General features: G+C 44.5%; 1 protein-coding gene and 1 long non-coding RNA gene across 2 annotated transcripts; both read right to left on the reverse strand.

Moving 5' to 3' along the window:
- Window positions 1-29,706: 29,706 nt before the first annotated feature.
- Window positions 29,707-31,011, reverse strand: LOC306943808 (tRNA dimethylallyltransferase-like; the record flags this gene model as incomplete). Its single annotated transcript, XM_079530333.1, has 1 exon — window positions 29,707-31,011. The coding sequence occupies one exon, from the start codon at window positions 31,009-31,011 to the stop codon at window positions 29,707-29,709; it is 1,305 nt and encodes a 434-aa protein (XP_079386459.1).
- Window positions 31,012-56,132: 25,121 nt separating this feature from the next.
- LOC306943532 lies at window positions 56,133-59,565 on the reverse strand. The gene is made up of 3 exons (XR_013792419.1): window positions 59,442-59,565; window positions 57,687-57,910; window positions 56,133-56,671 (listed from the first exon to the last, which is right to left on the reverse strand). It is a non-coding gene; the product is annotated as an uncharacterized lncRNA (long non-coding RNA).
- Window positions 59,566-60,948: the final 1,383 nt, after the last annotated feature.

Raw genomic sequence — 60,948 nt, forward strand, 5'->3', positions numbered from 1 at the left:
CATATCTTGGGATGTTTAAAGAGATTTTTAATCAATTGTAACTATTGTATTTACAGTATGTGGTGACTCCCTCTCTATCGATTGTTTTGTCAGGATGATTGTTATTTATATTTATGGTGCTTTAACCAGGGTGCATATGGTGTTCCGATGAGTACAGTCCAACATAGCCTTGCGTAGCGATACTAATATGACTGCATGGATATTAGTCTCGTCCCTCTGAGTGTTCGATTTTCTTTCTGCAATGTCCCGCCCCATATTTGGTTCCAGACCAATCTAGTTGGCCATCACCATTTCGGCCGTGAAGTCCTCTCACAATAAAGACAGACTTAATCTGCCTGGGGCAATATGCATTGCAAAGGCAGATGAAGACTGCATGGCAAAGCTAAGTCCGACCGACGGGCATTAGTCCGACACATGGGTAGCCGGTTAAAACACACCTGTGGCTCCCGACATGAGTAGCTGGTTAAAACTCACCTGTGGCTCCCGACATGCGTAGCTGGTTAAAACTCACCTGTGGCTCCCGACATGCGTAGCTGGTTAAAACTCACCCGTGGCTTCCCTGCGAAGCTATTGGTAGGGTGTCGGACTAATGCCTGTCGGACCAAACACAATGCCCTGCGGCACGCTTGCCCACAGGGCAAGCGGAAAAGGGGTCGCCTTAGAAACACCTGGCGCAGAGACCTGGAGGCAGACATCAAGACCATGAAGACGACCTGGAACCAGCTGGAGAGAACAGCTCAGGACAGAGATGACCTGGAACCAGCTGGAGAGAACAGCTCAGGACAGAGATGACCTGGAACCAGCTGGAGAGAACGGCTCAGGACAGAGATGACCTGGAACCAGCTGGAGAGAACGGATCAGGACAGAGATGACCTGGAACCAGCTGGAGAGAACAGCTCAGGACAGAGATGACCTGGAACCAGCTGGAGAGAACGGCTCAGGACAGAGATGACCTGGAACCAGCTGGAGAGAACAGCTCAGGACAGAGATGACCTGGAACCAGCTGGAGAGAACGGCTCAGTACAGAGATGACCTGGAACCAGCTGGAGAGAACGGCTCAGTACAGAGATGACCTGGAACCAGCTGGAGAGAACGGCTCAGGACAGAGATGACCTGGAACCAGCTGGAGAGAACGGCTCAGGACAGAGATGACCTGGAACCAGCTGGAGAGAACGGCTCAGGACAGAGATGACCTGGAACCAGCTGGAGAGAACGGCTCAGGACAGAGATGACCTGGAACCAGCTGGAGAGAACGGCTCAGGACAGAGATGACCTGGAACCAGCTGGAGAGAACGGCTCAGGACAGAGATGACCTGGAACCAGCTGGAGAGAACGGCTCAGGACAGAGATGCCTGGAGATCGCTTGGTGACGGCCGGGCCTATGCCCCGGAAGGGGCAGTAGGCGTAAGTAAGTAAGTACCAAACACATGCACCCGCTTTAACCAGCCTGGTCTCCAGGGAAAACATTGGTAAGTTTCTGCAAATTAGAAGACAAGTAGACATTTTTGTAGACATGTGGACATTTTTAACATGTTGCTAGGTGCAGACCATGTGGACTCAATCCTAGGCGTTTTAATTTGAAGTACATTATAACTAACTACGGTAAGAATATCAATATTGTACTTATACTTACATACAGGCCTTTTACTGTTTACAAAGTAAAGTACTTTTACTAAAAAAAGAAATCTGTGTAGGCTACAATTTCCACCACTGCTTGAGGCCACCTCTCGGGGCTCAATCCTGCTGCTGACAGCGTGCCTGCTTTTAAACGTCGAGATGCAACGTATCAGTGGTTTGCAGGAAACGTACAATGGCAATGCGTCGTCTCTGGGTTGGCTTTAACTGTGCACTCTCCCGTATAGCCCCCAGGACTTAGAGAGCCATTTCTCTCCTAACCATTTTAGTTGTTCCAAATGGATAGGTTTTCAGCCTTTTCAGGTTTTCTAGTCAATGTTAGATATACACTGGGGAGAAAATGATTCCATTGATTTCTTCTTGAGGCCTGGTTAGCTCATTAGCTCATTAGCTATCTGGGAAGATTTCAGGTTTAAACCATATGCAAATGGTGAGATATCAATGTGCAAGTTTTGCCACAGAGTTGTAGCTACTGGAGAAGGGGTACCTCAAATCAAAAAGCAAAGCAAAAAGCAAAGTTCTTTGTTTACCCAGGGTGAATGGACTAAGCTCGAGATGCTTGTTTACAGCCAGACCCTGCTCATAGAACATTTCATGGTAGGGGTTCAATGCCTTGCTCAAGGGCACTTCAGCGGTGGTAATTTGAACGTGCCGGTCCGGGGATTCGAACTGGTGACCTTCCGATAACAAGACCGCTCCGCAAACCGTTCGGCCACCGCTGCCCTCAAAGCAGATCACCATCTTACACTGATATTTGCGTGTACCATTGTTTCAGATATGAATACGTAACGGCTCCCTCCCCACGTATACCCTATATTGTTGACCGGAGTCCCTCAGGGCTTTATGCTAGTGCACTTGTATGTTTTCGCTTTACATGAAATATCTTAGCTGAAAACAGCTATAGCCCAACCAGCACGCCCACGCGGGGCCCATGTGGTTTCAATGCGGGCTACTTGGGTAGCCCATCTGCTTGTGCTGCGTAGATCTGCTGTTTTCTGAAAAGGTTTCCCCAGAATACGGATGCTGGGGTTTAACCCGTTTTGGGCGGGAACCCCTTTTGGTGTTAGCATTATGTTATGCTTTAGCTATTGAAAAATAGCAGATCTACAAGCTCATAGCGCGCCACCGAGTGGCGCGCTACGAGCTTGTAGGTCTGCTATTTTTGAGAAATCGAACGGCTGACATAGAAACATAGCTTTTTCAGAAAACTGTCAGGATGTAGAAGACATTTGTAGAATCTGATCTCAGGTCAGAATGGTTTAAGTGGTTAAAGATCTGTGTGTTGCTCGGTGCAATAATATCACAGCATCATGTTTAGTCTTTATACAGTTTTATTATATCCCATACAGCCTGCAGGGACCCTATATACTGTACCTCCATTTAATAGCTTAGTTGTGGTTCAGTGTGAGCTGAGCTCCAGGCGACTCATGCCAGCAGGGTCTCCGTGCTTGACAGGAGAGCGCACACACGCGCACACGCACACGCACACACACACACACACACACACACACGCACACGCACACGCACACGCACACACACACACACACACACACACACACACACACACACACACACACACACACACGGTATCTGTTGTCTGTGGTGGGTCTTTCTTTGCCGTTTGATACGTGCTTTAATGCAGCATCTAACCGCAAAGGATAGCCAAACCCAAGCATATCTGCTGTATCCCTTTTAAGTTGACACAACCATTTAAAGAACATACAACATGAGTAGGCACTTGGTAGGTGGTGAAAATGTAATTGCATCCCATAGCCAGCAGGACCCAAGCCTATAGGACTTTATCCCATAGCCAGCAGGACCCAAGCCTATAGGACTTTATCCCATAGCCAGCAGGACCCAAGCCTATAGGACTTTATCCCATAGCCAGCAGGACCCAAGCCTATAGGACTTTATCACCATTTACTAAATGTTTGATTTAATTTGAATGTGTATTATGCCGATACTTCAACATTATGCTGCATTTAGGCTATCAGATTATTTTAGATTACTTTTCTTTGTCATTCTCTCTCTCTCTCTCTCTCTCTCATCACTCAGAGTTTACGATCTCTACAAACAAGGCTCTCTATTGCTAGGCCAACCAGCCTGATGATATTGCAAATTGATCACTGAGCCAGCTAGCCAGTCAGCCGGCCAAAAAAAAAAGATAGAGTACATAGAAACTGTTTGTTGCTGAGGCAATAGAGCTGTACAGAGCTGAGGGAACATAGAGCATGTGCATGACTGCATGCACAATCACATGTATGCATGTACATGTACATGTAGGTTACACATACCATGTGTACATACGGTACACACCACATACAATTAGCACATTGGTCTATATTTTACTTAGCCACAACACAACAATTAGCTTGTCATGATTTGTATCAATATCAAAGAGCCTTTTACTACAGCGACTACTGGTAATCATCAAGTCCAAGGCCCCAAAAAACTTTTACTGCAGTGGAGAATGTTTGTTGTAAATGCTCGACATGCTGTAATAAAATGCGCCAAGCACAGTGTTTGATGGCAGGGTTTAAAACAGTCTTGTTCTAATGAGATCACCCACCAACAAACAGATGTGTTGAACCAGCATTCTGTGAAGTTAACATCTGCAGATAATTGGATAGTGCTGCTATTGTGGAAAACATGTTGCGGGTCCCCTCTTCTCAGCACGAAGTCATTATCAATGTTTATGTTAATGGTGTTGCCCATACTAAAGGTTTTTCTGGATATGAGCCCTGTTATTGGGATTGAAGCCATTATTTGGGCAGATTGTTGCTACTTTTTCAGTGTGCAAACGAGCACATTCTCACTTGGATTCTTCAGGAGTCCAGGGTGTCTGAACAATCTGTTTAACAGCGCCACTGAGACTCCCCAAACTTGTTGCTTGGTTGTCAGGAAGTGAGATTTGGCTTCACTCAATCACTGATTTGGCACATGTCATCCGCTTACACTCTTGACACTCTCTCTGTTTGAATGATTGCTGTTGGCTTCAGCTTTTAAGAATAAATATATAAATATATTTATATGTCTATCTGATATTTCTGACTATCGGAAATAATTTGACACATGACACATGGTTTTGGCATACAATTTTAGGCCTGCATATGATTTATGCCAGTCTGAAAAGCGAACCATTTTTCACATTAATTCAGAATGTGGGGTTATGTATTTGGGAAATAAATCAGACCTAGATTAAGTTTCACTGCTGAACCCGAGTTTCCCGACTTCATTGATTAAGACCTCTTTCCCTGCTGAACCCGGGGTATGTTTTATTGGGCCATTTTGATAACTTTTAAGACAGGTTTTGCATCTGGGGGCTGCTGGGTAATAAATGTAGCCGATTCGACCGTTATCATACGATCTTATGGGCCCAGTATGTCCGTTTATCATGCATCTTATGGGCCCAGTATGGCCATACTGGCATACTCACCATAGCCTGGTCAAGGTTTCCCCCTGGTGGACGTGTCATTTCCAACTATTGTCTGCGCATGGAAACTATGGGGCTACTAATATATACTATTCTCTGCCTATCGGGACGTAACTCGGACGGCGCTGAGTCAGGTCTGGTGGCCTTCGCAAGGCCACCAGACACGGCGCGCCTCCGTCAGGACATCAGCGATAATCAAGCAAAATAATCACGGAGAACTACCGACTGAGCACCCTGGGCAAGACCTACGCTGAAAAGACTATCAGCGGAAGTGGCGGAAGTGTTGCGTGTAAGATAACTACGTCACGCGGTGCGGCTGTGTTTACTAGTCCCCACCGAAACAAGGAAATGACGTTGATGCTTTACAAATCAGTTCACATTCTCCGCGAATGAAACAAGTGTTGTGATTGGTCGGGAAAATATCGTATCCGGGGGAAATACATCTGATGGATGTTCCGGAGGATACGTCCGCCGATAGCTTCTTTGCCTTACGTTGTGACCAGGCTCTTCTTTTCGCAGTTAAGTGAGCCTGGGACCGAGGCTACCGACTGAGCCGTTGGGTTGGCAGAGCATGCCCATACTAGCTCGAAACAATCTTACTGATCCTAACTGATAACTGCGGTCTTGTCCATTGATACCAGTCGAAACGGGTGATAAATGGAGTCTCCAATAGAATGCTATGGACTCAATGGTGGCAGCCTGCGAGCGGCTGTGATTGTCTTCCTTGTTGTCACTGGCGATTGTGGAATATTTTCAGACATTTGGACATACGATCACGCTATTGTAAGGCGCACGTTCGTGCAATTGCGCTACGTACACGATCGGGTGATTCTTCAAAGGTTAGTGAAAAACATCGACAGGGAACAGGGTTTTCTTATTGATTACTCCGGCGATGAAATGAAATGAAATGAAATGAAATGAAATGAAATCTATATTTACCCAGGGTATCTGGGCTAAGCTCAAGAACTTGTTTCCAGCCAGGCCCTGCTCATAGAACACATTTCATCGTAGTGGTTCAATGCCTTGTTCAAGGGCACTTCAGCGGTGGTAATTTTAACGTGTCGGACGGCTGATTCGAACTAGGAACCTTCCGGTATCAAGACCGCGCCGCTATCCGTTCGGCCACCGCTGCCAAATAAATCATCATCATCATCATCATCATCACCTTTATTTATACTCGGAAATACAGTTGAGGGCAAGCCCTCATTTTCAATGTAGCCGAGGTTACAATACACAAAATACAGTCAAAAAAACAATACATGCAACACAACATTATAAATCAGGATCAATTACAAAGGAACTTTATGCAGAACAACCAGTCAATAAAATAAATCAATTGAAGCAGGAGCAATCACTGTGAAAAATGTTCTGGAGCATTCCTTTGAACTGACCGAAAGATGGCAGGGAGCTCAGTTTTAAAAAGTTTTGGAGTTCATTCCACAAAGTTGGGCTACTGACAGAGAAAGCTGTCTTGCCCAACTCTGTCTGAGGATATTAATGAGTATATCATTTTGACTGTAAAGTTTCCTCAGAACTGCTTGTAAAATCATGGGGATGGGATCATTTCTTCCTTTGAAGGAGTAGTTCACAGAAACAATTACTTCTTTTCTATCAATCACACATCCCATGAAACCCATGAGATTGTTTTGTTAGTTTGTCGCATTCTTCAGCCAATAATTTGATGAGCGGCGGAGTCTCCTACTGAGCAGCCACCCGGTCATCATATTATTGGTGTAGGAATGTGACAAAGACAAAAATATCTCAGTGAATTCAAGGCTTCATGCCGTGTGTAATTGATAGAAAAACAAATAACTTTCTGGGTGAACTACCCCTTTAATTGTTGGATATCCTTAGATGCCCTGTTTCTCCTTAGTATTCTCCCTGACCACCACTGAATAGTTGGAAGCATTTTGAGAGGGAAGGGATTGTCTCTCTCTCTCTCTCTCTCTCTCTCTCTCTCTCTCTGTGTGAATGTTGGGCAGAGAGGGACTTACATAAGGGAGTTCAGATTTGGCCTAACAGGGATTGCAGAATACGTGAGAACCCTGTACTGTACATCAAAGCGGTTGTGAATGATTAACTACACAACATTATTTTTTAAATAAAGTGGTATAACACTGTGTGGTATAAATAGTTACTTTTCAGGGAATGGAAATAAGAACACGTGTTCCACATTTAGTTCTTGGTAATACTTTTCAATGGTTAAAAATGTATAAAAACCCACAGACAAGAAGTAACCACTTTCAGCCCGTTTGGGCATATTTGAAGATCTTTCTAAATGTTTCAAAAATGTTCAAAATCTCTCAAACATAGCCAACCTACAAGCTCATAACGCGTTGCATTGCTCGACACCATCATATGATAAAATATAAAATAGGGCATTCATTTGTGAAGAGAAAAAAAGGAATGATGAACGATGATGAAAAGATGATCTGGCCAACAAAGGTTTCTGCCTGACAGCCACAATATCAAAGCTGTATGAATGATTAAATACACATTATTTCTGTGCATCTTTGTACACGTCGGATAGACTCAATGTACTGTGTGCTGTGCTCACACTCGAGCTATGGAGGTTAAGACATGGATGGTCCTTTTAGGAGACGCATGCACAGAATCTGGCCTTTGCTGCCTCTGTAGAGTAATTACTGTAGCAAGGATGCTCAAACGGTCCATTAATGATATCCAAAGGCAAAAGCACTTTAGTTGAAACACTGCTACTTAGAATATGCCTCTATGGAGATCTCTAGCCCACTACCGATCAAAGTAGTTATTCACATCCAATGAACAGATCATTTATCACCATAATTATTGAACATTTGAGGGAAAAGAAGTGTGTTGTTCAAAGCATTGGCATTGAACAGAAAGCTATGTTTGACTGCCTGCTAAAATAATTTAGTCCTGGTTATCACAAATTAATGTTGTACCACATCACAGGTTTCTTGTTAAGGTTTTAAGGTGCCAAGGAAATGTAAATAAAAAAGGATTTCTATTTACACAATACTGTAACAGTAGTGTTTAAAAAAAGAAATCACACTTGTGTGAAGTGAGGGGAGCCTTCTTTGTTTGCCTTTGTACGTCACGGGGCGGGGGGGTCCATAGACTAGGCTGCTTCCTTTCTTCTATGAATTATCCGGTTCCGTTTCAATTTCTGTTCCGTTTCTTGTGAAGCTTTTTCCACATACACAGTTGTATTGTTTCTTTTCTTTATTCATCCTGGCTTGTTTCTCGTATGAAACAACATTTGTTACAAGATGCATTTATATCGGCCACACGACGTCGTCTTACGTCGTCATTTAGCGCCACAAACAAACAATTAAGGACAACTTTTGTTTTTTTCAACCAAGGTAAAAGTTGGTTTTATTTGCTGCTTTCTTTCATTTTAGCGATTTTAGCTGTTTTTGACAGGGGGGGCGGGGGCATTCCTACATGGGGCTAAATATGTATTTTTTAACAAAGTATTATGGCGATTTCTTTATAAATAAATTACTATAGTCCTACGAGACCCCAAGAAATTACATCTGGCCACAAAAGATCACAGGATCTACTGAATGTGAAGGTAGCCTACTGGGGGGGATGCCATACTGTGTGTCATAGGCTCAATGTCAGTTTCTCACCTCCCCTTCATATTCAATTTATCCTGTGATCTTTTGTGGCCAGATGTAATTTCCTGGTGTCTAGCAGGACTATAGTAAATAATAAAAAAGAAATGGCTATACAATTTAGTAAAAAAAATACATATTTAGCCCCATGTTCGAATGCCCCCGCGCTGCCCCCGTCAAAAAACGCTAAAATAACTAAAGCAGCAAATGAAAAGAAATGAAGAAAATAAATAACACTCATCTTTCACTTTCTCTAATATCAAACAAATTACATCATAAGTGCCCAAAAACAAACATTAAAGTCCATAGACTTGGCTGGTAAACGATTTACGTCATACGTGGTCTAAAGAAACAGTATAAATCCCATAGACTTGGCTGCCATATGACGTACAGTTGGGTGCCACCGATATTGTCCCTTATCATTTGACACATTTAGGCCTGACCTCAAAATTTAAAAAAATCCTTCTAAATCCTCCAGTTTTCTGAAATAAATATTTTCACGATTTAAAAAAAATAGCAGACCTACAAGCCCGTAGCGCGCCACTCGGTGGCGCGCTATGAGCTTGTAGATCTGCTATTTTTCAATAGCTAAATTATAACATAATGTTTAAAACACCAAAAGGCGTTAACTGTCCTTTTGCGCAGATCACGCAAACCTCAGCAAAAGAAAAGGACAATATCGATGGCCTCCAACTGTAATCTTCAAAAGCCATGCATTGGAAAAACTAGGTTGGTCTAGTAAATTGGCCTTTAATTGGTTGATAAGACATTCATATGACTGTCTAAAGAAGACCTTCCCACAGTGACAGCTGTGACAGATTATGAATAATGATCCAAGCCTCATGCCAGGCTTTTATGATGTCGTAGCTTTAACCAGTGCAGGGCCAGAGAAGCAAGTGCCTACAACATATGTCTAAAGAAAAAATAACAGTGTACATGACTCATGACACGGTTTATTTTATTGCTAACCCTGAAGCAGCTTTTACACGTACAGCAGTAAAGCCAGAAGTGAATCTTCATATAAATCAATAATAGCTTCACTGTCCACGACACTGGAGGGACATGAACAACACCGGTATATGAAAGCCCACAGGCTGGAATCAGTATTTTTTTACATGGTGTGGAGCTCATGTGTTTTGTATACAGCGCTATTAACCATATTTAAGACAAACCACTACAAATTGAACTCTGGCGGAAACATTGTATCTCCATATTTAGGTGCTAGGTGTATTTCTTTTTATAGATCTTGGTCACACGTCTCTGTGGGTTTTTACGAATATTTAACCACTTAAGTCTTATCATGTACTTTAGGACAGGATAGACCTATATTGATCCCATGAGGGAAATTCAGTCGCAATGACAATTACAGCCAAGTCATAAAAACACAAAACAGATCATAAAAACAGAGCAGAAAAATAGCCAGCCAGATATATAAAAAAAAGATAAAAACATAAGTAGAGGAGAAAAAAAAGGGCCAAGAGCATTAAAAAGAGCAGGGGGACAAAACTCATGGCGTGAGCAAGAGTCACATTGGTCATTAGACCACGGACCACCGTAGTGGAGCGACCACTGGTCATTAGACCACGGACCACCGTAGTGGTCATTAGACCACGGACCACCGTAGTGGAGCGACCATTGGTCATTAGACCACGGACCACCGTAGTGGTCATTAGACCACGGACCACCGTAGTGGAGCGACCATTAGACCATTAGACCATTAGACCACGGACCACCGTAGTGGAGCGACCATTAGACCATTAGACCACGGACCACCGTAGTGGAGCGACCACTGGTCATTAGACCACGGACCACCGTAGTGGAGCGACCATTGGTCATTAGACCACGGACCACCGTAGTGGTCATTAGACCACGGACCACCGTAGTGGAGCGACCATTGGTCATTAGACCACGGACCACCGTAGTGGTCATTAGACCACGGACCACCGTAGTGGAGCGACCATTGGTCATTAGACCACGGACCACCGTAGTGGTCATTAGACCACGGACCACCGTAGTGGAGCGACCATTAGACCATTAGACCATTAGACCACGGACCACCGTAGTGGAGCGACCATTAGACCATTAGACCACGGACCACCGTAGTGGAGCGACCATTAGACCATTAGACCACGGACCACCGTAGTGGAGCGACCATTGGTCATTAGACCATTAGACCACGGACCACCGTAGTGGAGCGACCATTAGACCATTAGACCACGGACCACCGTAGTGGAGCGACCATTGGTCATTAGACCATTAGACCACGGACCACCGTAGTGGAGCGACCATTAGACCATTAGACCACGGACCACCGTAGTGGAGCGACCATTGGTCATTAGACCACGGACCAACGTAGTGGAGCGACCATTGGTCATTAGACCACGGACCACCGTAGTGGGGAGACCATTGGTCATTAGACCATTAGACCACGGACCACCGTAGTGGAGCGACCATTGGTCATTAGACCACGGACCACCGTAGTGGAGCGACCATTGGTCATTAGACCACGGACCACCGTAGTGGAGCGACCATTGGTCATTAGACCACGGACCACCGTAGTGGAGCGACCATTGGTCATTAGACCACGGACCACCGTAGTGGAGCGACCATTGGTCATTAGACCACGGACCACCGTAGTGGAGCGACCATTGGTCATTAGACCACGGACCACCGTAGTGGAGCGACCATTGGTCATTAGACCACGGACCACCGTAGTGGAGCGACCATTGGTCATTAGACCACGGACCACCGTAGTGGAGCGACCATTGGCTTCATTGAACAGCTTCATGGCTACCGGCACCAAGGACTGACCGAGTCCGTCTGTCCTCCTCGGGTGAATACGCCGATGGTACTCAGCCGCGAGTCCGCGACACTATTTAATTCTGAAGGGGGTGGGACTGGGAGACATATAAATAAAAATAGATGCCTCATTGGCCGCTGCGGTTCACTGGAGCGACCCGTTATCAACGCGAGGGCTGAAGTGCGCCGGAAGTGCGGAAGGCACGCTATACACCGCGCTGCCACTCAAGTGACTACTGGCCAATCAAGCGCATCTTTTTCCCGAGACTTGTCAGACCCGAACGTCCGCTCTGTGGCGCACGCGGAAACTTCTCTGAAGCACTAGTCTCGCATGGCCAGACTGTTGCCTCTCGCAAGTTGTCTGGCTACGCGAGAATAGTGAAGCAACAACGCGGAAGCTTGCCCTCACTTGAGTACATATAATACGCCCCAGAACTGAATGAGGCGTCCTACCTTTCTATGTCTATGGTGGGAGCTGCTTCCTCGTCCTCACCTCTACCACCATGTCTACAGTACGCCATCCTGTTTTGCACCAATGACAGAGCCTTCCTTCTTCATGAACTGGTTCAGTATATTACTTAGAAAAGAAGAAATATAGCCTATCTACAAGCTCTCAACATGTCAGCTCAACAGCTCAACAATGTAAAGCAAAGTAAAGCAACGTTCTTTGTTTACCCAGGGTGAATGGACTAAGCTCGAGATGCTTGTTTACAGCCAGACCCTGCTCATAGAACATTTCATGGTAGGGGTTCAATGCCTTGCTCAAGGGCACTTCAGCGGTGGTAATTTTAACGTTCCGGTCCGGGGATTCGAACTGGCGACCTTCCGATAACAAGACCGCTCCGCAAACCGTTCGGCCACCGCTGCCCGCTTTGTGTCACATCGCAACATGTTTGAATACTTTCTCCTATAATGACATGCTCACTCACACTAGGGATGTCAAGTTGAAAGTAGTTAACCCATTTTGGGTTAACTACTTTAACCCAATACTTTAACCCTATGTCAGAACGACTGACATAGAAACATAGCTTTTTCAGAAAACTGTCAGGATGTATAGAAGACATTTTTAGAATCTGATCTCAGGTCAAAATGGGTTAAGCCATGAATGAACAATATTAAATGGTAGATGGACTGCATTTATATAGCGCCTTTCTGGTCTTTTTATAATGCATGGACATTTTGGGTAAAAAAAAAATAGCAGATCTACAAGCTCAGACCTACGAGCTTGTAGGTCTGCTATTATTTTTTTTATGATCAGTACTTTATTTGGATTTTTTACAAATACAGAAAACAGAAAACAGAAAAAACAAACACAAGCAACAACAACAACAGAATACGTATGCATGGACATTATGTATGAACACAGAAACATAATATAAAACAAGGATAGACAAGATAAACAAATAAAAATACAAATAAATCAAATTAAAAGTTTAAATTAGTTTACACGACCAAATACGCAGCATCATCAACCGTATAGGTCTGCTATTTTTGAAAAATCGAAGAACGACTGACATAGAAACATAGCTTTTTCAGAAAACTGTCAGGATGTAGAAGACATTTTTAGAATCTGATCTCAGGTCAAAATGGGTTAAGCCATGAATGAACAATATTAAATGGTAGATGGACTGCATTTATATAGCGCCTTTCTGGTCTTTCTGACCCTTCACTGCTTTACAATGTACTTTACTTTAACCCCACTTACGCACACATTCAGGGCAGAGTGGAGGAAACCATGCAAGGCACCAAACTGCTCATCAGGAGCAGTTAGGGGTCTTGCTCAAGGACACTTTGACACACAGTCAGGAGGAGGAAGGTATTAAACCTTGCACCTTCGGATTCCATGACAGCCACTCTACCTCCTGAGCTACTGCCCTATGAGAGCTTGTGACTAAGAATTGCATAACTCCTCTCCAATAGAACCTTTTGAACAGGTTTTTCCTTTTATCTTTTCATATAAATCAACAGTTTTGGACATACAGTACAGGCTGAGAGAGAGAGAGAGAGAGAGAGAGAGAGAGAGAAGCGTGAACTGAACTGAACTGAACTGACCGGAATTAAATTAATAAAGCAGTTTTAAGGATGCACGTTATAATTATACATTCTGGTCTGGAAACAGCCAGCCAATTGGAGACGGTCTGGACTCTAGCAGCGCCTCGGGGAGGGGGGGTGTGCCGAACATTTCAGTGCGATCTCAAATCATGAGACAGGCACATGTTTTTCTTCTTCGTGATGTGTGATACTGTTCAGACATGGCAGGTTCATAAACACAGCACAATAACACATTGATCAACACATTCAAATAAAGTCCCTGCTTAGTGCTAACCTCCTACATTATGTGCAAGTCTGAACTAGCCGTGCAACGCATAATGAACGTAATCCATTTAATCTATTATATTGCATTGTGAATCACAATGCATGGCGATGCGACGCCTTCTGAGACTGTAGATTGGTTATTACACTGTTGTATACGACGCCTTCTGAGACTGTAGATTGACTATTACACTGTTGTATACGACAAAGTATATAAAAGGGCACAACTCGTTAATCAGACTAATCGACTTAGTTGATTATGAAAAACGTTTCACGTTTTCACTTGATTGGTTGATGTACATTTCTCATTTATTTTGATCTACAAAAAACACAATTCTCGATGAAAAAAAGGTAATCGATGGAACAAAGCCCTACTCTGAGCACATTAGCGATCCACAGTAACTCATCTAACAGATAAGGACCAGCAGACGTGTTTGGAATCCATGAGATTTAGTGAAGGCCGGAGAGGCACAGCATGGAATACCAGAGAGACAGAAGGTCAAAGTTTAGTCTGGAGAAAGACCAGATATATGCTCCTGGTGACCTGAATTCCTCACAATGTCTTGATTCATGGTGCTTGATGGCATTCCAATAGCATTTGCCAAAAAATACATCATTGGTGGGGGTTTCCTGAAGCCTTATATCAGAATTGTCTACGTTTATAAATGGTTAATACCTCCTATCGTTGTGTTATCACCTTGTGTCCACAGGTTGTGAGCCCATGCAGCAATGTGATTATGGAAGAAGCCAACTTCTGCTAAATAAATGTTTTTTTCTGGACGCGGCTTTGAAATTGATATTGTGACATACCACTGTTTATCAACAGCACTTGAATGAATTATCTTTCCACCTGCAATGATACCAATGAAGCTCGCCCCTGTTTTCCAAATGGGCGCAGTGTTTATTCATTCAGTACGTAACTGATATTGATTGAAGCAGTTGAAGAGGCTTTTTTAGAACAGTGGAGTGCTATGACACCTAATTATCTCCCTTTGTCTCACGCTGATAAGCAATGGGAAAAAAATGGTAAACCACGTTATTACACACACACACACACACACACACACACACACACACACACACACACACACACACACACACACACACACACACACACACACACACACACACACACACACACACACACACACACACACACACACACACACACACACACACACACACACACACACACACACACACACAACATACACAGAAGACCATGGATTAGTCTTCAGATGCTTTCATTAGGGCTCTGAGTAAGTAATTTATTTGGCTAGAAAAGTTTTGGAAGCATTTCCCTTTACTCCCATAACAAACGAGTGGGCAGTGTATGTAGCCACATACTGTATACAGTGGCTGGCTTTATACTGATTGCAGATGGAGAGCCCATAAGCCTTTGTGAACAAACAGGGCCTGGTAATTGCCTTCATTGGAATATCGGAGGAAATGTGCCGTTATCGCCGAAACCTTTTTAAGCTACATTGTCTCAAGGAAGAACTTTAATGGCCAAATGGATCTAGTAGCTCTAATCCGCTGTTTGTATACAGTGTTTATAATTTGTCAAAATAAAGCCATAATAACACTCGCTTTGGTTTCATCACTGCGATGATGCTGTTCATTATTTCACTGCAATCCGAAGACTGCATTCATGTGATGAGGCAAAACAAAGCTTTTACCCATGCAGGAAGACAATTATAGCAAACGTACTCATGAGCATTATGCAGAATTTCTACTTTCATAATTATAATCATTCACTTTCCAACTCAGTGTGTCATTTTTCCACATGTCTGTCCTTGTTTGGAACCCGGCTTTGGCTCCAAAGTTGGCTGAACTTCTAAAACGGTTTTGAAATAGAATAGAAATAGAATATATATTCCTATAGTCGAACAGTCAAAGTGTTCATTTCCAATGCTGTCCAAATGATCCAAAATGTCCACTTTCATCAAGCAGTTCCAGTCATTTACTTGCTACGTGGGCGGCCCATCACTGCTGAGTGAATGGTACTCAGTGGTGGAAAGTACATTAAGTACTGTACTTAAGTACAATTGTTACTTTGGTACTTTTACTTTATTTGAATATTTCCAATTTCCAGTACCACTAAATCTCGGATCCAAATATTGTACTTTTACTCCACTACATTTATTTGAAAACTTTAGTTACTAGTTACTTTGTAGTTTGTAGATTTTGATTATTACAAAACATACATTAAAGGACCACTTCACCACTTTTCAACCTATCTTCATATAATAGGTCCTCGCTAATAATCATGATAAAATGGCAAAAAAAAATTCTACTCAGTCTGTGTCTCATGGGAGGGCTGTGGGCAGTTCAGAAACCCGTCCACCAGTGACATCATCGTTAGGCAGATTTTTTTTAAACAATATTCTTTTACAAAAATGTTTAGATTTGTATTATCGTGAGAACGATGGCTTCCATTTTCGCATTGCAACTTTACAGGACTAGAAAGCCTGCAGTTTCTATTATTTCTATTCTTGGATTCCCCATCGATGATGTCACTGGTGGACGGGTTTCTGAATTGCCCACAGCTCTCCTATGAGACACAGACCAAGTAGAAAAGAATTGTGCCATTTTATCATGATTATTAGTGAGGACCTATTATATGAAGATAGGTTGAAAAGTGGTGAAGTGGTCCTTTAACCACTTTAGCCCTATATACATTTCGGCCATTTGAAAATAGACAATCTACAAGCTTGTAGATTTTTCAATGGATTCTTTGACATTTTATACATTTGAAAAACGTGTGAAATGGACATTCTGCATAATGAGTACCTTCTACTTAAGTGGTACTTACTGTACCGAGTATTTCTATACGTTGCAGTATATTGAGCACATAATGTCCGTTCTTTTTCCACCACTGCTGATTATCCACATTTCCAGTTTCATCAAGCAGTTCCAGTCATTTCCTTGCTGTGGGGGCGGCGGCCGGCCCCATCACCGCTGACTGACTGAATGATCCTTTCACATCATTGTGCATGTGTGTGTGTTACACACACACCATGCTGGAGCAGCAGCTCATCAGTGGCGTCATGAACAGCACGGTGTGACCCGGTCATGCAGCAGACCCCTTCGGACCCCTGACCTCCTGTCTGGAGGGTACTTCAGGCCCCTCTTGCACCTGTCAACTCGTGTGTCTGCCCGGGTCTGGTGATTGATTCACGATGGCTTCTTTACAAGGGGATCACGGGGGGGTTGAAAGAAGTGCAGCAGTGGAATAAACATCATCATCGGCAATGATGGTTTTCAGGAATCCGAGCCGGCAGAGGGCAACGTCTATATCGCACATATACAGAGGAGCCTTAGCCAGACGGATGGGTACTGTATATGACACATAGTGTACAGTTGGAGGCCATCGATATTGTCCTTTTCTTTTTGCTGAGGTTTGCGTGATCTGCGCAAAAGGACAGTTAACCCATTTTGGGCGGGAACCCCTTTTGGTGTTTTAAATATGATGTTATAATTTAGCTATTGAAAAATAGCAGATCTACAAGCTCATAGCGCGCCACCGAGTGGCGCGCTATGAACTTGTAGGTCTGCTATTTTTGAAAAATCGTGAAAATATTTATTTTTTTTAAATTTTGAGGTCAGGCCTAAATGGGTCAAATGATAAGGGACAATATCGGTGGCACCCAACTGTATATCGCACATATACACAGAGGAGCCTTAGCCAGACGGATGGGTACTGTATATGACACATAGTGTATGTCATTACTGCATCGTCGTTAAAAAAAAACTCTGAATAGCAGCTGGTTGCTGACATACGTATTTGCAATGCCCCTCAGGTTATGTCAGCTATAGATGCCTGTGTTGCATGTCATTCCTCCTCTTAAACTACTTAAACCACTTAAACCCCACACATTACATGACCGGTCACATTAATATGACACATTATATGACACTGACCGGAGTCCCCCAGGGGTCTACACTAAACCCTCTACTTTTCTCCCTCTACATCCAAACTATTGGACAAAAAGAGCCCGTTCATGAGCACGTCGCAAAGTGTTCTTAGCTTATAGGTCTGCTAACCCTTTCACCAAATGTTCACTCCACAATAGGAACACTATAGTGTAAAATAATAAAGATGAATCTATAATTGTATTGTTAATAATAACTTAGTAGTACTGCCTGGGACCTGAGGAAAAAGGCCATGTACAGCCAGTAAGAAATACGTATGCTAGTTACGGTGTTTTGTTTTGTTTTGATTTATTGTATTTGTATTTATGTTGTATGCGATCAGTAGCATGCGATCAGCAGTATAAGTAAAGAACTATAAGTGTATAACTGTTTATTGTAACTTGTGTGAAAAGGTGTCATATAATCCCATGAGGGATGGGCCACAAGGTGGCATGACACTTAAATAAATAAAATCATTCATTCATTCATTCATTCAGTACCATAGCAGACTACTATTGTGTTATTACTGTATTGAGTCACAGTATTGCTTATTTCCACCTTTTTTTATAATACCCTTATGTCAAGTATGGCACTCACCCATGAAGTCTCATCAAGTGATTGTAAATAAAAACACTATATTCAAGATTACTGGCTTTCAATTAATTTAAAAGCCAGTGTAATGTCTTCTTGACACGTGTCTTTGTTATCGATATCAACACTCTTTAGAGAAAAGAAAGAATATCCCCCCAATGATGACTTTGGCTTAGTCAGAAATAAATAGCACCGTAATTTTATGTAAATCTCTTGACCGTAATTAATTTTGTAATTACTGCACTCAAGCACCCTCTGCTTGCAAAATTAGAGACGTTCTTCTTCCCATTGGGACCCTCTTTGGTTAGGGTTAAAGATGTTGGATATCGTTATGGATGAGGCATTTGATTATTCAGAAAACATGTTTCAGGGAAACAGATTTGTCTGCTTGACACACACACACACACACACACACACACACACACACACACGATTCTTTGTTTGAAAAAATACAATATAATTAAGCAATATTACACGAGAGGGTGTGGGTTAACGTGATTATTGCCACGACAGGGATGCGGTGAGGAACGAGACGAAGTCGAGTTCCGCAAGCATCACTGAAGTGGCAATAATCACGTTAACCCACACCCTCGAGTGTAATATTGCAATTATACAACAGTTACCCTTAAAACTAAGAAAATCGCTGAAAGATTTTTTTTTTAATGACAGATGTAGTCACTACGACCACAAATGTCCCAAGAAACTAGCTAGCCTAGCCACGAGTTTGCTAGCGCTTTGGGAGAACAGAGCAGCTGAATTCTTTGTTTTGATTAGGTGGTGAATGGTGCTGGTTTAACCCACGGCTAGAAGGCTGTTTCAACCAATCAGATTGCTTCCTCGAAACGACCTGTGGTATAATATACCGTATTGTACTGAATATAAATCGACTCTGATTATAAGACGACCCCCATTTTTCAAGACTCATTTGTGGAAAAAGAACATTGAATGTCAAATAGTCTAGTCCTCGATGATAATACGACAATGTTTTTGTTGTTTCCATTGGGAAAAAAAGTAGTCTTACAGTATATTCAGACCAATAGGGTATACAGTACATATACACCGGTATTCAGATGACTGTATTAACTGTTAAGAACATTTTGAAACATCAGTATAAGTAGAGGTGCATTCTCAATCGGCCACCGGTGATCAGATGATATTCACTCCAAATGACTCGATTGGTGAAGGCAATTTACCCGATCTGGAGAAACCGATTTACGTAAGTGGTATCAAAGTCAATCAGATATATAGTATAGGGCCTAATATCGTTTTGCATCATTGTGACAGGCCTAAACATTCTCCCCTAGCTCCCCACACACCCGGGAATAGTTTTAACGTGTGAAAAATACGTTTTTCACACTTTTAGACCACATCCGTTGTCATCATATGAGCAATGGATGCCAAAATGGATGCCAAAATGGCAACATTTTCATTTTTGTGTATAAAGTCCATAAAAATCTAATTTGAATTACTTCCTGAAAACGAAAACGTACTGCGTGATGACGTGTCGAGGCCCACATCAATAAAAGCCAATGAAAATGAAGCTCACCCGTTTGAGTCCCACTGCTGCATCATCCTCCAAACACAGCTGGTTTTGATTACATTTTAATCCCATTCAAGATGACATCCAGACATTGTGTATTACTCGTTTTAAACATATAATCTCTTTATTCTTAATCTCCTTTTGCTGGTGTGTATATTTATATATGTACTCGTTATTTTTTGTTGTTGCAGTAATTATTGTTGTTATTATCCAATACCTATCATGTGAGGAAACAGAGTATGAAGTGTACAGAGACGTGACAGAGAAAGAGGACAATTATGTATTTGTATTTATGCTGGGGGGGAAGGTGTGGGGAAACGAAATGTTTTGTTCTTTAAAATGTTAAAAACCAAATAAAAAAATATAAAAAAAAAAAAACAACATATAATCATCACGCTAAAATGTGTATATAGGTTGTGTATTGGTTATAAATAATCCCCTGGCTTTGCTCCACGTCTCTCTGTCACTTTGTTTACAAACGACACTGCACGTGAGAGGAAGTCACGGACTGGACGTCCCATAGCCTGGACGCCCTGGAGGGATGTGACGCTCTGATTGGTTCAGAAACTGAGCGTTTGAGGCTGAAACTTCAAAATATAATGCCCACCGTTTCACTACACCTTTAACCACTAGAAAACAGTGCCTAACCATAACAAAATAAAAACGGCATATTATTTCTGTGACATTTGCAAATCAGATTTCTCATTGACAGCAGCCTATACTTCCTACTATGGCAATTACAACGACAAAAAAAGACCAGCTGAAGGTGGAGAAGTGTGATAATCCAATGCTGTCTTTAATTTTATATGGACAGCTTTGCAGCACCAGCATTGCCCGGCCCGGCGAGCTTGAGTGTGTGTACTAAATCCTGACCACTCACACACTATATCAACCCCCACGCCCACTGACAAATCTGTCACATACCCTATCAATGACGGCCACCTCACTGCTATGGACCAACGGTTTCTGTGTGAGTGAGCATCCCTGTGTGTGTGAGAGATGTAAATGTGTTTGTATATTCTGTACTGAATATGCTTGTGAATGTGCTGTGTGTGTGAGAGAGATGGAGAGGCAGAGAGATACATATTCACTGTGTGAACAGCAGCAGAGGGATAACTTACAGAAACAAAAAAAACTATTACTGTATACAGTATGATTCATACTGCCGGTAACCTATGTTTCCAGGGTCCCAACATACCGTGTGGTTCAAGAGTGAAGCCATGATTGCGCTTAAGTGCCACTGTAATTTTCTCCTTTGTCTACATTTGAACCATTAGAAAATCCCATTGGTAGCTCAAGGGGGCGGCACGAGCCGTTGCACACTTAGTTAAGATGAAGGGGATGAAGTCATTATCTACTGATGTCTCTTTTAGGCTCCACTGTCCTAGTGATGCGTGCCGAGCACACGCTATCTCCCCCACCACCCTCCCACTATCCCTCTCCCCCACTTCTCTATCTCTTCTTTATTTGACTTAATGCTGATAAATGAGCCTGTTCTCACCCAAAGCATTTCTCATTCTGAGTGGCCCGGTTGGATTTGCCGGTGTTGGGTTCATATAGTCTCTTCTTTCTACTTCTTTGTGCGTGTACATGTAGGCCCCAACGACGGAAAGATCGGATGAGAGGGGAGCCTCTCCAAGGCGTTCGCATCCATGAAGGAGCGGTTTCAAATTAGTTCTAAAAAACAACAAAATAAAAATTGTCCCTTGTTGACAATGTGGAAATGTGGGCTACATACTGTACACATACAGTATGTCAACGCCTACATGGGGAGGCGCAAATAGAACTTCTATACATTTTTTAACGAAGGGGAGGAAAACTCTTCAGGGTAATGCTGTAAATGTAAATTAGCAATGCTGTTACCATCCCAAAGGTCTCCCTTAACATCGCCCTTACTTTAATTATATACCGTATGAAAACAGTTTTGTGGAAACGACCAGAGCAACATCTCTCATGCTTCACTGTACAGCGCATGCTTCTGCATTTCCGTCAGATGTACCCACACCAACTCCTTCCACTAAGTTTTGTCTCTTGTTGTTCCCCTTGAGGGCTTTTTGTGCGGCTGTGCACTTTTTCAACAGAGGGAGTGAGAGCTGCACAGATGGATAGAGGGTATGTGCAAGAGAGAGAAAGGGAGAGGGAGAGAGAGAGAGAGAGAGAGAGAGAGAGAAAGAAAGAGAGAAGCCATGTACACTGTACGGTCTATAACCAAGAAACCGGTTGAGCTTAAGTGATATTGCCGGCTGCTGTGTGGCACTGGGTTGCAGTATCTGGGTCAGACTTCCCAGGCGCAGGTTCAGCTTCCATGCGGGGTTCTACGGGGAGGGATGTACTCTTTCACATCAGCGTGGTGGGGGGGTGAAGGGACGGAAAAAGGATTTCAGGATATCTTTTTCCTGCAGGTGTGGCACTGTGGATGGAACACTCTCCTCCACTCGGGAGGCTGAGTGGAGATTAATCTGCAGCACAGTGGGGTCAAACCACTGCCAACCTGCCATCTTATTTTGGGAATGTGTCATTATAGGCAAAACGCAACACAACAAATCATGTGTCATTATAGGCAAAACAGTTATTTTTCTATTTTTTTAATATTTCCATTTTCTTTGTAAATAGTGACGCTACGAGCCCACACCGCTTTGCATTGCTATTTTGGTTACACCATCTAAAATAGGGCATAACCACTTAAACTCTAATTGACCGGGCCCCCGTGGCTCCATTCTTGGCCCCCTCCATTTCCCCTCTACATCAAATCTGTTTCCAATCTATCACAATCTGCTACTTTCATTTTCATCAACGTTAGCCTATTATGCCCAAAATAGGGCCGCTTGGGCTCAAGCGGTGAAGTGGCTTAAAAGACATCCCACCTGGCATGCAGCCATGCACTCGCAACACTGTCGGGATAAAAGTTCCACTTTAAATCTCACCACGTCTGTCCGTCTGTGTCTGCGTCCTGTGACACAAACCTGTAGTGAAAGGTGATGTGGTTAAAAAGGTAGCGGCGCACACCGCTGACCTGTTCTGCGGAGGAGTCGGCGGTGTGTCAAGCGGAGCCTCTGGGGTGCGGGGCTGCGTACTCCTCTTGATGAACGTATAGTCTAATCAACCTGGCAGGGCTGCACCAGGCTGACAGGATGTGTTATCTGAGCACATCACTTACCGTGGCTGACCATCGCTCTCTCTACACTTCCACTTCAGCCACTGTAGTCGTATAACTGCTCTCGAATTACAAACTGTACCTTGACATGGTTTTTTCCATCCCAGACCAAAACTCTTCGCCCCCAAAATAGTACTTGTACTGTAGATCTGCTATTCTTAGCTGATGTTCCCCCTGGAATATAGACGCTGGGGTTCAAGTGGTATGTGAATCCATGTCGGGAGTCACACAACTTGTCGCTTTCAGCCAGACGGTTCCCCACTTCCACAGTAACTTGACTGAATACTTCATTATTAGACAGAAATGCAAACGGCAACAGAGTACAGTCAAACACTTGGTCTAAAAGAATAGCACCAAAATAAACTTGGCCAATGACCACAAGTTACAATGGAACACAGTCCATGCGAAACACAACCATCCTTAACCTTGGTAGAGTGTTTATTCTAATCTTGAGTCATCACCCATTTACTGTCCTTGTTCACTATTAGTATTACAGCTATGAAGTAGAGCACTAATAGCGTTGTTATAGTATACGATTACAGTATTTTATTGTTGCACAATAAGAAGCTAAATGTTTTTCATATTTACAAATGAGGACAAAGGCATTGTCGTCAGCAAAGGGAAATGTTTGGCTAATGGAAATGCATGCCATTTTTTACCTGCACTGCTGGTAAATGTCTTCAGCGCCTACAGACTACAGTAGCTCACTAATTGGAGAACTGTGCGTATTTGACCTTTACAAACAGCAAATAACACCTTTAAGTGGAAAATGAGAAACAGTCTTGGACTATTACTAGGAAGGAACGCTATCCTGAAGGTCATCATCCTTTTACCTCCAGGAATGTTTGTGGAATGGTGCTTTCAATAACGGTCTCATTTTGCTTCTGGAGCCTTTGGTATTCATCGCACAAAGATGCAGTCACTGTTCTCATGTCTGAAGCTTTCAAACTGAAAGGTTCAGACACATACAAGGGCAGATCGAGGCGTCTACTGTAGCTTTTATCTATACCTCACAAGTGACATGCATCAAATACCCCACATCTCAAAGGAGGACACTTTAGATGGTATTCGTTCACTCAATTAACAACAACACAAATGTAAAAGGTTCAAAATACTGCAAAATACTTTCTGCTAATAAGTTTGATTTGAAACGGCAACGTGCGTTTATTTTATTATTTTTCCCCATTTCAGAGGAATGACACAAGATGTGGCGTTCAAGCGCCTCTGCGCCTCGTCGCAGGCCAGTTAGACTTTGCTGGTTGATCTCTGAGGTTCTTTCTTCCTCCACATTACGAGTCAGGGGACCTGATCAAAGAAACCTACAGAGCAGGCCCGCAATCATGCCAGTCACAGCGGGGGGGGGCACGGTGGGTTTGAATAGAGATGAGAAAAAGCAAACCCAACAGCTGCCATCCCCTCAACCCGGCACGGCCTCCCTGCCAGGCCGGCATCTGAATGTCTGTAATGACCATCGTGTGCTGGAGCGAGCTCATCCTCAGGGTGCGCCGGTCGGCTGGGGTTCAATAAGAGAGCAGGCGACAGTCAGACTGTCGCGGCGGGAGCTGGGTAAAATAAACATGCAACACAGTATTCGATTTTCCCCCGTTTCTATCTCTGTGCTCTGCCACCTTTTTATCTATCTGCCTCTACGGGGGCACCTGCGGGCGGCACCACCCAAGGGTGACAACACATGTTATATGGGTGTCTAATGCGGCGTCGTCCCAACCTGGGGGTCTGGGCCCCCCTTGGGGAGCACAGGGGGGGGGGGGGGGTGCAATGATCACAGGGGCGAGGCATGAGGCCTTGTCCGCTTGGAGGTAGCCCCACATCTTAAATCATAGCCAACTCCAACATGTAACATTATGGTTATTTTGTTCTCAAAGTTTCAAAAATAGCTCACAAAAAGGCACACAACATTGTGAACTTGTAGAACGTGTATTTTCACTATTCGTCGTATGAGTATAGGGCGTAAGTGGGTTAACGTGTCTGAAAAATATGCATGCACGATTGGACGCTCATGTGCACTCAGTTTTGTCAGATGTAAGAAGAGGGGTCTCCAAGGAAAAAAGGTTGGGAAAAACTTGATATGGGCACAAAAAGGAAAGTGACAATGCCTACTCAAAATCTTGGACTTTGTTCAATCAGTCAGACCGACAGCTACTGACGTTTCTTTGTTAAAGAGAATTGACTGAAGCCATTTCCTTTGATAGAAGATCTCATCATGTCCTGTCCAACATAGTGAAGTCAAAAACACATTATATTGAAATTGTCATCAAACTAACTATACATTGTGCGCCCCTCACACCACAACCACCTCGCCTGCACACACACACACGTGTGTGTGTGTGTGTGTGTGTGTGTGTGTGTGTGTGTGTGTGTGTGTGTGTCTGTTCTCCACGACTAATCACTTTAAGTGAAAAAAGCTCGTCTTAGGGAGGCCAATTTCATCCAGTATCTGACAAGCAGAAATTACATGTCTAATGGAATGGAATAGTTGTGCAAATTGAAGAAATGAAACAAGCCTTTTTTTCTCTATCTAGGTGCTGCTTAATTAGATTTTAATTTGGACCACCTTGGCACATTCACACTTCACAGGTAATGGAGTGCAGTTTGCCAGTATTGGCGCCTCTCCCACTATGCCTGTGGCTTTCTTTAAGCAGGTCACCTCCTGTATCCATTATCAACTCGACTGACCACCATTTTGAACTTCCTCATGCCGGATATGAATAAATAATACTAGGCATATTAAACTAGAGGCATTGGCAACAGTAACAGCTTTTTTGCTGAGCTTCTGAAGAGCACAGTTTTAGGATTGTGCCATGAGACAGAAAGTCTTCTTGCTTCAAAACACAGACTCCCCCGTTCTGTTTTGTAAAAGTATGTTGGGAATATCACAATGCCAGTTTTTCTCGGAGAAGCCTGGCTGTGCGTTTAGAGGTGTATTAAGCCAGGGAATGTTTGCTTTGCTCCCCCCATCAGAGAACATGTCTGGCAAAGAGGGGAGAAGAGAAAATACATCTGCTAGAGTTAAAAATAAACAGAACTCTTCTGCTGGGAAGAGAGCGTGGGGTGGGGGGGTACAGAGATGGTTCCAAGAGGCTGCCCTAATGGCCCGAAGGTCACAGTGCTGCTGAGTGTTTTGTGAGATAGCCGTTATTTTTCAAATCGTGCGTGTGTGTGTGTGGGTGTGTGTGTGTGTGTGTGTGCGTGCGTGTGTATGTGTGTGTGTGTATGTGCGTGTGTGCGTGCGTGCGTGCGTGCGTGCGTGCGTGCGTGCGTGCAGAACGTTTGAAAGACTTTCCAAAAGGCCTATCATCACTTTATGATGAAAAACATGTGTTGAACAACCAACACTGTAAAGAAATATGAAGAAAAGATTTAACCACAGCCCTATGAACTTAAACTTATGACAAATAGTTTGAATGGGTCAAGTTTGAAAACTTTTTCGAACATTTGCCCAACATATGGACACCAGGGTTAATGTGGCGAGCCCTCACTGAGACCCAGCCCCCCCCCAGGTGAATAATATCCGGCTACAGGCTGATTAGCATTCTGATGCAGCGCTGCTGCGTGTGCACCGATGTTAATCTAAAAGCACGCATTGATATCACACGTATGACATGTGAGGATTGTGGCCGTTGTCGAGGGACTCCAGCGCTGATACAAGCCAGAGAGACAAAGCTGACGTGTTGAAAGTCTTGCAGTTAAGAATAGTAACTTATCAGCCACAACAGGTCTGCTGGTCCTTCACCATAGCCAAGGCTTAAGCAGCTTAACAGTGCTACGAGCCTGTACTGATGTTTTTCCTTTGTCATTACATCCAGTATTATCATTAGTATCATCTTGTTGTTGTTTATATTGTATTGTGGTTAGCATCACACAACAACATGCCACACCAACATGTTGCGGCTTGTAGCCTCGCTGTATGAGTGAGTGACAAATGAAACCCTCTTCAATCTATCTACGTGCTCACAACGCGTCGGGTCCCGTAATAAATCATGCATTGTGCGTTTGGGGTCTTGGGGTTACAAATGAATAATATTAACACGAGGCCTGCCGGGAACATAGGAATTTTAAAACGTAGAATCTTGTGGCCTGCCACAAACGGAAAAGCCGTTTTAACAGCGATGTATTAATTAATGCATGTTTTAATACGATCGTATCGAAATCTACCGTCAGTTAGCTTTGTTATGCTTCTGACACAATGGGCGCGGCCATTTTGAAAATGCGCGCGCATCCACTTACATTGCCGGCTCTGGTTTCAGACGGCTTTATCTCACAGAAGCGACATTGCAGAGGACGCTTTGTCCCAGACAAGCGTTTTCAACGGCCTGTAGCAGGCGCTGTGATACTCGCGGTCAGCTTTTTCCACCGCCGAGCGAGACAACAACAACCGGTCATGATACCACACACAGCAGCTTTTCACAGGAACAATGCGATTACGGATATTTGGATCTTCAAAGTAAGTGTTACGCGCGATAAAACCTTGGCAATACGCAATCGAGGGATTAATGAATGGCGGCAGGCAGACGGTTAATAGTAAAAATTGTCTCTATTGTCCCGTCGGGGTCTTCATAGTCTGTTCCAACAGAAAAACACATAACCATGACTGTCATTCATCCAGCATTCAGTTTAGACATACTGTACGCCTGACTGAGTAGCTGCAGATCATTGATAGGCTCTTTGAATGTATTTTTCTCATAGCATGTATCTGCTTAAGCTTAATAAAAAAAATCACACCGTGTGAACTGAGTGGTGTAAGGTCTTAGATAGCCTGTCTGACGTAATGAAATCATGTCTGACGTAATGAAATCACACCCGGATGAACAGGGTGAACATAGCAACCATGCTCATTTTTTCTGCACAACAAAGCCAGTTGTAGGAGGAGTTTTTTGAGTGGTTTACACCACTCAAAAAAAGAAATATATATAGCACTAAACAACATAGCACATACAGCAACAACATACTGTAACACCAAGACAATACATGAAATCGCCAGTAAAACATCATATCAGCGAGGCAGTTTGTTTAGTGAAGCAATGGCTTGAAGGGACAAAACTCCTACTAAAACAACCTTTTTTGCCATTTCGAAGTTCTGTGTCTTCGTCCACATGGCACGAGTCTGAAGTGACGACCGCGGGGAACAATACAAGGGCACAGGTTGAATTATGACTTTGTACAGTAATTTAATGAACAGAGGATAGTACTAAAACTAAAGCACTATACCAGGGGTGGGCAACTTTGAAGATGGAGTGGGCTACTATATTTCCACACTCACTCCCTAGCCTAGGGCCATATATTACTGTCGTAATATATATATTTTTGCTATATTCGAATTTAAATCTTGAATTATTTTTTCCTATTTTTTTATGTCATTTCAAATGCCTTTAATTATACTTGTGTTGAGCAATGAGCTACAAATTTAGTAAGTATAGGGTCATGTTTGCATGTTGTGGAATTGTAACAGCTGAAACCAACATATCAGTATTCTGACATTAACCTGAGGGCCACATTAAGTGAAGGTGGGGGCCGCATGTGGCCCCCGGGCCGCCAGTTGCCCACCACTGCACTATACTAACACATCCTCAGTGGGGTCTCTATGGAACACGGTGCACATGTGCAGTAGTATGCAGCAGTACCTGTTATCCCAGAACTTGGATTGAGGCCAGTGTATGATGTCGGTGCTATGATGTCATACTGTATATGACACAAGCGGCTGCACAGGTACGGCGAAAGCTAAAAAGAGGCAAACCACAACACGTGCAGCGAGAAACACAAGAACATTTAATATAAATGTTATAATAGACTAGGCCCGTTGGGAAGGATGAGCGCAATCCATTATCAGAGTGGATTGTGCACCATGATATTATTGCCCTCCTATGCCCAGCTTTGTCTGTTTGTGTGAATTTTAGCGATGATTTGATTGGCTGAGTACATATTGAGGATAAGAGGGCAGAAAAGTGAGGACGCCAATTGTGATTGGCTGGAACCACATTTGTGATGATTTGATTGGCTGAGCACGGAATGTGATTCATGATGATGTATGATGATACTTCACAGGGGTGTGATTTTACCATTTACAATTTACCAGACGCTCTTAATCCAGAGTGATTTACAGTAAGCAAGAACACCACATGGCAATACATCAAATACAGTAAATAAAATATAGTCATCAAGAATCATAAGTAAGCTAAGAACCTAACATCTGTCGAACAGTGGAATATCTATACAATGAAACTGCGTATACATTATAATGCTATGTCTACAAAAATACTATCTAAATGACATCAATTGAGCCTTTGCATACGCCTGTAAGGTCGTCGAGGCTAGGGCAAGTGCTACGGGCTAAGATGAAGTCCGAAGTGGTGGGTTTGCTGACTACGACAGAAGATTGGGAGTGAGTCTGCGTGCAGTTCTGATTGTAATGGGACGTGCATTCCATAGTTTTGGAGCCACAAGGGAGAAGAGTTTGGGACGCGTGGAGCGTTGTCACAGCGTTTTTAATGAATGTTCTTCCCTGTGTTGGCTGATCCGAGGGCGGAGGAGGGTTTGTAGGGTCCGATCAGACTACACATCTACAATGTCTCAAAGTGCCACATGGTGGTTCCCTCTTTGTGGGAACCATGTTTTGCGAGGTCTCCCTGGAGGCCTCACAGGAGTCTGGGGCTAGATTGGTGGAAGTGGCTGAGTGTGTGGTACGGTAATGTGGGTGGTACCCTGGGAATGGTCAGATCAAGGTTGCATCAGACATCCTTTTCTTCTTCGCATGGTAGTGGTGCTTCTTGGACCTTAGGTGGGCTGTCCACTCTGTGTCACCGATGATGACCTTGTCACAGAGCTCACAGCTGTGGCGGCTTCGCTTGTTGCTCTGCTGTGCCCTCCCCTCTGCTCTGATTGGCTCGACAGCCGGCGGCTGCCCCTTTCTCAGAGCGTCCAGTATCTGCAGCGCGGGGGACAGCGCCGTCTCCTCCCACCGGGACACGTCCGTCACGTTCAGACCGTACACCGCGGGAACGTCGTCTCCCGGACGTTCAAGAAAACGGTTGCGGACCCATTTGTTCTGTTTTCGGGCATAGCGTCTCGTAGCGACCTTCAGCGCTTCAATACCTCTGTGCTTGAGCAGGTCCTTCTCCTGCCGGGTGATGCTCTCTGGAGCGGTCAGGTACTCGTGGAACTCCTTAAAACCTATGGACTGGAAGATCCCATGCCGATAGTCCTGACCGTGATCCTGGACTTTCTGCCTGTTGAAGCGCAGGTGAAAGTCTCCGAGCTCCTCTATCAGCCCTGCAGACAGCATGTCGTCCACACGGGCGTCCAACCTCTTGTCCAGAGCATCCATGCTGGCATGCAGCCAGAAGATGCAGGGGTCTGGGTACCTCAGTGGGCCCCCCAGCCCTCCGCCTCCGTCTTCTGCCTTCTGCTGCTCCAGCCAATAGCTGTGCGGCATGCCCGTTTCCTCGTGCACCTGCAGGCTCCTGGCGATCTTGCGCGCATCATTGGGATGCAACATGGCAGCCATAGCAGGATCCACCTGCGTCAGTCTCTGGTGCAGCTCGGCTCCACCCAGCTTTTCAAGCTCCACCTTCCTGTCAGGAGATCCGCTTCCCCGTCCGTTCTTTGACTCGTCATTCCCCAGCTCCGTGTCCACCAATACCTTCCACAGTAGGGACTCGATATAATAATTAGTTCCTCCGACGATGATTGGCAGCTTGTCTCTGCTGTGCATGTCATCGATTACAGCCAGCGCTCTGTTCCTGAAGTGAATCACCGTGTAGCTGCTCACCAGAGGGTCCACAAAGCTGACCATGTGGTGTCTGCACTGGGCCAGCTCCTTGGACGTCACCTTGTTGGTGATGATGTCCAAGCCTCGATACACCTGCATGGAGTCGGCGCTGATTATTTCGCCTTGAAGTCGTTTACCAATTTCGATGGCTAGTTTAGACTTTCCAGTGCCAGTGGCTCCTAAAATCACAACTAAAGGAGGTATGTTTCTCTGCATAGCACATTGCACCCTGCGAGCGGACAGTGCCATGATGCGGTCCTCCGGTTACCCAGCTGACAGTGTTTTATTGCGACCATAGGTCACATTTACTATGAATGAAAACCTGCATTTGTGATGCACCTTGTGACATCACACCTCCATATATGGTCACGTCTCTTGACATCACGCATCCATCTCCATATATGGAGCTGAAGTGTTCTGACATTCCATATGATGATCTGACCTCATCAAACCCTGTACACTCAAGACACACTCCATATATGGCCAGACCTCATCAAACCCTGTACACTCAAGACACTGCCCCCGCTGCCACCCTTAGATCTCCATATATGGAGCAGACCTGTTCTGACATTCCTTATATTAATCTGACCTCATCAAACCCTGTACACTCAAGACACGCTCCATATATGGCCAGTACAGAATTCATTCCATATGTTGATCTGACCCCCCGATGCCAAAGCGCCAGTGCTCGCCCAGCTGTCTGCAGTCACCCACGCGGATGCGTGCACACAACGTCGCCCTCAGGGTGTCTTACTGGTTATATCTTTATATCATAGACTGACGTCAATATGACACCATATTAATGGCACCAGGGATCTCCCTATATGGGCATAAAATGACTCTGGAATAATAATTGAAGACCCAGTAAATGTGGGATATATTTACAAATTACGTATCAACAATAATCATACATTCTTATCGTTAACTACTTGAAAATGGTAGGATTACCGTCCGGGGACCCACAGCTTGTGTCTAGGATTGCGGACCATCTGAAAACACAGGGACTCTTTGATCAGTTCAGGAGGGAATGTCTCGCAGAGGTGGATGAGAAGCCTGCGTACGTGAATCTGAAACAACGCGTGGACCACTTTGTGTCCAACCACCTGTCAAACCACACGTGGAGTCCTCGTCTGAACAAGAACCGGCTGAGGAATAACATCAGACAACTGGTGCTACAGTCTGGAATGCTGGAGCAGGGGGTGGACAGGATAGTAGCCCAGGTGGTGGACCCCAAAATCAATCACACTTTCAGGCCACAAGTGGAGCGGGTGGTTAGGGAGTTCCTGTCCCCTGGCAACTGCAGTGATGAGCCCCCTCTTCCGCTCGCTCCTCCAGCAGAGATGGAACCGGACAGCGTCATTCCTGATGAGCAGGCCTGCTCGCCATCGTCACCAGCCACCTCCTTTGCCCGCAACACCATGTCTATTCTGGAAACGATAAGCTCTCTGAACCAGGAGGCCAGCTTGAGAGCCACCTCCGGTGGAGAGAGACGCCAGAAGGAGGTCAGCTTGAGGAGGGCCACCTCCAGTGGAGAGAGGAGCCAGAAGGAGGTCAGCTCGAGGAGGGCCACCTCCAGTGGAGAGAGAAGCCAGAGGGAGGTCAGTTCGAGGAGGGCCACCTCTGGTGGAGAGAGAAGCCAGAGGGAGGTCAGCTTGAGGAGGCCCACGTCCGGTAGAGACAGGCGACGGAAGGAGGCCAGCTTGAGGAGGGCCACCTCCAGTAGAGACAGGCGACGGAAGGAGGCCAGCTTGAGGAGGCCCACCTCCAGTGGAGACAGGCGACGGAAGGAGGCCAGCTTGAGGAGGCCCACGTCCGGTAGAGACAGGCGACGGAAGGAGGGCAGCTTGAGGAGGCCCACCTCCAGTGGAGACAGGCGACGGAAGGAGGCCAGCTTGAGGAGGCCCACCTCCGCCGGTGGAGACAGGCGCCAGAAGGGTCAGGCGCCGTCGGGTGGAGGAGGGCGAGCGGGACACAAGTCTCGCGTAGGAGGAACACGACGTCAACAGCGGCGAGAAGAAGCCAGACGAGGTGGAAGAGGTAACGCTCGCGTCAGAATGCCGAGTGGTGGACGTCGAGGAGGTTCAGGGGCAGAATGGGACCAATGGACGAGGAGGTGCAGGTGGAGGTAGGCTTATCACAACAATGTAATAATAATCACCTAATCACAATTATTTGAGATAATCACAATAATTTTTGAGTGGTGTAAACCACTCCTACAACTGGCTTTGTTAGTCTGTCTGTTATGTTACATGCCTTTATTTGCCATGTTTTAGCGCCTTCTACAGGCTGACAAGGGAATGTAACCTTATTTTCTGTGTCTTTGATTATTAGAGGTTACCTCAGGTCAATCAAGAGTGCATTAGCTGCACCTTTAGTACTAATCAAGGGTTAGTAAACCATACCTTGTCAGTTTAGAGGGGAAAAAGGACTGCTCTGCATTCACACCCTCTACACACATCTACACTCACACTGACTGTGTTTGGACCTCACAGAAGCTTTGTTTGTGAGTACTTGTTGGTGTTTTGTGTATGTTTAACTTTGTAAAGAGACAATTCATGCAAGTTTATTTCATCATGCTTTGTTAGAGTAAAAACATTTGCAGCTTATTGATGTCAGATAAATGAATCTGTGTATTTGCATTGCTGTCTTAGTACATTGCATTTCATGTTTGTCAGATAAGATTTTGACATGCTTCTTTTTTCTGTATTTACAGTTTCACACTTTTATTCTTTATTAAACGGACATTTATGAAGAAGACGAGTGTTTGTGCTATCTGGTGATGCGTACACATACACGTACTCAGGTTCCAGAATAGTGAAAAAACAGCATCTCAGCGGGGTCTACACGCCAGTCATCCTCGCTATCAAGAGAACTACTCTTCATTAGTCCTGCCAGCTCAACCCAAGCTACAAGATGGATGCTACTCCACGCACAGAGGACCAGCACACAGCTCCTGGAGCAAACGAGACACTTGTTACAAGGTCAGTAGCCAGCAAGTCAAGCTCACGCTCAAGCAAATCTTCAGCCACCGTGGCAGCAGCTAAAGCAAGGGCTAAAGTGTTGGCCGCACGTGCCCGCACAGCTTATGTTGAGCAAGCAAACAAACTCTTATTGGAAAAGGCTCGGATAGATGCTGATCTTAATAGCCTGAACCTAAACGAAGACATTGCAGCAGCAGAAGCGGAGGCTGAAGCTCTTGAGGAATTGGAGAGATCCTCCAGACGCTCCAGAGGCTCCAGATCATCAGACATCTCTTCACTTCCTTCCCAATCCGCACAAGAACGCACCAGTGAGTACGTTGAATGTCATTCTAAAGCATCCGCTGAACATAAAGTATTTTCAGAGAATAAACGTGATCATGTGCATCTTGAGCCTCAGCAACAAAATGCTGTGGTCGACAGTGCCCCTCAACAACACAGCTCTGTTGCATTCAACAGTGCCCCTCAACAACACAGCTCCGCTGCATTCGACAGTGCCTCTCAACAACACAGCTCCGCTGCATTCAACAGTGCCCCTCAACAACACAGCTCCGCTGCATTCAACAGTGCCTCTCAACAACACAGCTCCGCTGCATTCAACAGTGCCTCTCAACAACACAGCTCCGCTGCATTCAACAGTGCCCCTCAACAACACAGCTCTGCTGCAACCAACAGTGCCTCTCAACAACACAGCTCCGCTGCATTCAACAGTGCCTCTCAACAACACAGCTCCGCTGCATTCAACAGTGCCACTCGGCAACACAGCTCTGCTGCAACCAACAGTGCTACTGCAGACTTTGCCCACAGTCGCTTCAACAGCACTCGACCACAAAGCTCACCTAGCCAGCAAGCGACGCCACTCTATTCCACTCACAATGAACAAGCTACTCATACTCACTCTGGCGACCATACAGGGTTTGCTGACATCGCTAAATTCCTTGCTCGACGTGAACTGCTGAGCTCCAGCCTCACCAAGTTTGACGACTGTCCTGAAGGTTACAGGGCGTGGAAGTCAAGCTTCTTGAACTCCCTTCAAGGAACAGGACTCACCAGCAGCGAAGAGCTCGATCTGCTAACTAAGTGGTTAGGCCCACAGTCGTCAGCACACGTCAAGAGGATTCGAGCCGTCCACGTCAACGACCCAGTTCTAGGCCTGAGAAAGGCATGGTCTCGTCTTCAGGAGTGTTACGGGTCACCAGAGATGGTCGAGAAGGCCTTCTTAGACAGAGTGGAGAGTTTTCCAAAGATCACTAATAAGGATCCCCAGAAGCTTAGAGAGCTTGGTGACCTGCTACAGGAGATAGCTTCAGCTGGGTACATTGGCAACCTACCAGGGCTGACGTACCTGGACACCGCTAAAGGCTTGAATCCCATTGTGGAGAAGTTGCCATTCTACCTTCAGGAAAAATGGATCTCAAAAGGAAGTGATTACAAGCTACACTATCATGCACAATTTCCACCTTTCACCTTCTTTGCAGACTTCGTTTCCAGAGAGGCCTACATCCGTAACGACCCAAGTTTCACTCTCTTTTCTTCAGCTGCTACATCTGTGAAACCAGACAACACAGCGAAGATGAGTAGCACCAGAAACCTAGTCACCTCGCACAAGACTGAGGTCTCTTCTACGTCTGGATCCGACACTTCAGAGACTCCCAGTGCTAGACCGGATGTCAATAAGCAATGCCCGATCCATAAAAGGCCTCACCCCCTCAAATACTGTAGAGGCTTCAGATCCATGGCCATCGAAGAACGCAAGGCGTTTCTCAAAGAAGCTGGCATATGTTTTAGATGTTGTTCTACAAGCAAACACGTCGCCAAAGACTGCAAATTCGCTGTCCAATGCAAAGAGTGCGGCAGTGACAAGCATATAACAGCTCTTCACCCTGGACCAGCTCCATGGAACGGCCAGACCCCTGAGTCAGAGAATGGCGGGGAGAAGGCTGAGCCTTCTCCTACTGTTAACTCCAAGTGTACAGAAGTCTGTGGAGAAAACAACACCCCACGCTCTTGCTCTAAAATATGCCTCATTACAGTGCATCCCAATGGACAACCAGAAAGGTCGGTGAGACTCTACGCTATTCTCGACGACCAGAGCAACCGGTCTCTCGTCAGATCGGAGTTCTTTGACCTCTTTGACCTCAAGGGCACAGATGCTCTCTACACACTCCGGACGTGTGCCGGTATCACTGAGATGTCTGGAAGGAGAGCCACAAGCTTTGTCGCACAACCTTTGGATGGAAGTCTCAGCATCAATCTCCCGACTCTCATAGAGTGCAACTACATCCCTGAAGACAGGTCGGAGATTCCTACTCCAGACATAGCAAAGCATCACACTCACCTCCAGTCCATTGCAAAGCACATTCCACCACTTGACCCAGAGGCTCAGATCTTACTCCTGCTTGGACGTGACGTCCTACAGGTCCACAAGGTGAGAGACCAACGCAATGGACCTAATAACGCGCCATATGCCCAACGCTTGGATCTTGGCTGGGTCATCGTTGGAGAAGCCTGTCTAGGCGCAGCTCACAAACCCAAGGATGCAAGTGTGTTCCGTACTCACATTCTCGAGAACGGACGTCACTCTTACTTCGCGCCCTGCACAAACCATCTCACTGTGAAAGAGAAGTTCACTGTGAACAATCAGAGGTCTCACAGTCCCCATGACTTGCAAAGCCCACGGCTCACTCATGTTCCTGCTCCATGTAGTGAAGATGACTCCTTAGGAAGTAATATCTTCCAACGTACAGAGGATGACAACAAGGTTGCTCTCTCTATCGAGGACAAGCAGTTCATCGCGCTAATGGATAGGGAGATGTTCATCGATGAAGGAAACAGCTGGGTCGCCCCACTCCCCTTCCGCACATCAAGATCACGTCTGCCTAATAACAGAGAGGAAGCTCTGGGTCGTTTTAACTCTCTTTGTCGTACCCTTGAAAGGAAGGCTGAGATGAAGCAACACTTCGTCAGCTTCATGCAACAGATCTTCGACCTAGAACATGCAGAGTTGGCTCCACCCTTGGCAGAGGGAGAAGAGTGCTGGTACCTCCCCTCATTCGGAGTGTATCACCCCCACAAACCAGGTCAAATCCGAGTCGTGTTTGACTCCAGCGCAAAACATCTTGGAGTGTCTCTCAATGATGTGTTGCTGACCGGACCCGATCTGAACAACAGTTTGCTGGGAGTTCTGATGCGCTTTAGACGCGAACAGATTGCTGTTACTGCGGACATTGAACAGATGTTCCATAGCTTTATCGTGAGGGAAGATCATAGGAACTTCCTCCGATTCTTATGGTTCAAGAACAACAACCCCATGGATGAAGTCGTCGAATACCGGATGCGTGTCCACGTATTTGGAAACAGCCCATCTCCGGCCGTAGCGACCTATGGCCTCAGGCAAGCTGCTCTACATGGAGAAGAGGAATTCGGCCATGCAGCAAAGGAGTTCATACATCGTGAATTCTATGTGGACGATGGTCTCACATCCCTGTCCTCCATATCGGAAATTGTCAGCCTACTCAAAGCAGCTCGAGGAATGCTAGCCATGTCCAACTTACGCCTCCACAAGATTGCATCAAACTGTCTTGCGGTCATGCAAGCATTTCCATCTTCTGAGTATGCAAAGGACTTGAAGGATCTCGACCTAGACAAAGAGCCTCCTCCGGTGCAGCGCAGTCTAGGCTTGAACTGGGACCTGAGCAAAGATACATTCACCTTCCGCGTCGCCAGCGATAAAAAGCCCTTTACACGCAGGGGTGTGCTTTCTACAGTGAACAGTTTGTTCGATCCACTTGGCCTAGTGGCGCCGATCTCCATTCAAGGAAAGTTAATTCTGAGAGAACTCACCCACGATACCATTGACTGGGATGAGCCCCTTCCAGCCAACAAGGAAGCAGAGTGGATTGCTTGGAGAGAGTCACTACGAGCCCTTGAACACTTTGAGACTTCTCGTTGCTACACAAGCACATCCGTCTCTAACGCCCAGCGCGTGGAGCTGCACGTCTTCTCAGACGCCTCTGTAAAAGCCATCGCCGCAGTTGCATATCTGAGGGTGTTCGATGACAGTGGCATCCACGTAGGATTTGTCATGGGAAAGGCCAAGCTGGCTCCTATGTCAGTCCATACCATCCCCCGGCTCGAGCTAGGAGCTGCCGTCCTAGCAGTTGAGATTGCAGAACTGGTGTAAAGAGAACTGGATGTCAAGCTAGACGACATAAGGTTTTACACTGACAGCAAAGTCGTATTGGGTTACATCCACAATGTTATCCGCAGGTTCTACGTGTATGTCAGTAACAGGGTAGAACGCATCAGGAGGTTCTCGAGCCCTGAACAATGGAACTACGTACCCACCAGCCTGAATCCGGCAGACATAGCTACCAGGTCTATATCTGCAGAACTGCTCTCGAGCACCACCTGGCTAACCGGACCCAAGTTCCTGCTGCAACCCACAAATGCTGTTGTCGTGGAAACCACGTATGCCCTCATGGACCCAGAGTCTGATACAGAAGTTCGTGCAAACCTCACGGCATGTACCGACACAAACCTGGGCTGTCAGCGATTTGAGAGGTTTTCAACATGGCAGTCTCTCATCAGAGCTATAGCCACTCTGATTCACGTTGCAGAGACCATCAAAGACAAGACTACAAACCAGAGTTCCACATGCAAAAGCTGGCATCAATGTTCCAAAGCTCACACACCAGACAATTTGCTAAAAGCAAAACAGATAATCATTCGATGCGCTCAAAGTGAGGCTTATCAGACAGAGATGTCTCGTCTGAAGCAAGGGATGGACATCCCGAAGAACAGTCCACTAAGGAAGCTGGATCCTGTCCTTGATGATGACGGACTCTTGAGAATCGGGGGCCGCCTTCGTCACTCAACTCTCACAGCCGAAGAGAAGCACCCTCTCATCGTCTTTGGTCGCAGTCACATCGGCACTCTACTCATCAACTACTATCATGAGAGAGTTCAGCACCAAGGCCGGGTCTTCACAGAGGGAGCCATACGCTTGGATGGCATCTGGATGGTTGGAGCCAAAAGATGCATCTCGACACTTCTGCACAAGTGTGTAGTATGTAACAAGCTCCGAGGTAGGACAGCCGAGCAAAAGATGGCCGACCTCCCACCAGATCGGCTAAGCACAGAACCGCCTTTCACCAACGTGGGCATTGATGTGTTTGGCCCGTGGAGCATCACTACTAGACGCACCCGCGGAGGAGCTGCCAACAGCAAACGATGGGCAGTGATTTTTACCTGCCTCAGCGTGCGCGCTGTTCACATAGAGCTCATTGAGGCCATGGACACATCAAGCTTCATAAATGCACTTCGGCGATTCATTGCCATCCGGGGTCCCGTGAAGCTGATCCGCTCTGACTGTGGCACGAATTTCAAGGGAGCCTGCAAAGAGCTGAAGGTACTCCTTCAAGATGACAAGGAGCCCAATGTCTCCAAGTTCCTCAGTGAAGAAGGTTGCACATGGATCTTCAATCCACCCCATTCCTCCCATATGGGTGGCGTGTGGGAGAGGATGATTGGGGTCTCCAGGAGGATTCTAGATTCCATGCTCTCTCAGGTTCAAACGTCTCACCTAAACCACGAGGTACTGTCCACTCTCATGGCAGAGGTTTCTGCCATAATTAACGCCAGGCCTCTGACAACCATCTCCACAGATGCGAATGCTCCATCTCTTCTTACTCCGAACATGATCCTTACTCAGAAGGTTTGCAGTCCTCCTCCTCCAGGGTGTTTTGTCGATGCCGATCTACACCGCCAACAATGGAGAAGGGTCCAACACTTGGCCAACACCTTTTGGGAGAGGTGGAGGCGCGAGTACCTCTGTACACTACAGGAACGTTCTAAGTGGCAGAAGAGCCAACCCAACATCAAAGAAGGAGATTTAGTGCTTCTTCGTGACAGTCAGGTTGAGAGAAACCATTGGCCCATGGCTTTAGTCACAAAAGTCTTCCCTGGAAACGACGGAAAGGTCCGGAAGTTGGAGCTCAAGGTCACAAGAGGAGGGACCCCCAAGACTTTCCTCCGCCCCATTACTGAGATTGTGATGCTCTTGTCTCCTTAAGATTACATAGACTGTGTATGTGATTTTTGTCTTTAATAGTGGTATTGCATTCAATCCCAGACGGGGAGTGTTATGTTACATGCCTTTATTTGCCATGTTTTAGCGCCTTCTACAGGCTGACAAGGGAATGTAACCTTATTTTCTGTGTCTTTGATTATTAGAGGTTACCTCAGGTCAATCAAGAGTGCATTAGCTGCACCTTTAGTACTAATCAAGGGTTAGTAAACCATACCTTGTCAGTTTAGAGGGGAAAAAGGACTGCTCTGCATTCACACCCTCTACACACATCTACACTCACACTGACTGTGTTTGGACCTCACAGAAGCTTTGTTTGTGAGTACTTGTTGGTGTTTTGTGTATGTTTAACTTTGTAAAGAGACAATTCATGCAAGTTTATTTCATCATGCTTTGTTAAGAGTAAAAACATTTGCAGCTTATTGATGTCAGATAAATGAATCTGTGTATTTGCATTGCTGTCTTAGTACATTGCATTTCATGTTTGTCAGATAAGATTTTGACATGCTTCTTTTTTCTGTATTTACAGTTTCACACTTTTATTCTTTATTAAACGGACATTTATGAAGAAGACGAGTGTTTGTGCTATCTGGTGATGCGTACACATACACGTACTCAGGTTCCAGAATACTGTCTGTCTGTCTGTCTGTGCGCAAAAAATGAGCATGGTTGCTACGGTCACCCAGTTCACCCGGGTGTGATTTCATTACGTCAGACATTACGTCAGACCACAGCTGATCAGGCTATATAAGACCTTACACCACTCAGTTCACACGGGTGTGATTTTTAATCGTCAATCGTTTCCATGTTATGTCAAAAATAGCAGAAATAGCAGATCTACTAGCTTACAATACATCACAAAGTGACATGTTAAAGACTAAAAGGCAAACAAATACAAATTGCAACGTTCTAATGTTCAATGCAAAAACACAATTAAATCGTTAATTGCAATTATTTGTGTGACAATTAATCGTCAACTAAAATGTAATTGTGACAGCTCTAGGTGGAGGAGGAGTCATCACAGCTGGGCTGTACACAAGCACTCAAGCGGGTCTTTGAGGGAAAAGGTGACACGCGTGTGCATTACACGCCATCAGAGTACTTGGAGGCCATGAATATTTATCCGATATGTCAACATGAAGTCATAGTGATGACATCATTGGCATCCGTCGATCTCGAGAGACTATGGAGTCGCACTCTGGTTCTTCTGCTTTCGGTGCAGCATTGGTGTGTCTGAACTCCGAACAGACCTTTCGGTATTTGCATTCCCTTTCGCACTTTGCACAGGGGAAGATGCTGGTCTATCTGTTTGGTTTTGGGCCTTATTCTTGGGCCTTAGGAATCTCCATATATGGACATAAAGGGGACTCAGAGAGACAGACTCGGCCTCGGGGGATACTTGGTAGAACAGACACTTGGATACACATGGCGAGTTTGCCCAGTCTTTACCGGCCAGTCGGCCACGTAAGTAAACAAAGAAAAGTTGTATAGCGCAATTTCACAATGTTTTCACTTGGCAGCAATTTCAATTCTGTTCAGCCAGTATAGGCTCCAGTAGAGCCTACTGGCTGATAGCATTCAAAGCGGGTGGTCAGACAGTGCTCAAGTTATGAAAGAGGCGCGCGCACACACACACACACACACACACACACACGAAATCCGAGATCCACGTGAAGTTACAGCTTAAACTCAGACTAATAGTTACACGACTCTAGAGACATTCAAGTGTGGAGAAACAGTAAGCGTTGAGTTGCTAGAGAGAGAGACTGCAGGCAGGCAGGCAGCAATGTTAACGTCATCGCTGATAAGATGCTTGACATGCAAGGTTAGGTTAAAGTATGAGTGGCAGCAGATGAGCAAAGTAGAGCAAAGGTTAATATTATGTACCATTCACCTCCATTCATTATTCATAAGGCAATGAAGGCATACGGGAAATTAGTCTACCGCCTCCAATATTACCTTCCCACCCTGTAACAGACTCTTTTTTTTTTTTTTGCTAAAAGATAATATTCAAAGCTTAACCCTCAAAATAATTTAGCACAGTGTAAGATTGTCTGCAGTAATGAGGGATTACACTGCAGCTTACACTACAGGGTTTGACAGAAAGTCCCCCGGATGGTAAAATTACCATCGTGTAATATAGTCATTGAAATGACAGCAGATATAGATATTTTACCACTCGACAAGCAGCTCTTATCTTATTGTGATCATACAGTAGCTGAAAAGTAAAGAAAAGTAAAAGGGCCTGAAATATTTAGGCTACAGTGTGAGTGTCTCCAATGCGGTGTGGCAGGGGAAAGATTGGCTTTCGTTTTCTTGTATCTGTGCGAGAAGGCTACAAACAACAATTTACAATTGTAAATACTGGCGTACCAACATTGTCTGTCACCAGAATTAACTCCCACAACCCCGCCCCGCCTCCATGTACAATTTTCTCTGTGCAGCAGAAAGCTGCAAAACATTTCCAGAGCTACAATGGATGCAGAGAGAATGCCGCCGCTACTCTAAACCAGGCAGACAAAGGACAAGAGAGGAAATGCATTACATTTACAGATACAGCGTGGAGTGTTAGTGTACATCGAGAATTACCGGTAGCGAATGAAAGAGCTCTGTGGTTGGGGGCGGGGGTGTGGGAGATAACGGTGTGTGTGTGTAAAAAAGAAAATAAAGAAACGCGCGGCCATGCCGTTTGCAGGTTTGTCGGGCCAGCCATTCATTATCGGGGCGGGCATGGGAAGGTCTGGCGCTGCACGAGGAATGCTAACGCGTGTCCCGGTGTGTAATTAACAGATAAAAACTGTTGGTTCATTAAATGCATATGCAGTGTCATGTGCTCAGTATGCCAGTATTGATCGTCCCGATGCCTCCCCAGTTCCTCCCTGCTCAACCAGAATTCTGACACTACATCCATCACACCCCCTACCTGCACGTATTTATAGAATTCTAATTAGCTCGGAGCTCAAGCCAACATCATTAGCTTTTCCCTTATTTCCCCCCCACCCACCCCCAGAAAACAGCCATGCATGGTAATAATGGTTTTCTCAAATGGAAGCAGTAGGTATCTGTATCAAGGACACAGCAAGAGAGAGAGAGCAAGATCAACAGAGAGCGAGAGAGAGAGAGAGAGAGAGAGAGAGAGAGAGAGAGAGAGAGAGAGAGAGGGGTCAACATAGAGACAGAGATGTGGAGAGAGGAGAGAGAGAGCAGGACAAAAGGTTGACAGTTAAAATGACAATGAAAAATAGAAGGCGTTGAAGAAAGGAGAAAACGCGTAACGTGAAATGCAGGCAAGTATAATGTCACCTTGGAATAATTTGAGAGTGATTAAATGAGGACCGCTAACCATTCCTCAGTGATGACAATATCTGAAAGAAAATGCTCAATATGTTCACTGCCTAGTCTGAATCTTAAGAAGGCAGTACAGTGGTGGAAACCAAAAACCCAGAAATTAAAAGAAACAAGCGAATGTGTGATGATTGTGAACTAAAGCCCATGAGCCCTCAGAGAAAGCTATAGATAGAGACAGGGCTTTCTAAATGTGTCGCCTTAACACCAAGGCACCATTTTTATTCACACATCAGGGGCTGTTTTACACTATTTACACTGATAAATACCTATGAATATGACAGCCCGTGGGTGTAACGCTGATGATGCCCACTGCCTTAGGCGCATCATTATTTTCTATGCTCCCCCAAACAAGCATGCATGTCAACAGGGTTTGATGTGTAGCTTAAAAAGAAAAGAAGAAAATCACACTCGTGTGAAGTGAGGGGCACAAGATTTACATTGGCCATATGACGTCTTACGTCGTCTTCTACTGCCCTAAACAAACATTAAAGTCCATAGACTTGGCTGGCAAACGATTTACGAGCGGTTTACTGAGCTGTGCAGAGTGTGGGGCAGACATAGAGACACACTGCTCAACAGTGCCACTTTAGGTCACCCAGCAGTATTGCAACTGTCCGTACTCAGACAGACAGACAGACATACATACATACATACATACATACATACATACATACATACATACATAGGGACAGACATATACATACATAGGACAGACACACATAGCTGTTCATTGGAGCGGTTAGGCACCACTCAAATGCCATATGACGTAATCATCAAAAGCCATGTATTGGAGGAGCTAGCGCCCCTCAAAAATCACACTTGTATGAAGTGAGGGGCGCCTGGTAATGATTTACCATGCAGGCGCGAAAATGTGATAATATCAATATCAGTAAATATCATCAAACCTATCAGACGGTCTACATTTCCCAAAAGGAAATGCATGTATTTCATTCAGAAACATAAACAGGGATAAATCATAACCCCAGTCCAGTGGTGATGTAACCTGAGTTCCCAGAGGTTTTGGCCACTAGTGGTGCTGAAGAGAAGTTAAGGTCAAGGTCAAACTATATTTGCAAGTCCCAAATTGGGCTATTTATTCATGTTTTTCAGCAGGTAAAAAAAAAAGCTCTAAAAACACAAAACATGGTCACAAGATCCAGATAACAGATTAAATAAAGTGCAAACCACAACCATCACCCCACCCATCCACCCCACCCCGCCCCACCGCTGAAACAAAAACAGCTACCTCCTCCTGCTGCTTCCCTCAAAAACATAGGCCTGGTTTCCTGCCCCTTTCCCCCCCATGCAGCAAATCAAACCCTGCGTGCCCGGCGTGTAGAGAGCGTCTGATCTGACTGACAACAACATTGTAACGTTGTGTTAATCCATTCCGGTTGTTTAACATTGGGCTGAATGTTCATTTGATGCACTGCCCTTTCTGCCATGCACTCCTTCAGTGTACATCACTGACTCAACTGATGACATGGCTGTGATTATCATTCGCTTGTGAATGCATTATACAGCGGGATGCCCACTGTTGCGTATGATTCCGCATGTGGTCGTGCGCTACATTTCCTGCACTGACCTTTATCGCCTTTATTGTACAGTCAAATGTGCCATGCAGTGAAAGGCCCTGCTGTTTGTGCCGTTTGAAGGGCACTATAAAAAAAGATGATAAACATCCTGTAAACAGCACTCAGCTCAGAATTAAGCCTTCTGTACAGTAGGCTGCAGTATTTGTGCTAATTTCAATCAGATTAAAGCATCACTTCAAGGCCCCTTCAAGACCCCCCCCCCCCCTTCTTATCCTCCTGTTCAAGGATGTTTTGAGGGTCTTTAGAGCACAAGTCCGGGGCCCACCAGGCAGGCACGAGTCGTGCACACACACAGACAGTGACGTAGAGTCTGTGGGGGCCGGGGGGCCAGGGCCCCCATGAGGAATTGGACCAGGGATCTCTGCCCCCATGAGGAATTGGACCAGGGATCTCTGCCCCCATGAGGAATTGGACCTGAATATATATTCGCCTCGGTTCGTCCCGTTTGTGCCGCATCAGGTCGCGCCCGTTCGCGCAATTCTCGTCTTGCATTGACTGTGTATACAATCGCGCCGCTCTAACCATCCAAGTCTGGCACCTTAACACGTCTGTGCACGGGCCCCCATGAGGATTATGAAAACTATTCGTCCCTGCACACAGACATCAGAGGGCACTTGAGCCCCTGCCCTTTTACCCGTCTGTATAAAGACGCCCTCTCCGGACCATGAATGCAGTTTTATTTTTACAATGGTGAAAGAAATGCAAATGTCCCCCTTTTCCATGCCATGGGAACTTGAATTTGAATGCAGCATTTTTTGCATTGAAATAATTTGTCCTCTGTGCTGAAATCCATGTCGTACGTCTCATATCCGGTATAGCTTAAGAGTGCGGGGTTGCATTGAGAGCTTGTAGATTTTGCCGTTTTCAAAAATGTCCATTTAGGGAATTTCAGACCCTGCCTCTAACATTCTCTGCACGTCCCTGCCACCAGGGGCCCATATGGTGAGTCAGTGAGTCTCAACCTTTTTTCATTTCAAGGACCCACAGTTTCATACGTACCGTAGACCTGCACAGACACCTATTCTTTTTTCCTCTATGTGACCCCAATCTACACTGGAAGGAAACTCCTCAGTGTACATTTTATTCTGAGAGTGTACAAATGGAATCAAATGGACCTGTAATTGATTCCATTTGTACACTCTAAGGGTCCATTTTGACGGTCCATTTTCACCCCCTGGTGGTCCCCGGACCAGACATTGATTAACAGCTACAGTATAGTCCATCTTCCACCTTGTAATTCCAAACAGAATTCTGCCCTCATTAGTCTAATACTTGCCATATATAATAATGAATAATTGTATCTGTTATTTTTGTTGAGTGACACGGTTGTACAACAAAGTATAAAGTAGCCATTAGTACATCATTAGCTAAGATTAAACAGGTTTCATTACCTACAGTAGATGTTTTGAACGTTCCATAACATTACATTAAAGGAAACTATTTTAACACGAATGCTACATTTTTAAGATTTTTAAGTTTCTCATCCTATGTTCTGTGTTTGGTGTTAGTTCTGTGACTTAACGGACTGTATTTTTGATCTACGATTCCATAATTCGGTGCAATATGCATAAAGGGCAACTAGCAAATGTTCTGTATATTCATTGTGACCTTGTGAATCATGAAAATAAAGTGCCCTTCTGCGACACACACACACACACACACACACACACACACACACACACACACACACACACACACACACACACACACACACACACACACACACAATAAAGTGCCCTTCTGCGACACACACACACACACACACACACACACACACACACACACACACACACACACACACACACACACACACACACACACACACACACACACACACACACACACACACACACACACACACACACACACACACACACACACACACACACACACACAGGAGGGTGACCTAATTAAGCCAAAGGGTATGTGTAATTACATGCAACCTTCATCCACCACAGTCCCTATTGTTATGGCTATTCACAGCCTCTGGACTCACTATATACACATACAGTATGTGCTGCTGCTCCAATTGCATCATCGTGACAAGTGTTGTTCCTTTACCGTTTAGTGGAAAACATCTCCACGGGGAGCCAGGGACACATAAATCATTAAACCGCTAAACAAGCTGTGTAACTTGCAACAAAAAAAGGAAAGTAAAGGAGGACCTATTCGCCCAATCTCATTATATATCAAGGAATACAGTAATCCTTCAAATAACGTCAAATGACTGAAGTCCACTTCGAGGTTTCGGATGAGTGATTGATCTCATTTTCTATTCTAGACACTTAAGATTTGTGTCTTACAATAACAGACAGTGAGGGATGTTATGCATTCATGTAATTATGAGTGCCTAATATTCACAAACAAAATGGTCTGGATTTCCTGTAAATTGCCTTTTTCTTTTTAAGATTGTCTTTTCAGATTAAACAAAAAACTAAATAACAAAACAGTATTTGTTACTTGAAAAATATGACTGGGCTAATATTTTAAGAAGGTGGAGATATGTCATCCTATAGCACTACCACTGTAAATATACACAATCTCTAAGAACCTTTGGAAACACAAATCACTTTTAGTGTTATATTGAAGGAATTGTATAGCTCCCTCAGTAAACTAAAATGACATTTTAAAAATAGTTACGTTCATGCATCGAGGCGTGGCACAGTGGTAAAGTACCTGCCCAGTGCCCACCACCGTCTCTAGGGGTTCGGATCCACCGCGGTGCATCCAGCTCGTCTATGTTACGAACACAATTGGCCCATGTTCACGGGAGGGAAGGGGAGGGGAGGGTGAGATTTCTCGGTGCACGTACAGTACTCCTACACGCTGGGGTTGCACCTGTCAGAAGGCGGTAGAAGTAGGAGGCGATACATCCTCCCGGCGGGGGCTCGTCACTGGCAGGTGAGCCAGTAGGGTACAACTGCAGTGACAGCACGCATTAGTGGACGGGAGGAATTAATGGGCATAACGACTAAAATAATTGGCTACATAAAAAAAAATAGAAAAAAAGTTTAGGCATTTGTGTAATTAGTTTGGCACTGTTATTAATTAAGTTTAGTCATGCTGTTGGTGTGGACGAGGTATTCCCTGTCTACACCTCCTGGGTAGTAGGGCCTATCCATGGTTTTTGGAGACAGGTGGGCAAGTAACATTGCCGTTACATTATCTGGATGTGGCTGCATTGTTTGATAGGACTAAAAAAAGTTAACTTTCTCAAGAGGTTGTTATAATATTGCTATAAAGTAATGTTTGATGAAAAGACCACAAACTGGACTCGCTGTCACAACCTAACTTCTGGAGGATTCAGGCTCGAATGACGAGATGCTAATGTTTCTAAAAAAAACATGTAAACTAATTTTAAATTACATACAAATTGTAGGCTCCACATAGTTTTGTGTAAGCGGAGAGTGGACAAAAAATACTTCAGAATTTATGACATACTACCAGACACACTTTTAGTAAACAGGAAATAATGGAACAATTTTTCACTGGTGCAGAGCTGCTGGTGTGTGAAAAGCAACTGCAGTGATGCAGGGAGTGACTTGCAGTAAGGTGAGTTTATTTTGACCCAACTGGGAGAGTTGTGGGATTTGTCTTGAGCAATTAAAAAAAAAAAATAGTCTACACTTTGATGTTCAAAGGGTGCACCTTTAACCACTCTGCTAAATACACTTCAACATACTTTTTAAATGATAATATATTGGACTAGGTTGCCACCCAAAAAGAAAAGAAAATACCCCCCCTCACCCCCGTAGGATATTTTTTTTCGACAGCGCTTTAAAGTGCAAATTTCATCTGGCATTTCAGAGATTTACCCAAACCTTAAGTTGATCCCATACAGGCTCATGTGCAGATTTATGTCCTTTGTTCTTCTGCTTAACATAATATGAGGTGGAATCATATGTAACGCTTCTTTTCATGGGAGAGGAATGTGGCAGCAGAAACTGTCCAATTGCTCAGTGAATCTTTCTCTTGTGGTGTGAGAGCATGGCTGTCTCCTGAAGCATGTTGTTTAACATCCCATGGGAAATAGAAAAAGAAAAAAAAAACGATGGCACCACTTGCAGTTTGCCTTGTATACATGCTCTCCAACACTCTCCTGCATCTGGCAGGTGGGCTTGAAGCAGAGGCTATTTTAAAATATAACGTATGCTTACTAGAGGCCAACACAGTGACCACTGCACAGGGTGCACGCACGCACGCACGCACGCACACGCACACACGCACACACACACACACACACGATAATTGTGTCTCACTTTTACCACTGAAGTAAATAGATAGATAGAAGCCTGAAGAAGGTAGAGACCGAAGTGTTGCCTATACTTAATAAATTATCCTCTTTAACCGAGCAGATCAACGATCTGTTGATCGTTAAAGAGGATAATGTGCGGGCGGATCAACAGTGTGCGGGCATATTTTTCTATTTTATTATTGATGTGCATTTGCCTACGCACCAGCCTCTACTCTAGGTGTGTGCAAGTTTTATCTCAAGAAATACAATACAAACAATTTAAGTTCCTTACTTACTCATGAAGCACATTGGACTCTTCATGACCCGAGTCCGATTCTACAATATCAATACATTATTCCTGAAGATCCAACCAGATCGAAACATTGAAGCAATAAACCAGTGTTGCAGACTCTTTTTTTCAGATTCTACAATATGCTTTTATAAATCATACACAACACTAAAGACAGTTTCATACACTATTAGATTACTTTACATTACATTGCAGCTAACACGTACAACAGCTAACGCTAAATTATCTTTTATTATTAATATTAAAGTATTACATAGCCAAATATACTGTACTTCACAGCATGTATTTTCAAAGACTGAACTTGTGTGTCCACACTGGGCTTGTGGGAACCGTCTGACTAAATGCTAATGATGATGAGGGTCAACGATAAATAATGTTATCAAACGTGCTGTCATGTGTGGCAGCGATTTGCTGTGCACCCGCCATTAGTAATTAATCAGAGAAGCTAGGTAATACCTTCCAGTTCGATCGCAGAGGGATTCATCCGTCTGGACAGTGGCCCATGAAAGGTCACACACCCCGGTCGTTGGTCATTCCAATGAGAGACATATTTGCCGGCCTCTCGGCACATCAGCCAGTCAATATCAGTTTATCATGATATACGCATCGTTGTCGTCGAAGAGGAAACCTTGTATGTCCAAAACAGTTACTTTTCAGGAAAGGGGAAAAAGTAACCTCTCTTTCTATGGATCCAATGTAGTTATTATCTAGTCATAAGTGCTCATTTAACACTTTTCATGAAATATAAAAATCCACAGAATAGCAACTTCCACTTTATAAAAGAAAATCACACCCGTGTGAACTGAGTGGTGCAACTCCGTGTGGGGGTCCCCGGAACTTTCAGTCCCACAGGAACGTGCCCAGGGTGTCGGCCCGGTGTCGGCCGGACCACCGGACCACCCCAGGTGGTCCCTCTGCTGTAGGTACAGTACTGTCACAGTACTGTACTGTCACACCCGGAATCATCATATACTGTTAATGTGTGTGTCAGTGTGTGTGCGTGTGTGTATGTGTGTTAGGCTGCGCAAGAGTGACACTTGGTTGTGAAAACCAACCAAACGCTATTTTCGTGCTCGGACACAGCCAGGGAGGGACACACATCCGTATAGGAGTGGTTGCACCACCCAAAAAATAATCAAAAATCAGACCCATCTGAAGTGAGTGGTACTGTACTGTACTGTACTGTACTGTACTGTACTGTACTGTACAAGCCCTCCTCCCTGGCCTGTGTGTGTCTGTGTCTGTGTTAGGCTGTGCAACAGTGACACTTGGTGGTGAACAAACGCTATAAAACGTTATTTCCGTGCTCGGACACAGCCAGGGACACAGGGACAGACCCAGGGACACAGCCACACACATAGCTGTCTATAGGAGTGGTTGCACCACTCAAAAATAACAGATCTATAAGCTCACAAAGGGTTGCATTGCGCCGTGTTCTGAGCTTGTACATCTACTTTTTGACAATGTATTATGATGAAGTTGGGCAGTAATTTACGGGGGGGGGGGGGATCGGGAGGGCTTATTCCTGGTGTCAGCCGGTAACACACGAGAGTCTGTCCCCGTAACAATGCGCTAGGCTAGACCCCTGGGAGCAGTGGTGTTTCCAGGAATTACATTTTGGGCAGGCAAGAATTATATTTTGGACAGGCAAGATGTGTTAATTGTCGTCTCCCCGCGCACAATCGTAGCACTAAAGGTTTTCAAAGAGATATACCTGCCAGACGAGTAGTATACAAAGGCTGAAAGGCTTGCATTTACATTCCAATGGTGATTGAGGGTCGCGCTCTACCGCGACGGCCAATCAGCTGTCCATTAATAGTTCTCACGTCTTGTTTTTGACCTCTTTTTCTCATTCATTGTATGGATTTTGGCCAGGCCAGAAATGGATTTGGACAGGCGGACGCCTGCCCTCGCCTTATTGTAGATACGCCTCTGCCTGGGAGACCACGGCTTGCCACACAAGCTGTGCTACTAATACGCTGAGTTGGGGGTGCCTGGGAACGAACCCATGAACTTGTGGTCCAAAGGCGAGAGCTCTACCGACTGAGGTCACTGAGCTACCCAGACACTACTTTACCAAAAACAATATTAAAAAGTTGCAATATTGAGATAAAAGGTTTCTGCCTGACAGCAACGATATACGAGTCACTGCCGAGGTTGATTTGAATTATGGTGTTTTGCAACTTAGTACAACTTTATGTCTAGGAATAATATTTACAAGCCGACCAATAAATTGTCAGGTTACCGGCAGTGTAAAAGCACAGGTAGCACGTACGGCACCTTTCTAGTTGTTCTACAATATGAGGTTGGTTAAAAAATCTTTGATCAATATCATTATCTGATTATTCCTGACAATTTTCCAGAAGCTCAAGGTCGACGTAGAGCTACCTACCGTGTACCATCGCTGCCGGGTGGAAAAAGTCCAAAACTCTGCAGGAAATGAAAAAAAAGAACCTGCGTTCCAATGGATCCAATGTAGTCATTATTTAGCCCCAGCTCTTGTTAATATTTCATTTGTTCAGCATTTATAAAATCCATAGACACTTTAAAAAAAAGTCCCAAATACCAAAAGATTGCAGATCTACAAGCTCATGCGATGCGACGTGGTGTTGTGAGCTTGCAGATTGACTGGGTTTGCTTCTTTCATGTGATACCGACTGTAGTATGACAACGTAGGACATTCATTTACAAAGAAACATCATACAAAGTTGAAATTATGGGTTAAGGTTTCTGCCCCGACAGCAACGATATATCGGCATGTATGTCTCACATCATTGAATTCAATAAAAAAAACACACAAAAAAACAATCCATGTCAAAGCATGGCAATCAGTGGTGACAGCCGGGCTTCAGCCCCGACCTCTGGGCGGAGAGAGGATGAAAGGTTAGGGGAGTGGGAACGACTGCCAACTGTACCTGCATTGATTACCCCTCCACAAACGCTCCCGCGTCTGCCACTCAAACCAGATGGAATGATTTCAGGAATGTCAGGGTCCAAATCAATGAGAGAAGACGAGGTAGTTGTTTGTGTGTGCTTGTACGTGCGTGTGCTTGTACATGTGTGTGCTTGTACTCGCGCGTGCGTGCGTGCGTGTGTGTGTGTTTGAAGGTTTGCCCACGTCAGGCAACTTCTGCGAGGAGGAACAGTTAAGAAGGGTATGGAATAGAATAGAATGACTCGCTTAAAATTGCCGTAAAATGTTGACCACATGTGGTGCAACATTACCCAGCACATAACGCGGGTACAATTTTGAAGTGCAGCTGCCGGGGGAGATGCTGCCGTGACATGAATTATGGAGCACAAGATGGATGGGTAAAAATATCATAAGAGTCATTTCATATTTTATTGATTATTCAATTTACTAACTCCGTTGAATCAGGTGTTCCTGGACATCTATCACGGGGCGGCGGATTGTCTGCGAACGTGGGCCAAGTGAACTCGGCGGAGACAGTCTAAACAGCACTCTCCTCCGAGGCAAGTGCCATGTGACATGGGTTCAAACCCCTCGAAGCGGTCCCTCTCCCACCGCCGTCCACGTCAACATTCTACTGGCCTGTGAGTGCTCTCTACTTACCGTCTGCTGGCTGTGTTCTCAACTTCCTACAGCCTCCTGATAGGACCATGTTGGTCTGACAGCAAATCAATGAAATGCATTCCTGTAGCATCAGCACCGGTGGTGTATATATATATATATATATATATATATATATATATATATATATATATATATATATATATATATTAAAAAAAATGTCTTTTGAGCTTGGTCTCAGAAACATGAAAGGGATCGACATGTAAGGGCCGTTGGTGAGGTTTAAGTTCTCTAGACTTCAGTATAAATAAAGAATATAGCGGTCACTAAGCTTAGGGGGAGATTTGCTGCTGGGCGGTGTTGGATCCTTCACCACACCACCAGTTACATGTATTCAAAGACAATGAAGTTGTATTAAGAGGACAGATTGGTTTCCTCTACACAAACAAGTCTTGTTTTTCTCTTGCCAGTAGAAAGACTATTGCTCAATCTGTAATAATGTCTGTCATTAATTATGGTGTGCTGTACATGCAAGCTTCACTCTCCAGTCTCCACGCTGAAGCCTCTTGAAGCAGGGTACCACAGTGCTCTGCGATGTATTACTTTTTTATCATCAAAGTTTTTTAATGATTTTTCAATTAAGCATACAAAATACACATGACTTACACAAAAGAAAAAGCAGTCAAAAACACCCCTCCACATTCTGTTGTTGACAATAATGATTATATCATCTGTAATGTATTAAATTGTTAACGCAACAATCCTTTAATATACAAATAAAAGTAGTCCCATATTACATGGAACTTTTCTGCGATGTATTACTGACGATGGCTATCGATGGCCATCATTGCATGTTATATGAAAACGTGGGTTGGCCATCTCAGTTTGTAGAGAGCAACTTTTTTATTTATTTTATTTTATTTATTTATTTATTTATAAGGCCTTTTGTGGTAAGCTTCCTTTGTACCTATCCTCACTTTTAGATTCACTGGACATTCAACACACGTTCAACTTCACACCCACACATTAGATATACCAATCCACGTATGAACCGTGAACAAGGAAAGACATCCTTCATTTACTATGCTCCACACAAATGGACTCTCTGGAACTGGTTCGATTGGTCTCAATGGAGACCTTCAACGTGCTACACTACATAGTGACTGCACCGGTTTCGTGTAGTACTATAATTATTTGCATCTGTGACGTTGTACTGTGGTTTAAATGTTTGTTATTGTTTTGTCATTATATGTATTGTATTTTATATGCTGTGATGAGGGCGTCCTTGAAAAAGAGAGCTTGCTCTCAATGAGCTTCCCTGAATAAATAAAGGAAAAAGAAAGAAAAGTATTATTATTTTGTCCTCTATGTTGTTTACGCTAGTTGGCAGATATTCTATTCTCTCTATCCTACGGGTCAGAATTTAATTGAATCATCCACAGGTCTCCTTGTCACAATTTTCACAGATGGAATACACAGAACAGTATAATGGCCAATCAAACAAAAGGGACAAAGTAGGCTAACCATCAATTTGAACCATTCAAATCAAAGCTTCACTAAATACAATTCTGGTGGTCATTGTGTATGCAGGCCGGAGGTGAGGAAGCTTTGAATTGAGTTTGAAGTGAATTGATTTTGTAACAACACACTGATCAACAGCATGCCCTGAAGTCCAGGAGGCATATAGCCAAATATTTTAACCGTAAAGGTAAACTCCAGACTAAATAACAAATAGGCTCATTGTCTCCACCAGGCCGAAGGCAAGAGTATGTTTTGCACCCTGTCCTTTTCCTGCTTATATTGATCCCAAATCATGGGGTCTGTTTTGCAGAATTACTCCTGTCGTCCAGTTTCCCCACCAGAAAACAGCAGCCCTGGCCCGGGCCGGCCTAGCGGTCCGGTCACCTAGGCTCCCCATCTCTCACCCCCCCATTTCCTGTCAACTTACTGTACACTATCACATAGAAAAAGAAATATAAAAAAGGTATCTTAAAGAAAAGAAAACAGCAGCCCTTATCACCCTCATAGCAAACCGCAACTCCGCAAGATTTGGGATCAATATAAGTAGGAATATTTGCCCATTATGTTATTTAGTCTGGAGCTATCCTTTAAGACCTGCTTCCCCCCATCGTGTTTTACCTTTTTGAAGCTTATACCCGTGATACTGGTAGTTCTTGCATGTCTCCAAAGCATTAATATGATGATTATTTGTATTGATTATTGCGTGGGTGGAATCGTGTGCCACATTTGCATATATTCATAGTTTATACTGTACTAAACGAGGGCAAAAAAAGATAGACTAAAGCGCCTCTAGGGACGTTTTTGGGGGAGGGAGAAAAATACTTGACATGAGTACATACATTATACTGAACAGGGATGCTTTTGTAAGGATTTACCCCACACCAGGGGACACGGGATGGGGACTTTAAATGACTACCAGGGCATAACTCCTATGTGTGAAGCTGTATTTAGTGATATTGCTCATCCATAGCCTGGGTGTAATAGTCTGCCGCTCTCCCTCTCTCTCTCCCCTTCTCTCTATGTAGACTATAGCAGAGAGACTGTCAGTGCAGCAGCAGCAGCAGAACTGTTGGCCCCACAGAAGGTGGTCTGATCTTGTGATATAGATCTTCACCACAGGGGTTACAAGCCAAGCGCCACAGAGAGCCTCTTTCTCCACACCGGCTCGCCGCCCTGCGGCAGTCCCAACAATCAGCTCACAAACACCATCATCAAAGTCATCCCACGTGCCCCACCTTTCTCTCGGTGTGTGTGTGTGTGTGTGTGTGTGTGTGTGTGTGTGTGTGTGTGTGTGTGTGTGTGTGTGTGTGTCTCAAACTGTGGCCCTCTCCTTTATGCTCCTCATGAACCTGCGTTTACCTCAGGCTTTGAGGCTTTCTGTCCTTCAGTCACTCGTCGTTCATTCCATCTTTCCATTTACTCCCTCCCGCTCTTCCCCCCAAATGTGAGAGGAGGACTCACTTGTCTTGTTGGCATGGCTGCTGACTGCTCGGCTGTTAAAGGCTAGCACTCTGTGAAACGTGCGAGTTGGGCAGAGGACTTCATTTTTATTATAACAACAGGAGAAGAGAAAGGGGAGTGGGGACTAGAGAAAAAAAACCAAAAAAAACAACTTTGACTGCTCGGCTGTTAAAGGCTAGGAAGGACTCTGTGAAACATGTGAGCGAGTTGGGCAGAGGACTTCATTTTTATTATAACTAGAAAAACTAGACTAGAAAAACCCTCCCCAAAAAAACAACTTTGATTTATCTCTTTATTTCCATTTAAGTCAAGAAGGGGTCCAATAATTCACTAGTGTATGCCATGCCCAATTGGCACTAAAGCACCTGACATTCATGCGCGAGTTGCATGCAGCTGCAACTCATCAGTCATTATCATGTTTTCATGACAGTCATTCTCATGACATCACACAGGTAGCCGACATTCAATATGCAGATTTAATAACCAACTGATGGGAATTTTATGATTTAGTCATGACATAATTACATATTTCCCTTAATCAACAGTGACATACGGATTAGAAAGTCACACCAGCAAGCAACATCCCTCTCAGATCCAACCTCTGGTCTGCAAAAGAGAAACAATCTGCCCTATTCTTCTCCCGCCTCTTTCTCCCCCTCTGCTTCTGTCCCTCTTTTCTGTTTGTGCTGCTTTCTTTCTTTCTCAGAATGTGTATTAATTACAGATTGTGACACAGGCGCAGAATTGATCTGCAGTAGCTTTCGGTCTGCGAGGCAAAGACGAGCTGTGGATTCCTCTCAGAAGATTCTTCAAAGCCTCGCCCTCCCAACCAAAAGTTTGATCTGTGTTGGAACCCTCAGCAGGTTAGAGAATAATGACTGTATGATTCCAACATGTGCTCTGTCTCCGTTGCTGTTTTTATTGTTCATCAAATGATCTGCTCCACAAAGACACAGTAAGCACAGACTTCTCCAAGAGACAACGCCTACACAGCCTCTTGAGAGGAGGCTGAAAAGTGAAGATGACTGCCCGCAGCATATGGCCATAGTCACTTCTCTTGGATACATATGCCATGTTGAGTTGGGTTTTGGAGGCCATTTTTCCCTATAGGTACTGGTAGCCAAATTCGAAATAATACGTTTTGATTAATTATTTTTGCTTGTGCCAATGATACTAAAGTGTGTGTGTGTTGAGTGTGTGTGTGGGGCAAACCCCTTCTCTTAAAGTGAACGTGTATGGTGGCACTGGGAACTTCATAAATGCTAACAGCTAGCCGGCAGAGAAAGAATTTTAAGGTCAACATATGACACAGCAAAGAACTAAAAATCAAGGTTCCTATCCTGACAAAGAAAGAAAGAACGAATGAACGAATAATGGCAATGAGGAATATAGGCCTACATAGACAGAGGAGGTGTTGTCACCAAGCCAGTCATGAACCAATATCAGCCAGCCTAGCCTTGCGTAGCCAGCCTTCATCTGCCTTTGCAATGTGCAGCGCAGTGGTATATAGTATCGCAACACGAGGCTACAGCCACCCTGTCACAGTATTCCAAATTAACTGGAATTAATTTGGAATTGATGGATGCTATGTCAAAGCCAAAACGTCTCGCTTGAACTTTAAAGAAAATAAACTCACACATTGGACCAAAAGCCACATACTGTTCCCTGTCAACGGCAAACACAACACAACACAACATACAAACTGTAGATTCATATCAGCATTCAATTCTCCAGAGCCAGAAACTCAACATGTTGGGCCATTGGGTCTCAAAATTAGAGCAATAGTACAGCAGTTTGAATCACATTAGTATTCACACAGCATACAACACAAGCAGCAGCAAAACAAAGGGTTCCTACCTGGAGCTGTCTTCCACTTGACTTCAAGTAAGTGATGGCCAGGGTCAAATGAGTGATAGAGCTGCCCTCGAGTTCATACCGAGATGAGCCCTCCAGCGGCATCTCCAGTCACCACTTTGGCTCTTGTATCTTCTTCTACTTTTGTGTATCATCATCATCATCATCATCATCATCAGATGTCCAGCTCCGGTCCCACATCAAAAAGGCCGACCTCCGAGGGTGCTCTATACAGGGGACAGGTGGAGAAAGAAAGAAAGTTAAGTGACCAACACAACAGTCACATAATACAACATCTCACCTTCAACAGTGGGCAGAACACAACATACAAAGCCTATAGTACTGTATGTAAGGTATGCTCTACTCATTCTACTGTATCCTGTCACAACATACACAGCCTTGTAGACCTATACTGTATGTATACTGTACATACCTGTCACAACATGTCATACAGTATTCAAGAGCAAGGTACAGTCACTGAACATGATTCATTGCCAGACAGGCAATGAGGCTTTGGTAAAGTTAGTTTTATTTTGGATAGTTGACAGATATATTCAAACACCATCGGTGTCAACAAAGTAGGCCTACTCAACTTTATTTGTAACTTGTATTTTCAATTGCTTCTAAACCAAATTAGTCTATATACTGAGTCTTAAACTTTACATCGTGCAGGGGATCTATGTCACCCTTTGGATTTTTCATGAAATATTTTGAATATCCTATGTGTTACTAGTTTGTTTGAATTACTGTAAATTGTGCAATAATGACTGCCATAACAGTAGCCCCTTACGGGACCCTTAAGTTTACCTTTTCTGTAATATTATTTGGGGAGGCGCAATCTGAGACCCATCGTCAAAAAATTAAGGACAAATCACACCTGTGTGAAGTGAGGGGCACTCTTATCATCATACATCACCTCTTTCTGGCCAATCACAATTTGCGTCCTCACTTTTGTCTTCAATGTTTGTGTTTACACACTTTTGTCTTTAATGTTTGCGTTTACACAAACCCTCAAAGCTGGACATAGGGGGGGCTAGTGCGAGGGGAGAGATTATGTTTTGCACTCCGTCCGTCCGTTACCACCTAATCTCTGGCACCGTTGGCCGATCCATGCCAAACTTTGCACACACACTCCTTTTGCACACATGCCATTCTGCTTTTCCAGAATGGCCTGTTATAGCCCCACCAGGTGGATTTTTGCAAAACACATTTTTGGAACAAGATTTTGACCTGCCCTGGTGGAGACCTGTGCCCCAAGGGGAACTTTTTCTAGTTTACTTTGAATTTGACGGAGTCAACAGTGTGTCTCGAGAGACAAGGGGAGACAGTAACAGTAGCCCCTTTCGGGACCCTTGTTTACCTTTTCTGTATTTGGGGAGACGGCCCCCCTAAATACAGGGTCCCGAAAGGGGCTACCATAACAGTAGAACTGTACAAAAGAAAATGATAAAGCCTAGCAGATTACTTATATTTACTTATTTCAGACATATTTAGATATACGGCCTACAGTAGCCTATAAAGCTTGTGCTTGTTGTACTTCAATCTTTCAAGCTCACTCAGAAGACATCATGCATGCTTTAATTCCATCAAACAAATAAAAGTATAGGGCAGGCTACTAAACACGTTTCTCTTGCTTACATTGATTTATTTTGTCCTCACTATCTGGTGGTGGTGGTGGTGGTGGTGACATTTTTAAACATGCACACATTATAAAAGAGATGTAATGCCTTCATTGCCTTGAATAAATTAATTACTCACCTGGGGAATTAACAGTAAACACTGTTTTAAACTAAAAGACCAACAAAAAGTCTTTCAACTGCCAGAGATGTGACTCCCTACAGACAACTTCGTTGAACAAGTCGTTTACTTCACTGTCTCTTTCACAACAACGGAGCTCGGTGGAACTTCTCTGATTTTTTGCAGCAGGACAGGTGTGGGGGAAGGGGGCGGGGCAACTGGAGGGTTTTTAAAGTGCCCGCGTGAAGGTCTACTTTCTAGGCTAGGGAACATCTAACAATAACGCATTAAAACAAGTTCTTGTTTTGTACAGCGTGACTTTTTAATGTTTTTTAAAGCAACTGGAAGTTACATCATCACTCCAATATGGCGGAGGCACTTTTACTTAACGGTAAAGTTAAGTGTCGCCCCTTTATATAGAATCTCTTTGACCACTAAATGAAGGCCGCTGTAGGCTACCATTCCTGCAGTCATTCAGAGTCAGTCAGTCAGTAATTTCGGTGCTGCACGGCTGCATGTTTAGGACCCAGGGCCATGGGATCCTTGAGGGGTTCCAGGGGGTCCACAGTCCACAGTCCATGCACACTCCCCAGCTACATTTGTTAATACAGCATCACAATCATTTAACCACATATATCCATTGGATATTCAAAAATAGCAGATCTACAAGCTCGCATCATGGCACAAAGTACTTTAAAGTAGCCTATTGGAACATTTTTTATAATTTAGATTTTTTTTCTAATTAACACAATATCTTCCCTTCTGTAGCGTCCCTGGCACAAAACATTTTCAGATGGGGGTCCTTGACACGAAAGCGTTTGTGAACCACTGCATGCTCTATGATGCCGGCTCATGGAAACACTGCTTCACCAGTGGGTCTCAAGTCCTTGAGTGGGTTCCAAATGGCCCCATATGGGTGTGTAACTCTGAGAGTGTACAAATGGAACCAGATGCACCCGTAATTTGGTTCCATTATACACTCGTTACATGTCTCCTTTGCATATCTCGAGAAGACGAGAACCAACAAACTGATCAAATTCAAACTTGGCACCGTGTGATGTCCGAAGTTGGCACTGCACTGCACTCCCTATAGCAGTATAGCTTCTCAAACAATATCTATTTAAAATCTTCAATTCCAGAACTGGAGAAACCCTACTGTGAAGTTCTGTGAACTCTGTCAGAATACCCCCCCAACACACACACACACACACACACACACACACACACACTGCACACACACACACACACACACACACACACACACACACACACACACTAGGCTATGTGCTAAGTCCCTTACTCAATGAAAAATATGAAACAAACAATACTAGTCTAACAGTATAACAAACTCATCTCATTGAACATGGGGATATGAACAGACCCCCTGAAATACTGTACAGCCACACTAGTCTTTTCCAAACTTTTTCAGTATTAAAGTTTGAGTCAAACTGGTACATCAGTTAGTTGTTCACTCTAGCTGAGCAATTAGGAACTCAACTCTGTCCACACAGAAGCTCAATGTTGCATC

The sequence above is a fragment of the Electrona antarctica genome (assembly GCF_951216825.1).
Source record: "Electrona antarctica genome assembly, chromosome: 19".
Taxonomy (NCBI): Eukaryota; Metazoa; Chordata; class Actinopteri; order Myctophiformes; family Myctophidae; genus Electrona; species Electrona antarctica.